Source organism: Dendrobates tinctorius, unplaced genomic scaffold (genome assembly GCF_039654945.1).
Source record: "Dendrobates tinctorius isolate UK_male_01 unplaced genomic scaffold, ASM3965494v1 ptg000321l, whole genome shotgun sequence".
NCBI classification, from domain to species: domain Eukaryota; kingdom Metazoa; phylum Chordata; class Amphibia; order Anura; family Dendrobatidae; genus Dendrobates; species Dendrobates tinctorius.
The window spans coordinates 1332937-1393884 of NW_027361988.1; the positions used below are offsets into that span (position 1 = coordinate 1332937).

General features: G+C 43.5%; 1 protein-coding gene across 1 annotated transcript; it reads right to left on the minus strand.

Annotated features, from left to right (window-relative positions):
- Nucleotides 1–23993: 23993 nt before the first annotated feature.
- Nucleotides 23994–60668, minus strand: LOC141073957 (uncharacterized). Its single transcript, XM_073561487.1, has 4 exons — nucleotides 60566–60668; nucleotides 54844–55946; nucleotides 31855–31942; nucleotides 23994–25397 (listed from the first exon to the last, which is right to left on the minus strand). The coding sequence occupies exons 1-4, from the start codon at nucleotides 60666–60668 to the stop codon at nucleotides 24121–24123; spliced, it is 2571 nt and encodes an 856-aa protein (XP_073417588.1). The 3' UTR covers nucleotides 23994–24120.
- Nucleotides 60669–60948: the final 280 nt, after the last annotated feature.

The following is a 60948-nucleotide window of genomic DNA, read 5'->3' on the forward strand; positions in this document are numbered from 1 at the left end:
CGGCCTGTATACAGTAAGCGGCAGCTTTATAGACAACATTGTTAGTGTTACAATGAATAAATTGGTTAATATGACAGGTCTGAGAATTATTGTAATTATTGAGCGTGTTGCTAGTTTGGGCATATTTCCATGTATTGCATTTAGATGTACCACATTTATAAAAGCCTTTACAGCTTAGCCAAGTTTTAGATAAAGATTTGCACTGAAATATTCCTGGTGGGATGACACCTCCAATGCTGGGGGCTCTTCTAGCTACTGTATTCACACCCAAATTCAAGATATCGCTCAAAGGTTGATCCTCATATAATAGGGAAAACATTTGTTAATAATTTCTTTACTTATATTGAGCTGAGGACTATATCTTACACACACATAAGGTTTTGTATTCCTTTCTCTCCCGAGCCTTACGTGTCATTTCAAATTTGGGTTCAGTTACATTTTCTCTTTTTTCCCTTTTTAAAGACCACTCAGGATCATTTTGCTTTTACAATTTTTGGTGTAAATTGAGAAATTCTGAATCCATGTCTTTTGTTGCTACAGTTCCTTTTCTATCTGATATATTCTCCCACCAGGATGGATTTTATTGTGTGCTTCAGATGACTGCTATGGGCATGTAGGATAGTGTCCCACTCAGCGGTTTACAATGCGTTTTGCTCAAAATTGGTTGGCCTACTTTACCTTGAAGATCTAAATCCAAAAAAGAAATATAATGACTATCTTGTCTGTGTGTAAAGTGAATATTATAATCATTGGAATTGATATATTTGATGATTTCCGGTATGGCAGACAGATCGGCCCCCAATATAATGAGGATATCATCAATGTATCTGCCATACTAAATCAACTCTTGGGAGAGGGGATTGTGAATGGAATAAATGTATTGCGACTCCCAATATGCCATGGTGCGATTAGCCAATGACAGGGAATATTTTGCTCCCATAGAAATGCCTGTTTTTTGTAAGTAGACATTGCGGTCAAAAGAAAACAAATTGTACGTTAGCAAAAAAGAACCTGTAATAAAAAATTTATAAGATCTTCTGAATAGTTACTGGAGTTTTTCAGATGAAAATGAAGAGCTCGTACAGCTAGTTCATGAGGAATGCAAGTGTACAGTGACACAACGTCTCAAGATAGCCATGAAAAATTATTGAGCCATGTTTTTTTTAGGAAGAAACTCTCAGAACGTCTTTGGAATCTTTTAAGTAGCCTGGTAGTTTTTGTACCAAAGGTTGTAACAAGGAATTGGCCCATGCACAAAGATGTTCATTTATTGATCCAATTCCAGAGACAATGGGTTTCATTGGAGGGATTCCAGTGCTTTTATGGACTTTCAGTAAACCATATAAGATCGGGAGGACAGGATTCGGTACAAACAAAAAGTCAGCTTGTTTTTTTCTAAGAACACCCAAACTTAGTCCTTCAAAAATAATTTTACTAATTTCTTCTTTGGGCTTTTCAGTTGGATTATTTTTGAGTTTTTCATATGTGGAAGTATCTGATAACAATTCCAACATTTGATTTTTGTAGCCTTCCGAATTCAAGACAACAATCATACCACCTTTATCACTCTGTTTATACATTAGAGGAAGAGAGAAGTCTAGGAAAAGCTGGCGATGGAGCTGTGACCAAGCTCACCCCAGAACAGAGCACTAGAACCAGACGCTGGAGTCCGTGGCTGCACGGGTACAAGAGTCCAAGCAGCTAAATCTGGAGGGCAGGCAACTGAAGGTCCCCTGGCCCATCAGACACTAGGGGCACAGCAGCATATCAGAGCCCGGAGTTGCCACAAAGGAGCGACACCTGGAATAAGCTCAAGCTGCCTGCCATATGGGAAAGAACAGGGACCATAAGGAACAGAGGCTTGAGCAAAGCTTTAAGTAGCCTGGACCTCAGAGAACAGCGCAACAAGGAGGCCTCCACCTGCATCTGGCTTAGGGGACCCTAAATTGCTTCCAGGCTGTCTGCAACTTCATTTCCATCTGTTAGCAGTGCTCCTGTCTGCATTCCAAACCATCAAGTAAAGGTAAAGGAAACTACAGTTCATATGTATGCAGTTATTCATTATTCCCTCAGTCCTGCACCCAACGTCACTATCCCTTATAAGAACTATAACTGCCCTGGGGCCTATCTCTATGGGGGTGCTGCCTTACATTACAGTCTGCCTATGGGGGGTGCTGTCTTACATTACAGTCTGCCTATGGGGGGCTGCCTTACATTACAGACTGCCTATGGGGGGGTGCTGTCTTACATAACAGTCTGCCTATGGGGGGCGTGCTGCCTTACATTACACTCTGCCTATGGGGTGCTGCCTTACATTACGGTCTGCCTATGGTGGGTGCTGTCTTACATTACAGTCTGCCTATGGGGGGTGCTGTCTTACATTACAGTCTGCCTATTGGGGGTGCTGCCTTACATTACAGTCTACCTATGGGGGGTTGCTGCCTTACATTACAGTCTGCCTATGGGGGGTGCTGTCTTACATTACAGTGTGCCTATGGGGGTGCTGCCTTACATTACAGACTGCCTATGGGGGGTTGCTGTCTTACATTACAGTCTGCCTATGGGGGTGCTGCCTTACATTACAGTCTGCCCATGGGGGGTGCTGCCTTACATTACCATCTTCCTATGGGGGGTGCTGCCTTACATTACAGTCTGCCTATGGGGGGGTGCTGCCTTACATTACAGTCTGCCTATGGTAGGGTGCTGCCTTACATTACCATCTTCCTATGGGGGGTGCTGCCTTACATTACAGTCTGCCTATGGGGGGCTGCCTTACATTACAGTCTGCCTATGGGGGGGTGCTGTCTTACATAAGTCTGCCTATGGGGGGCGTGCTGCCTTACATTACACTCTGCCTATGGGGGGCTGCCTTACATTACAGTCTGCCTATGGGGGGTGCTACCTTACATTACAGTCTGCCTATGGGGGGTGCTGTCTTACATTACAGTCTGCCTATAGGGGGTGCTGCCTTACATTGCATTCTGCCTATGGGGGGTGCTGCCTTACATTACAGTTTGTGTATGGGGGCTGCCTTACATTAGTTTTTGTATGGGGGGCTGCATTATATTACAGTCTGCCTATGGGAGGCTGCATTATACTGTAGAGTCTGCCTATGGGGGCTGCATTATTGTATACTATGAGTTATTTTTAATGGTTTCAAGACTCCAATTAATTAATACCAACTATTGATACCGTTACAATCTACTGTGTATATATATATATATATATATATATATATATATATATATATATATATATATATATATATATATATAGTCTCATCTCTTTGATCCTTCCTAGAAGGTAATTGACTTGTTCAACCAGATGGTCAAATTGTCCAAGCAGAGCAAATAACTGGCTTACAGCTATCTACCAACAAAGGACCTTCGTTGCCATAATTAGATTGGGTGTGTAAACGTTCCCAAGGATGTTATCTGGTGAATTCTCATCTATTTGGTTGCAGGGGACTTTCTCATTAGCATTCAAGGATAGATCAAAGCTTTTTAACTAAGACACATTTGGATGCTTTTGGGGGGATAAAAAGAGTGGACTGATTAGCAGAGGGACAGAGAGAGACAAAGGGCAGAGGGGAGATGATCGGACCAGACGAGGACATGGAGATGAGAAAGAGATGGACCTGAATTCTACCTGAATAATGTAATGCATGTTTAATTCACGTGTATATTTATTGTTTATACTGTTTATTATTTGATCTTATCATTTATTAAGTAAATCAATTTAGTAAATTCAATTCTTGTGTGAGCATTTTCTTATTCATTACAATCCATTGGAACCCTTACAATACAATTATACTATATAGACTCGATGAATATTTGAAATTCAGGAGCACTGAGTAACTGACATACTGTGGAAGGTGATCTTGGATTTCAATTAAAAGGTGAGACGTCTAATATGTGATTCACACTACTATCCCTATAGGCCTTCAGTTTTAATTGGAATTAGATGCCATCTCGGCCTCCCCCATTTGGAAGATTCTCCTATCACCCTATTCCTCTCTCCCCCAGTCACCTTCTTCACCACTACCTTATAACTTAAAAGAAATAGGTTTATATGTACAGGCATTAATTCTTTCAAATGATTAAAATTTTGGAATTAGAACAGTACCGCCATATTGTAAGGAAACCTGTCTATCTTTTTATTATGTCACAATAGCTGTACACGAAAAGAGATTTTGTTTGAAATCAAATATCTAACAACCTGTAATTGATCTATAACCGATTGACTTCCTTGTAATCAAATGCTCTGTTACATACACCTTACAGTTTTTTATGTTTTTCCTGTTTGTATTTAAAATTCAATAAAAATGTTTTAAAATAAAATATTATATAGACTCTGCCTATGGTGGCTGCATTATACTATATTGAGGACTATCTGGAGTATTATACTATATGGAGGCTATCTAGGCGGGCATCATACAGAGTGGAGGTTACAGTGAGGGGGCCGTCATACAGTTTTGAACCATCAAAAAGTTTGGGGGATACTAAGGGGTCAGTGTGTATACAGTGAGGGAAGATGTATATCTTTGTACCATGTTAGCCAGTAGATAGAAAAATATTCAGAATTGAGAGTCCTCAGTGGTTGATACATCATACTGTGTATAGGGGAGCATCATACAGTGTATAGGGGAGCATCATACAGTGTATAGGGGAGCATCATACAGTGTATAGGGGAGCATCATACAGTGTATAGGGGAGCATCATACAGTGTATAGGGGAGCATCATACAGTGTATAGGGGAGCATCATACAGTGTATAGGGGAGCATCATACTGTGTATAGGGGAGCATCATACAGTGTATAGGGGAGCATCATACTGTGTATAGGGGAGCATCATACAGTGTATAGGGGAGCATCATACAGTGCATAGGGGAGCATCATACTGTGTATAGGGGAGCATCATACTGTGTATAGGGGAGCATCATACAGTGTATAGGGAAGCATCATACAGTGTATAGGGGAGCATCATACAGTGTATATGGGAGCATCATACAGTGTATAGGGGAGCATCATACTGTGTATAGGGGAGCATCATACTGTGTATAGGGGAGCATCATACAGTGTATAGGGGAGCATCATACAGTGTATAGGGGAGCATCATACTGTGTATAGGGGAGCATCATACTGTGTATAGGGGAGCATCATACTGTGTATATGGGAGCATCATACAGTGTATAGGGGAGCATCATACAGTGTATAGGGGAGCATCATACTGTGTATAGGGGAGCATCATACTGTGTATAGGGGAGCATCATACAGTGTATAGGGGAGCATCATACTGTGTATAGGGGAGCATCATACAGTGTATAGGGGAGCATCATACAGTGTATAGGGGAGCATCATACAGTGTATAGGGGAGCATCATACTGTGTATAGGGGAGCATCATACAGTGTATAGGGGAGCATCATACTGTGTATAGGGGAGCATCATACAGTGTATAGGGAAGCATCATACAGTGTATAGGGGAGCATCATACAGTGTATAGGGGAGCATCATACTGTGTATAGGGGAGCATCATACAGTGTATAGGGGAGCATCATACTGTGTATAGGGGAGCATCATACAGTGTATAGGGGAGCATCATACTGTGTATAGGGGAGCATCATACAGTGTATAGGGGAGCATCATACAGTGTATAGGGAAGCATCATACAGTGTATAGGGGAGCATCATACTGTGTATAGGGGAGCATCATACTGTGTATTGGGGAGCATCATACTGTGTATAGGGGAGCTGTACAGGGGCAGACTCGGGACATTATTAAATGTAAAGTGGGCACTTATTGTTACAGGGGAACTCAGGTTACTGTGACTGACAAAGGGGCCCACAGGACATTATTACTTTCTAGAGGACAAAATGGTGGCACTGGTTTGTAGGGCATTTGCTCCCAGCATTACTATATTCTACGCGGTTGCTTTAGAATTTAAAGGGCACACAGAACCACACAGCAGGGGCAGTAATAGGGACACATACGGCAGCAGCGGCTCAGCATTGGGGTATCAGGGGCAGTAATAGGGACACATACTGCAGCAGCGGCTCAGCATTGGGGTATCAGGGGCAGTAATATGGACACATACGGCAGCGGCGGCTCAGTATTGGGGTATCAGATGCAGTAATAGGGACAGATACGGCAGCAGAGGCTCAGCATTGGGGTATCAGGTGCAGTAATAGGCACACATACGGCAGCAGTGGCTCAGTATTGGGGTATCAGGTGCAGTAATAGGGACACATACGGCAGCAGAGGCTCAGTATTGGGGTATCAGGTGCAGTAATAGGGAGACATACAGCAGCAGCGGCTCAGTATTGGGGTATCAGGTGTAGTAATAGGGTCACATACGGCAGCAGCGTTTCAGTATTAGGGTATCAGGTGCAGTAATAGGAACAGATACGGCAGCAGCGGCTCAGTATTAGGGTATCAGGTGCAGTAATAGGGACAGATATGGCAGCAGTGGCTCAGCATTGGGGTATCAGGTGCAGTAATAGGGACAGATATGGCAGCAGTGGCTCAGCATTGGGGTATCAGGTGCAGTAATAGGGACACATATGGCAGCAGCGGCTCAGTATTGGGTTATCAGGTGCAGTAATAGGGACAGATACGGCAGCAGAGGCTCAGTATTGGGGCGACACCTGCTTATATAATATGAAGCTAATGGGGCCATATAAAGGCAGAAGTGTGGCCTGTATTGTGGGCACGGTCTTGTGCTTTTTACATCATCCATTGTGCTGCGGATGTTACATGCTTACACATTAGATCTTCAGTTGCTGCAGAGAATGATAGATTTCCTTTTGGGCCTTCTGCTTTGTTATTATAGGCGTCTTACGTTTGAGCAGTAGGTCTATATGATCGATGTCTTTTGTCTCTGATCCGTGACATCTTGTTATTTCTCTATCACTACAAGATATTAGACATACGGAGGATATATGGATGCAGCATCTTCTCTGTAACATGGAGCCACATCTGTGCTCAGTGCACATACCACCAGACCCCCATTACTACCACCAGACCCCCCCATTACTACCATCAGACCCCCCCATTACTACCACCAGACCCCCCATTACCACCACCAGACCCCCCATTACTACCACCAGACCCCCCATTACCACCAACAGACCCCCCATTACCACCACCAGACCCCCCATTACCACCACCAGACCCCCCATTACTCCTTTACATTGGAAAGATTCTTCTTGGTTATTTCTGGTAAAATTTGATAGTTTTTAAATAATTAATAAGTTATTTTTTAGGGTTTCTTTTGCTGTAGTTGCTTCCTCTGTGTCTCTGGCACCGATAGGGTCCTGGTTACCAATAGGGGCGACTGGAAAAAGATCTGGTCACAGTCAGAAACTAAATGGATCCGGCAATTAAATACCTGACATCCCAATGGTGTAGATGACGTTCTCAGCTTCTCCCCTTTCCTATAGGGGGTTTGGTGGAATTCGTTCTCTACACTCTTTATTACATAGAACAGTTTTCTCTGATCTCAATGTGTCTTATTTGTTTCTTATTTCCCCGTAATACACCGGTCACAAGATCACCGATCTGCACTTTACTCTCCGATGGTGACGATCCTCTAGACATCCGGACAGTCAGGAGCATTGGACCCCATCTGTGTCTCCCCACTATTCTAACAATGGACGCTCTCTCTGCCATCATTTCCTCCTCTATACGGTTATTACGGGGAATGACGCTGTGATGACTTCTCTTCTGGGAGAGACACAGATCACAGGTGACTAATATTGCAGTGTGAATAGAAACTTATATTTCCGGTATTTTTCTGCCCTTACATTGTGGGTTATGAGGTGTTTGGGGCTTGTTTTTTGTTCCGCCCTTTTCCCTTTGTTTTTATCTTTCCAGTTGGTAATTGGGATTCTAATATAAGCCCATATATCCCGGGAAGTGTCAGGTGCTGGGATCTCATTATATTATTAATAACAATTTCATTCCCGATTATTCCCGTCATTTATTGCTCATTACATTCTCTCTATATAATAACAGATTCCTCTTTGTTACACCTCCTAATACTGATCATTTATATCTCTATATTGTAGAGGAAACATTTCTAGGAGTGTATACACTTCACCACAAACACTTCCCATAGATTTTATTATCCATCACTGTTATTAAGCTGCTTTTCTCTTTATATCTTTACCATATCACTGTTTATTCTCTTTTCTTACCCGTTGCACAGTTGCTCTCTCACTGGTCACTCGGTGGGGTCACATTTGGCTCTTTTCACCTGCATTGTTTTGTTTCCGGACCCCCCTCACTATCACTTTACCTGACTGATCGCTACCAGATGGCTCTATGCAGCATTATTCATCTTGGTCTTACCAACAGGTTTTCATCCTGAACCTCCTGCTTCACTGGGAAAGATGTGACCGGGGAACAGCCCCAATTCCTTTAGGAACACCCCCACTTTACCCCAGAGTTACCCCCCTTGCCTGGATTAGTGCAGGACCTTGGTGTGTTGGAAACACTTATCCGTACCCTCTGAGGAAGCTGACGGGGCGAAACGCCCGTAAGAGGGAATAGTGGTGAATCTGCCATCTTTCTCTGTACACTCCCGGCATGTCGTCAGTAGGATCTGTAATCTCCATCTCTTGTTAGGATGGTTCCTCCTTTACACTATATGGGCTGTGCTGTATTCCTGGGATATCCCATATAGCACTGGCTGCACTTTATATCTCCTATCTGTACTCCAGGGATGTAATGCGCTGTCAGCTCTTTATTCTCTCACTATTTATACCCTTTGCTCTGTGTCCTCTCATTATATAAGCTATTCATCTATAAGTGCACAGGATCTATTCCCCTTATACACTGATATCCAGTGATAGATCTACAATCCGGTTACATATATCTATGTATGGATTTATCTTACACTCAGTAAATACGGTGCACTTATCTCATCTCCACTTTGATAGTGACGCTCTCTTAGGATACATGTTACTCTATGATGGCACTTCTGCACATGGCCACTAGATGGAGCTACAACATCTGACATTTGCCTGAATTTTTATATCTACACCTGGTTTACACAAATTATATTTTCTTGTGGTAACTCTATACTATTTACCATTAGAAGCTGTGTATTTCTGTAATTATCTGTATGTATACATGATTGATTACCACTTCTGGCTCTGTAAAAACAATCCCCTTTAACCCTTTCTGACATCGGGTGTAAATGTACTTCCTCCCTTTGATCTGGGCTCCGGCGGTGATCTCACATCTTTTCCGGCACATGTCACCTGTATTGCACATCTGCCATTTGCCCCTAACAGCCTCTGACAGCGGCATTTAATGCGCAATTCCAGCAAGCACCGGAAATCCGCCCATCGGTCACTGATGGGTTGGCATCACAACCAGTGGTCTCCAGCAGACCTCTATGCTTCTCACTACCGGAATGCTGTGAGCGCCGCCCGCTAGCCAAAACCACATGGATCAGTGATCGTCCCACCGAACCTTGCTCCCCTTTTAACATGGGCAAAACACTACTCAGACAACACAGGGTGAGGGTAAAACAGTGTGGGCAATGCTTTATTGTGCCACAGAACAGGCAGATAACACATAATAATAATAATAATAATAATAATCTTTATTTATATAGCGCCAACATATTCCGCAGCGCTTTACAGTTGAACAGTTTCAAACACAACAGTCATAAGTAACAACGTTAACAATACAATAATTAAAGCGAAATAAGACGACCCTGCTTGTGGAGCTTACAATCTACAATGAGGTGGGGGGGATACAAAGCACAGGTGTGTATTTACAATGATGTATTTACAATGACGGTCCAGCCATCTTCAGGGGGTGGGGGTTAGATGGAGATCGTGAATGGGCTACACACACACAAACATAACATGACTTTGATTACTGAATGTGATAGGCCGCTCTGAACAAATGCGTTTTGAGCGAGCGCCTAAAACTATGCAAATTGTGGATGATCCTAATATCTTGGGGTAGAGCATTCCAGAGGATTGGCGCAGCACGGGAGAAGTCTTGGAGTCGGGAGTGGGAGGTACGGATTAGGGCAGAGGTTAGTCGAAAGTCATTTGCAGAGCGCAGCGGTCGGTTAGGCCGATAGACAGAAATGAGGGAGGAGATGTAAGGGGGTGCCGCACTGTGGAGAGCTTTGTGGGTGAGAACAAGTACTTTGAATTGTACCCTGTAATGAATTGGCAGCCAGTGTAACGACTGGCGAAGAGCGGACGCGTCTGAGTAACGATTAGCCAGATGGACAACCCTGGCTGCTGCATTAAGGATAGACTGGAGAGGGGAGAGTCGAGTGAGAGGGAGGCCAATTAATAGAGCATTACAGTAGTCCAGGCGGGAGTGGATCAGGGAGACAGTGAGAGTTTTTGTTGTTTCCATGGTGAGAAAAGGGCGGATTCTAGAGATGTTCTTTAGGTGTAAGCGGCATGAGCGGGCAAGAGATTGTATATGGGAGGTGAAGGAGAGATCGGTGTCGAACATAACACCCAGACAGCGTGCCTGCTGTCGGGGTGTTATTATGGTGCCACCCACAGAGAGGGAAATGTCAGATTTAGGGAGGTTAGTAGATGGTGGGAGCAGAAGAAGTTCAGTTTTGGAGAGGTTGAGTTTCAGATAGAGAGCAGACATGATGTTGGAGACTGCAGACAGACAGTCAGTGGCGTTCTGTAGTACAGCGGAGGTAAGGTCAGGGGATGATGTGTACAGTTGTGTGTCATCAGCATAAAGATGGTACTGAAAGCCAAATCTGCTGATGGTCTGTCCAATTGGGGCCGTATAGAGAGAGAAGAGAAGGGGGCCAAGGACTGAGCCCTGAGGTACCCCAACAGTGAGAGGAAGAGGAGATGAAGTGGAGCCAGAAAACAGAACACTGAAGGAGCGGTCGGAAAGATAGGAGGAGAACCAGGAAAGAGCAGTGTCCTTAATGCCTAGTGACTGGAGCCTAGAGAGTAGGAGAGGATGGTCAACAGTGTCGAAAGCTGCAGAAAGGTCGAGAAGAATGAGCAGAGAGTGGTCACCATTACGTTTTGCTGTCAGAAGGTCATTGGTCACTTTGATGAGTGTAGTTTCTGTCGAATGTAGGGGGCGGAAACCGGACTGTGAAGGGTCTAGGAGGGAGTGAATGGAGAGGTAACGGGTAAGGCGTGAGTATATCAGGCGCTCCAAGAGTTTAGAGATGAAGGGGAGATTGGAGACTGGTCTGTAGTTGTTTGTGCAGGATGGGTCGAGGGTGGGTTTCTTTAGTAATGGAGTAATGATAGAGTGTTTGAAGGAGGAGGGGAAAATGCCAGAGGAGAGGGAGAGATTAAAGATTGTAGTTAGGTGAGTTGTGACGACTGGGGAGAGAGACTGGAGGAGATGTGAGGGAATGGGGTCGGTTGTGCATGTAGTCGGACGAGAAGAGGAGAGGAGCCTGGAGACTTCTTCTGTGATGGGATCGAATGTGGAGAGTGAGCCAGGGGGAATGCAGGGAGGGATGGGAGTCACTGAATTTGGTGATTGGGAGCGGATTTCCTGACGGATATTGTCTATTTTCTCTATAAAGTGGGAGGCAAGGTCATCAGCGCAAATGTCTGTGATAGGGGTTTGTGCTTTTGGCCTGAGGAGGGAGTGAAAGGTGTCAAAAAGTTTCTTGGGGTTGTTGGATAGTGAGGAGATCAGGGTGGTGAAGTAGGTCTGTTTGGCGAGGTGAAGGGCAGAGTTATATGTCCTTAACATAAATTTGAAGTGTATGAAGTCTTCTGGTGTGCGTGTTTTCCTCCATAAGCGTTCAGCACACCTAGAGCATCGCTGGAGAAATCGGGTTTGCGATGTGAGCCAGGGCTGTTTCACTCTGTGTTTGGAGGTTCTGAGGGTGAGGGGGGCTACTTGGTCAAGGGTGCTTCTAAGAGTGTCATTGAAGTGATGTACAGCCAGATCAGGACAGGACAAAGAAGAGATTGGGGACAGTGATGAGTGTAGGGAGTTATGAGGGTTAATGGCTTGTAGATTTCTGACTGAATGGTAGGTAGGAGGGTGCTGGGGTGAGCGAGGATTTGCGAGTGTAAAGGAGAGAATGTTGTGGTCAGAGAGGGGAAGCGGTGAGTTATCTATGTAGGAGATTGAGCAGAGCCGGGCGAAAACCAGGTCCAGGGTGTTACCGTCTTTGTGTGTTTCAGAGGTTGAGAGCTGAGAGAGGCCTAGAGAAGTGGTTAGTGATAGAAGCTGGGATGCAGATGTGGAAGTGGGGCTGTTAATGGGGATGTTGAAGTCTCCCAGGATAAGGGTTGGTAGTTCTGAGGACATGAAGTGCGGCAGCCAGGCAGAGAAATGGTCCAGGAAGTGGGTGGGTGAGCCTGGGGGCCGGTATATGACCGCTACTCTGAGGGAGAGGGGACGAAAGAGCCTGATGGTGTGGACTTCAAAAGAAGGGAATGAGAGTGATGGAACTGGGGGGATGACCTGGAAAGTGCATTGTGGGGACAGGAGTATGCCGACTCCACCACCAGGTCTGTTTGTCGGTCTCGGGGAATGGGAGAATTGTAAGCCACCATGGGAAATGGCAGCAGGAGAGACAGTGTCAGAATCCTGAATCCAGGTTTCCGTGAGGGCCAACAGATTCAGAGAGTTTTTCAGAAAGAAATTGTGTAGGAAAGGAAGCTTGTTGCATACAGACCGTGGATTCCAAAGGGCACAATTGAAAGAAGGAGATGAAGGAGTGCAAATAATATTAGTAAGATTATTAAGGTTTCGATGTGAGGTAGGGTAGGGGTTGAGGTTGGGGGATGGTGGACCGGGGTTGGGGGAGATGTCCCCTGAAAACAGTAGGAGCAGGAAGATAAAGAGCAAGTAGTTTTTGGAATTGTATGAAGATTTTTTGTGCAGTGTGTTTGGGCAAGATGGGATGAGGTTTTTTAAGAAGGTGAGAAGTGCATGGGAGCTGTACATGGGAGAAGGAAAGAGAGAGGAGCTGATGTATATGAGTTGTGATGGAGGGGGGATTGGTCGGTGAAAGTGGATTGCAAGAGAACATAGGAGGATAGGAATAAAGCACATGGTTAAAAGGGACAGCAGAGTGTGGGTTACCTGACTCCTGTCCTGACTGACTGCCATGTAATAACTGCTGTATCCCGACGCTTATCTTCGTGACGCTTTGCTTCTGTGATGCGTGCACCCCCACATGCGTGCACCCCTAAGAATGGTTCACATTTATAGTCCAGACTGCTGGGTCAGAAGAGATGGATTGTGGGAACTGGTTGAGGATAATTTGGCAGCTGGGCTCAGCACACCAGGGTTGTTGTTTTTTTTTGGGATGATCAAAGACATTCAGCCAGGCAACATCTATTTTAACACCTCCACCAGATAAGATCTACACTGATCCCAGTCATGGAAATGCAACAGTGAGTTTTAAGTACAATGCACCAAATGATTTATAACAATGAATTAGCAGACACATTAAAATATGTTTCTAGATGGTAAAGCAGCAGATGACAGCAGACAGCAAGCAGAGGGAATTTTTACCATTAGAGTCTATTGCAGCAGATGAGACAGCAATCAGAGGTGGGAAGTTGTACCATTTGAATATGTTGCAGAAGACAGCAAGCAGAGGGAATTTTTACCATTAGAGTCTATTGCAGCAGATGAGACAGCAATCAGAGGTGGGAAGTTGTACCATTTGAATATGTTGTAGAAGACAGCAAGCAAAGGGAATTTTTACCTTCATTCTGCGATGTGGTTTCTGTACCCTCTGGTGTTTTATCTGGCATCTCTGCTGAGACCTGGTTGGCAAAACCTTTGTATGTCCAACTCTTTATCCATATAATCCAGAGAGGTCCCAATTACAAAGTAGCAGAATTAGACAAACTTCTGTGCACCAGGATTTATCTCTGCCTTCAGTCGGATTTAAAGAGCCTGTTGATATCCTCAATGGAGTAATCTCAGCACATGCAGCAGCCCATACACAGCAGACTTATGATTTCAGCACTGTCCAAACACCCAGCACACAGTACCATGCAGAACAGTCCCAGCACAGTACTCAAGATGGGGCACATTACAGAGTCTCACCCTCCACTGACCCGCCGGGATAATGGCAGCTGTGACTACAGATCTTCCAGGGTCACAATCCCAGCTGTGGCACACACAGAGAGAGGAGGTAACGACAAGCGTAGGAAGATGACAGTCCATACAAGGTAAAAGACCAATTGATCTGAGGATCACAACCTCGCTTGTCCAAACGTATCCATGGTTTAGCAATGGTCAATAGGGCAAATCTGAATTCTTCCAACCGAGGCTGAAAACCCCTAGGTTATTTCCTATAGAATAATCGATCCGTGTTTCTCATAATGGAGCCATGATGTAAAATGGCTGCTGACCTGTCTCTTGTCCTTTTGAGATGTATGGATGTCTTGGCAGAATCTCTCTGTTTCTTTCTCTCTGTCTCTTTATACAGAGGCATGTAACCTATTTTTAGACTTAACAAGTGTCCCTCATTCAGTATTTACATAAAGGGTAAGAATGGAGATGAGATTATTATAGCATTACTTGATTATTTAAACCAGGGATCTCAAACTCGGCAGAGTAAATGGGCCGCACATAAAAAAAATTTGAGCTGGGGGGCCACATTCCTTTCAAACTTAATACACCTTGTACACACGCAGCTCCGCTCCGTACACCTCGTACACACACAGCTCCGCTCCGTACACCTCGTACACACAGGGCTCCGCTCCGTACACCTCGTACACACAGGGCTCCGCTCCGTACACCTCGTACACACACGGCTCCACTCCGTACACCTCGTACACACAGGGCTCCGCTCCGTACACCTCGTACACACAGGGCTCCGCTCCGTACACCTCGTACACACAGGGCTCCGCTCCGTACACCTCGTACACACAGGGCTCCACTCCGTACACCTCGTACACACACGGCTCCGCTCCGTACACCTCGTACACACACGGCTCCGCTCCGTACACCTCGTACACACACGGCTCCGCTCCGTACACCTCGTACACACAGGGCTCCACTCCGTACACCTCATACACACGGCTCCGCTCCATACACCTCGTACACACACGGCTCCGCTCCGTACACCTCGTACACACACGGCTCCGCTCCGTACACCTCGTACACACGCGGCTCCACTCCGTACACCTCATACACACACGGCTCTGCTCCATCCACCCTGTAAACTCCTCCTGAACCCACACATAAACTTCCCTCATCCAGCACCATGACAACCACCACACAGACAGCAGTGTACCACCCCCGGGTTAGCCCCCCCTTAGTGAGAATTTGGGTAAAAAATGACTACATTCATTAGATCTTTGTTAGATCCGGTTTGATCAACCAAAACTAACGTTAGATCACCCCTACAAAATGAGATATTTACGATCTTTTCCAGGGGGGGCTAACCCGTAGCTAGCCCCCAACTATGAAATTTGCCGTTTTTTGGATGGATTCTGATAGATATTCGTTAGATCCGGTTTGATCAGCAAAAATTAACGTTAGATCTCCTTTCGTCCCCGAGATATTGGGGGTGTCATGTCGGGGGTTAGGTACGGGTTAGCCCCCCCTAATTTGAAATTTGCCGTTTTTTGGATGGATTCTGATAGATATTCATTAGATCCGGTTTGATCAGCAAAAATTAACGTTAGATCTCCTTTCGTTCCCGAGATATTGGGGGTGTCAGGTGGGGGGTTAGGTACGGGTTACCCCCCCTAATTTGAAATTTGCCGTTTTTTGGATGGATTCTGATAGATATTCATTAGATCCGGTTTGATCAGCAAAAATTAACGTTAGATCTCCTTTCGTTCCCGAGATATTGGGGGTGTCAGGTGGGGGGTTAGGTACGGGTTAGCCCCCCCTAATTTGAAATTTGCCGTTTTTTGGATGGATTCTGATAGATATTCGTTAGATCCGATTTGATCAGCAAAAATTAACGTTAGATCTCCTTTCGTTCCCGAGATATTGGGGGTGTCAGGTGAGGGGTTAGGTACGGGTTAGCCCCCCCTAATTTGAAATGTGCTGTTTTTTGGATGGATTCTGATAGATATTCATTAGATCTGGTTTGATCAGAAAAAATTAACGTTAGATCTCCTTTCGTTCCCGAGATATTGGGGGTGTCAGGTGGGGGGTTAAGTACGGGTTAGCCCCCCCTAATTTGAAATTTGCCGTTTTTTGGATGGATTCTGATAGATATTCATTAGATCCGGTTTGATCAGAAAAAATTAGCGTTAGATCTCCTTTCGTTCCCGAGATATTGGGGGTGTCAGGTGGGGGGTTAGGTACGGGTTAGCCCCCCCTAATTTGAAATTTGCCATTTTTTGGATGGATTCTGATAGATATTCGTAGATCCGGTTTGATCAGCAAAAATTAACGTTAGATCTCCTTTCGTTCCCGAGATATTGGGGGTGTCAGGTGGGGTTTAGGTACGGGTTAGCCCCCCCTAATTTGAAATTTGCCGTTTTTTGGATGGATTCTGATAGATATTCGTTAGATCCGTTTTAGCAGCGGTCCTGAGGTGTAGATGGAGAAGAGGAGGGGTCCAATTGGGGGAGACCAACAGAGAGAGAGTGAAGTGAGGAGGTGGTGAGTGAGTGGGACAATCTGAAAGTTCGGTCAGTGAGTCATTCTCGTCCCCCATGATGCCTACAGGCTCGCCTCTTCGCAATCATCGCAGCACACTGTCCCCCTTCCTCGCCGCGACACATCGCCAGTGAAGTCCTGATGCTGCCCACAACTGGCCCCCGTCGAAGTCGCCGCTGCTCAAACGGATCTAACGAATATCTATCAGAATCCATATAAAAACCGGCAAATTTCAAAGTACAGGTGGCTTGTTTTTTGCATAGCTAGCAAGTTGTATTTTTCCTTGGCACCACTTTGGAGTGCAAATAATGTTTTGTATAACTTTTATTTATTTTTTAGGAGAGGCAAAATTTAAAAAAAAATTAATTACGCTAATGTTTTTTGAGTTTTATTTTTAGTTAGTTTCCCGTGCGGTAAAAATAGCAGAATATCTTTATTCTCCGTGTCAGGTCGGACACACCGAAACCAAATTTATGTAATTTTTTTTCTTTTCACTACTTTTAAAAAGTAAAATGGTTTTTTTTAAATAATTGGAGAGGATTTGGTCTCGCCGCATGCGCAGCCCCGTAGTGCTTTTATTTGTCTGACTACGGAGCTGTGGGATGCCTCATTTTTTGTGGGAAGAGTTGTAGTTCTTATTCGGACCATTTTGAAATATATCCGATTTTTTAATCGCGTTTTATGCCTTTTTTTGTGACTCAAACAGTGAAAAAAATAGAAATTATGGCTTTTTTTATTTTTTATGGTGTTTACCGTGTGGAATAAATATTAAAATATTTAATTTTTGGGGGTTGGGATCCCAGCTGACGGTAGGACAGCTGGGATCCCGTGATTGCCGATGGGGCTAGCTGGGGCTGCCATTCCCCGCCCGACGTGAAAACTCTATGGTGGATGAATAAGGCCCGGCTAGCCCCGTCGGCAAAAGTCAATGGGCGGTCGTCAAGGGGTTAAAAAAGCCTGTACATAGACTAAACAAAAACTCCTCATGTGGTCTCATTTTTAATCAATTTAATTATCAAAAAAATAAATCTTATTAGTACAAAAACACAAGTAAAAGTAATACCTTACAGAAATAGATATTTAACAGTGAAAACCTGAAAGTTTAGGACTGCAGATCCCTGTAATATAAATAGAACACCTACATTTTAACATCTAGACGGAGTTCCTGAGTTATCGGGGTTTGACTTATACAAAAAACAAAGAAAATTACTAATGTGACTAGATATAATTTTATTCAAATGTTTAATCTCATAGAATACCAATAATAATTTACAATACATATTCACGAAAGATGTAGGCTGTATCTGAAGAATAGAAGGACTGAAAATTCCCATGAGTGCAAAGTAGCTCAAACAAAACAAAGAAGATCACTAACACCCCAACACCGGGGTGTTCCTGTTCTCCTTCACCCCAACACCGGGGTGTTACTGTTCTCCTTCACCCCAACACCGGGGTGTTACTGTTCTCCTTCACCCCAACACCGGGGTGTTACTGTTCTTCTTCTTCTTTCCTTTGTTTGAGTTATTTGGCACTCATGGGAATTTTCAGTCCTTCTATTCTTCAGATACAGCCTACATCTTTCGTGAATATGTATTGTAAATTATTATTGGTATTCTATGATTAAACATATTTGAATAAATTTATCTCCATTTTCCTTTTAGTTTTTCTCCACTCATACAAAAACCCTACTTCGGAATGGAGGAACCGTCTTTGGATAGAAAGAAGTGTGTGGCGGTCGGGGCGCTCCTCCGAGGCCGGCTTAGCTCCTAGTAGAGGCTGTAGCTGTGCTCAGCCTGTGAGGAGCTTGGCAAGCGCTGCTGTGTGTCACTGCCTCCTAAGCGTCCGGACCCAGACTGCAGATGTCGGATCAGCTCAGACAGCCGCAGCCCTCCTGTAGGTGAGCGGGATGATGAGCTCCATGCAGCCACTCGCTCCTGCTGCCATGTAAGCCATATTGCTGTGCAGCAGGTGGTGAGGAGTGGGACTCGGGACACACAGGAGAGCAAAGCGAAGGCAACATTACTGACTTTGGGGGCATTATTGCTGAAGATGGGGGTATGTGAGGGTTGTTACTTGTATTACATGTATTGTCTGTAGAAATCCATGCAAATTTACATTTTTTTTGTTTCTTCTTGGTTGGTACAGTGTGGCAGTGAAAGCCACTGAGATTTGCATACTAACCTGTACTGTATTTATATGCAGAGTCTAAAGACTCTTGTAAGTGCCTTCAAATTTCCCCTTACAATTTCCACAGCTGTCCACTAGATTTCCTTTTCTTCCATGATCTGCATGATATCACGGGCATGGCTAGCACTGTGGCCAAACTCCTGATTGGCTGGCTGCTAGCTCTAACAGCAACCAGCCAATTAGGACCACGGTCACATTGCTCTCCCCTTTTGCCAGTCGGCTGAAGAAATAAAAATCCGGTGGATGGTTGGCGGGGTAACTTGGGGGCACTTTCAGAATCTGTAGACCCTACATCTATATAGAAGTAAATATATATGCCCCCTCCCTGCCCACTTATGAAATAGAAGAGTTTAGTTACTCTTTGAGAATTAACAGATAGTCCTCTTTTACTTATTGCTTTTGACATATAACTAATTTTGAAATCTAGTTTGGTTTCAGTTACGGTATATGAAAATGGTCCGTAAATGCCCTTAGCGTAGGCTGAGTTCACAAGGACATCGTATAGTTATATTCAGCTTCTCTGTCCAAAGGAGAGGCTGGACAGAACCAAATATAATAGTTTGCTTCCCTGTTTGCTGGAACGGGGACAGTAACTTACTGAACTGCTAGTGCTCAAAATATTAGCACTTTTTTTTCTTCCTACATGCAGGCCTTTTTTTTACCCCCCTATTTTAAAGCAGCCTCAACATTTCTAGTACGAGCAGTTCAGAAGGCTTGTATCCTTATTCAAGTTATCGGGGAAACAGCTACGGGTTAGCCCTCCCCAGAAAAAGATCGGAAATATCTCGGGAACGAAAAGAGATCTAAAATTAATTTTTGCTGATCAAACCGGATCTAACGAATATCTATCAGAATCCATCCAAAAAGCGGCAAATTTCAAATTAGGGGGGGCTAACCCGTACCTAACCCCCCACCTGACACCCCCAATATCTCGGGAACGAAAGGAGATCTAACATTAATTTTTGCTGATCAAACCGGATCTAACGAATATCTATCAGAATCCATCCAAAAAATGGCAAATTTCAAATTAGGGGGGGCTAACCCCCCAACTGACACCCCCAATATCTCGGGAACGAATGGAGATCTAACGCTAGTTTTTGCTGATCAAACCGGATCTAACGAATATCTATCAGAATCCATCCAAAAAACGGCAAATTTCATAGTTGGGGGGCTAGCTACGGGTTAGCCCCCCCTGAAAAAGATCGTAAATATCTAATTTTGTAGGGGTGATCTAATGTTAGTTTTGGTTGATCAAACCGGATCTAACAAAGATCTAATGAATGTAGTCATTTTTTACCCAAATTCTCACTAAGGGGGGGCTAACCCGGGGGTGGTCAGCAGTGTCCATCCTGCACACACTGAGGCCCCTGATCATGTGATCCCTGACTCCTCCCCCTCCTGTGACCTCATCACAGGTCCTGTGCAGTGTGTGCACACAGAACAGCCAATGCCATCGCCGCTCCTGAATGCATGCCTTCCCCTTGCCTCGGGAGTGAGACATGTGGTGCACCGCGGGCCGCATGTTTGAGACCCCTGATTTAAACTATTTGTATAGTTTTTCCTTTTTTGCTTTAGCAGTCAACAAACTGGCTCCATAACACAATCAATTTCGTGATTCAAACCTGCTGGGGCTAGAGTGTCCAGGGTAAAAATCCATCTGGATTCCATATTGTATGTAGGCAGAACTAAGAGACCTCTGCAAGTAAGGATCAAGGAGCACCTTAACAACATTAGAAAGGGATATAAGGGACATCCATTGTCCCGCCACTTTGCAGACATGCACAATCGATCACGCAGAGGTGTCTCCTATATGGGCATACAATTAGTTAAGCCAAATCATAGAAGGGGCGACTATCTCAAAGCAATGTCCCGAGTGGAATCCAGATGGATTTTTACCCTGGACACTAGCCCCAGCAGGTTTGAATCACGAAATTGAGCTCTATGCGTTCTAGTTTTTTCCTCACTTTGTGGTACAAGTTTTAAGCCCCAAACAAAAGGGCTTAAAAGTGAAGCTACATCAGAAGTATGGACATGATTTCATATGAATGTCGGACCTTTTGATCAGCCCATAAATGAACAGGGCCCGATAAAATGGGGCTTTTTGAAATATGCACATACTTTTTATTTTAATTTTTATATTTTTTCCTATTGTTAGTATTATTCTTGATATATATATTTTTTATATATATATTTGCATTCTCATTTTTTAATCTATTTTAATTATGTTAATAAATAAAGGTTACACCACATGCATATTTTATTTATGTCTTTCTTAATCTCATCATTCATTCCCTTTTATATACACATATTCTCTATGTCCATCCATTTGGATTCAGTCTCATGCAACCTCTACTTGCTTTAGGGTTAGATGCAGACACTGCCGTCCTCCCCTCCTCCCTTTCTGATTCTCACTGAATCCACAATCTCTCCTTCCTATTGAGGCTTTCTTATCAGGCAGCTGTGGGTCAGGTGATTACTCTGCAGGGCTTCAGGATACTTTATAAGGACGCTCTATGCAATGGCAGGCACAACCCTGATGAAGAGAGACGTTCTCTCGAAACGCGTTGGTTTTGTGCCATTAGCCAGCCACCGTCCTTTCCCAGTGTGACGTCACGCTACACCCTGCCCCCACCACACGCCGACCTCAGCGCCGCTCATGGCCGGAGCACACAAGGTAGCGGGGATCCGCACTGCTTCACTGCCCAGAAGCAGCGGTCATCACCCACCCCATCTAGCACGCTTGACTGCACCACCGACCACCAGCTTCCAAGTAAGTGCCACCCTCCCTGCACTATACCAGCCAGCACAAGCCTCCTCTAACCCTCACCCATGTCACAGGTCTGCCTCTGCATAGAACAGTCTAGTACCAGGTGCTCTTGATTTATCTAAGGATATTCAGCCACAAGCATTCGGCAAGGTTAGCCTCAGCCTCCACCCCAACCATCTATCATTATTCCTTGGTACCTTTTGGCTTTTTTTCTGATATTCAAATCTTTTTTTTTTATTAGTAATTATATTTAAACCAGGATTAGGGGACATGTGCCAGCCAATATCCCAGTAACAGTTCCAAGGTTGGATGCACTTATGGTCGGGTTCATTAATAAGTAAGTCTATCAGAATCTCTTTTAACCCTTAAGGGGTTGCCCCCCCTTTTTTGTAAGATAAGCGTACTCTACTTCTTTATTTATTCATTCACTTTATTGGCAGCTACTTACATTTTCAAGACAAAGCGATCAGCCTTAAGGGCATTGCGTTTTTTCTATACACTAACAAGTAAGTAGCTTATTTTCTAAAACAAAACCAAAAAAAAAAAAATAGGCTTTATTTATTTATTCATTCATTTATTCATCTCACTTTTTGTGCCAGCTATCCATATTTCCAAGACCAGGCAACCAGCCTCCAGGACATCTTGTTTTTTCTATTCATTATCAAGTGAGTAGTCTAATGTTAACCCTTGTCTTTCCCAGTATAGCACGGTGTAATTACTATTTTAAGCTTGTCTCTTTTTAGCAGGTATTAGCACAGAACCTGTCAATCACCAGCAGCATCTGGGAACGCCCAATTTTTTCTTCTGGGCCAAGTGGACTAGCGCCAGTGTGTCACTCTATTATTTAAGATATATACCGTATTTTTTGGACTATAAACACACACCTAGGTTTAGAGGAGGAAATTAGGAAAAAAATTGAAGCAAAAAATGTGGTCAATTCTGTACTTAATATCCCCTATCCTGGTATATATGGCCCCCTCATCCCTATCCTGATACACATGGCCCCTTCATCCCTACCCTGGTATACATGGACCCCTCATCCCTATCCTGGTATGCATGGATCCCTCATCCCCTATCCTGGTATGCATGGATCCCTCATCCCCTACCCTGGTATGCATGGATCCCTCATCCCTATCCTGGTATGCATGGATCCCTCATCCCCTATCCTGGAATGCATGGATCCCTCATCCCTATCCTGACAGGAATGATCGCCTTCATCCCTATACTAGTATGCAGGGCCCCCATTTCACCCTGGTACGCAGGGCCCCATCTCTATTCTGGTACGATTGGCCCCCATCCCGATCCTGTTATGTATGGCCCCATCCCTATTGCCCCCACCCCCATCCTGGTATGCATGGCCCCATCAGAAAACAAAAAAAATATTATATTTGCCAGAGTACTCGCCAGGACTGTTCCTCAAAGATCACGGTGAGTATTCATTGCTCTTCAGTAGAGTGCAGTATCAGCCACCGACATCCTGCTGCTGCCGGCAGTCACATGTGCTGCTACTTAAGAGAAATGAATATTCATTGGATTCATCATTCATTCATCAGGAGATTATTTAATATTGAACTATATTCAAGCGGGACTAGATGAAGAAAACCCTAAAATCATGTATCATGTTATCCGAAACAGTCAGAAAACTAGCCACATATTGGGCGACCCCAGACCTCAGACTATATACTGTGTAAGTTTATAAGCCCCTCCAGTGTCAGGAATAGATAGTATGTGAAAATCCCGTAGATACCGCTCAGGGAACACTTTACTTTCAGAGATAATTTCCATATTCATACTAAATAATGGCACAGATCTCCCAGACATTATGACTGCACATATCCCTAGTCTCTATACCGATATTGCACTCATTCCCTGACAGACCGCAGCATGGCCATTAGTTAGAAGCTGCTAATGATCTTTGGAGCAGGTAAGTTCTCCCTGAGTGGTACATAATGAGTTTAGTCTAGGACAATTTGTCTGCACTACTAATTAACAGCAGTTACATTACCAAACTAGGGCAGTCCCTATAGGAGAAAACGCAAGAATTATACTGTATGTTCACATACTATCTATTCCTGACACTGGAGGGGCTTATAAACTTACACAGTATATAGTTTGAGGTCTGGGATCTGCCAATATGGGGCTAGTTTTCTGACTGTTTCGGATAACATGATACATGATTTTAGCTTTTTTTCCATCTAGTCTGGCTTGAATATAGGTCAATATTAAATGTAGTCTGCTGATGAGTCGCCTTTGGTGAGGATGACAAAACTCACAGAAATGAGAGGCTTGGAGAGTGAGTGTGTATACCCTATCACCCTATCTACTGAAACGTGGGGTACATGTTTTTTCTATTAGTCATCTTCTGACTAACCTTCAGGGGGTAAATTTATGGGTATAGTTTTACATTTTGAGTTAATAAAGTTTAGTTTTATCCTTTTGTCAGCAAACATGAGGAATGACAAGAGACAACCCATTTAAGAAGATCTAATTTTGGTTAAAACGTTTCCAACATTATGAACATAAAAAAGGCTTCTCCCCTATGTGACATCTCTGATGTTTATTAACAGTTGATTTCCAAGTAAAACATTTCCCACATTAAGAAAATGAAAAAGGCTTCTCCCCAGTGTGAGTTCTCTGATGGCGATCAAGACTTACTTTCCATTTAAAACATTTCCCACATTCTGAACATGAATATGGCTTCTCTGCTGTGTGAATTCTCTGATGTCTAACAAGATTTGAATTATGAGTAAAACATTTCCCACATTCTGAACAGGAAAAAGGCTTCTCCCCTGTGTGAGTTCTCTGATGGCTTTCAAGACTTACTTTCCATTTAAAATATTTCCCACATTCTGAACATGAATATGGCTTCTCTGCTGTGTGAATTCTCTGATGTGTAACAAGATTTGGTTTCTGAGTAAAACATTTCCCACATTCTGAACATGAAAAAAGCTTCTCTCCTGTGTGAGTTCTCTGGTGATTAATAAGATGCTCTTTCTGGTTAAAACATTTCCTACATTCTGAACAGGAAAAAGGTTTCTCCCCTGTGTGAGTTCTCTGGTGATTAATAAGATGCTCTTTCCGGCTAAAACATTTCCCACATTCTGAACAGGAAAAAGGCTTCTCCCCTGTGTGAGTTCTCTGATGGCGATCAAGATATATTTTCCTTTTAAAACATTTCCCACATTCTGAACAGGAAAAAGGCTTCTCCCCTGTGTGGGTTCTTTGATGGCTATCAAGACTTACTTTCCATTTAAAATATTTCTCACATTCTGAACATGAATATGGCTTCTCTGCTGTGTGAATTCTTTGATGTGTAATGAGATTTGGTTTCTGAGTAAAACATTTCCCACATTCTGAACACGAAAAAAGCTTCTCCCCTGTGTGAGTTCTCTGGTGATTAATAAGATGCTCTTTCTGTTTAAAACATTTCCCACATTCTGAACAGGAAAACGGCTTCTCCCCTGTGTGAGTTCTCTGGTGATTAATAAGATGCTCTTTCCGGCTAAAACATTTCCCACATTCTGAACAGGAAAAAGGCTTCTCCCCTGTGTGAGATCTATGGTGATTAACCAATTGTGATTTCTTGTTAAAACATTTCCCACATTCTGAACATGAAAATGGCTTCTTTGCTTTAGGAGCAGTTTGTTTTTTAATGTCTCTTTTGTGACTTTGAATTTCCTTAGTAATCGGTAAAGAATCAGAAGATGTGACCTGTTTCATAGGATCAGATGACAGATCTTTACTGTGAATAGGTGATGATATATCTGGAGTAATGGCATTCACTTCAGTTGTATCTTGTAGGATCTCAAGATCATTAGATTTAAAAATTGAAGATGTCAGCTGTCCCTCTGATCGCTTGGTACAGTCATCTTCTAGGATAAAAAACAATTTTTTTAATAAAATATCCTTGAGTTTTATATTTTTGAACATTTCTACTTAAACTGTCCATAAAAATGGCAAGCTATGTAAAAAGCTTTAATTATTTACCAAGACAATGACAGTTCACAGTCTAATAGAAAACCTTGTTGGATGAGCCAGTAGTGTGTGGTGTTCAACTGTTGGTTCATTCTGCCTCCCAAATATCAAATATAAAGAAACCAATCAATGTTACATAGGCAAAAATAATTGGAAGAAGTTCTCCAGCTCCACGATGTTGTGAAAACAGATTTCTTTATTCACATCAGACGTTACAAAGAGGAAGTTAAAATGCCTGCATAGAAAATACAGATGCTTGCGTTCTCAAGGCATTTCTAGAGTCTCAGCACCCTTAGTCAAGGCAGGTTAGAGTTAATGCTATAGGTTGGGTTAGTGTTGGGGCTAAAGTAAGAGTACTGTCACGCTTGGCGATGCACCAGCGATCCCGACAATGATATGACCTAATAGGGATCGCTGGTGCATCGCTACATGGTCGCTGGTGAGATGTCAAAGTCAGATCTCACAGCGATGCAGCAGCGATATAGAATGATACGACAGTCGTTGGGACCCAGTCTCTCAGACCTGTAGTACTGAGGTCATTCCTCATTGTCCCTGTCAAACACAGCGATGCATGCTGGCCAGCGGGACACCAGCGATCAAAAAATGGCCCAGGACATTCGAGCATGATCAGCAACACCGCAGCAGGGGCCCAATCGCCACTATGTGTCACAAGTAGCGAGAACGCAGGCGAGATCGCTGATGCGTCACAAAATCGTCACAAAATCGCTATGTGAGACGGGGGCTAAAGGGTTCCTGTCAGGCGAAAGTTAAGGTTACTGTTAGGCAAAAGTTGGGTTACTGTTAGGCAAAAGTTGGGTTACTGTTAGGCAAAAGTTGGGTTACTGTTAGGCAAAAGTTGGGTTACTGTTAGGCAAAAGTTGGGTTACTGTTAGGCAAAAGTTGGGGTTACTGTTAGGCAAAAGTTAGGGTTACTGTTAGGCTAAAGTTAGGGTTACTGTTAGGCTAAAGTTAGGGTTACTGTTAGGCTAAAGTTAGGGTTTATTCTACAGTTTGGGGTAGGCTAAAGAATTAGGCTTTTCTCAATTGTCTCCCCAATAATTTGGTCACGTCAGTCATGTTACGTGAGAGTTTCCGGAAAAAAAAACTATAAACGAATAAAATGGCCCGTCAGTATTATAGTGCAGAGGAGGCTTATACACTTTTATGCTCTGACAGTGAAGAAAGTGCAGTGTCAGATGGTGATGTGGATTTCGAGGGCTTTAGTAGCAGCGACAGTGATAGCTCAGAAATGAGCAGTGATTCCGGTCCATCCTCACACAAGGACCAGTACAACAAGAAGGACAAATAGCGCTTCTGGAGAAATGTCTCCAACTCAGGGAACAATGCCCAGTACTAGCGCTGTCCCTAGTGCTCGTGAATTGGCGCATACCAATGTCCAAGGGGCTTTGCCTCTTGATGTAGCATTTCCCAGATGGGAGGCTTCGGATTCGGCTACTCCATTCATCCCTAATTTTAATGCCATTCCTGGTATAAATGTGGAGGTGGAAAATTTTGGACCAATTATTTTTTTAATTTGTTTATGACAGATAGCTTGCTAGAGCATATTGTCCTACAAATTTATATGTGTCCCAATTCATCAGCCAGAATCCACGATCCTATTGTGCTAGGTCAAATTTATGGACACCAACTAATGTCCTAGAAAGGAAAGCATTTTTAGGACTTACATTCAATATGGAACTTGTTAAAAAAAATAACCATTCGGTCATATTGGTCCAACCGCCCTGTTCAAGCCACCACTATGTTTTCTGCTGTTCTTCGTAGGACCTGTTATGAAATGCTCATGAGATTTTGTCATTTTAATGACAATAGTCAATGCCTGCCCAGAAATGTCCCTGAACATGACAGACTATTCAAAATCAGACCCATCATCACAGAAAAGGAAAAGGAAGACTGCACCTCAAGCAATTTATTCCTTCTAAGAGGGCAATTTTTGGAATAAAGCTCTATAAAATGTGCGAGAGTTCAACCGGGTACACATCAGCTTTTCGCATTTATGAGGGGAAAGACAGCGAACTAAACCCACCAGGACGCCCTACTTATCTGGGGACATAGGGAAAAATCGTTTGGGAGCTGATAACTCCATTTTTACAAAAAGGCTACATTCTGTAACTTGACAACTACTACACCAGCATACCTCTATTTAAAAGTCTGGTTGAACATAACATAGGGGCTTGTGGGACTATTCGCAAAAACCGTCAGGTGTTTCCACAATCATTGGTCAGCAAAAAGTTCTGAAAGTGGCAGTCAGGGGCTTTACACAATGGAGAGCTGCTTGCCCTTAAGTATAAAGGCCCCGTCACACTAAGCGACTCACCAGCGATCCCGACACCGATATGAAGGTGTCAGGATCGCTAGTAAGTCGCTATGTGATCGCCCGACATCGCTGGCTATCGCTGTAGAAAATAGAATCAAAATAAAAAATAAAGTTATTCTCACCTTCCGACGTCCCGTTCAGCCATCCTGCCTCTCTCCACGCTCCGGTCCCAGTGATCCTTTGCACGAATGAACGCGAGATGTCACGGTCTCGAGGGATAACAAAGTCTCGCGGTCATTCATGCAAAGGATCACTGGGACCGGAGCGTGGAGAGAGGCAGGATGGCTGAACGGGACATCGGAAGGTGAGAATAACTCTATTTTTTATTTTTTTTATTATTTTTTTACTCCTGATCGCTGGTCTCCCGCCTGTCACACACAGCGATGCGTGCTAGCCAGCGGGCGACCAGCGACAAAAGAAATGTCCAGAGATTTCTTGCAGCGATCAGCGATACCGGCAGGGGGGCCGCTCGCTGATCGCTGTCACACACAGCAATCTCGCTGGTGAGATCGCTGTTACGTCACTAAAGTTGTGACTCAGCAGCGATCTCGCTACCAAGATTGCTTAGTGAGACGGGGCCTTAAGGATAAAGATATTTTTATCCTGAGCTCGATCCACACAGATGCCACAAGGGCCACTGCAGACCAACAGGGATCCACTACTCCAAAACCTGTGTCTGTCATTGACTACAACAAATATATGGGGGTGTGGACCTTGCAGATCAGGTTCTACAGCCATACCAGGTATCAAGAAAATCATATATCTGGTATAAAAAGTTAGTCATGTATTTGTTTCAGGTGGCCACATATAATTCTTTTGTGTTATACAAAAAAGCCGGAAATGCAGATACTTTCCTTGATTATCAGGAAAAGGTCACTGAAAATCTTGTTTTTGAGAATTTTGTCCCCACCAATCCTTTATAATCTTAAGACGTCAGAAGACTCACTGAGCGACATTTTATTGCACTCATCCCAGTAACTGAAACAAGAAAGAACCCCCAGAGAAGATGTCGTGTATGCTCCTAGAGAGGAATGAGGCATGATCCCCGCTATTATTACCCACAATGCCCATCACTGCCAGCCTTATGCCTCCATGACGGCTTTACAATCTTCCACACAGAACCACGTTTTTGAACTCTTTTGACATTCAAGCATTTGGTTTATTTAGTGACAGACACATTTGAGTAGAGCTGACGTAACAATTTCCGGGGGTAGGTGGGGGGAGGTCTCCAGAGACACAAGCTGGGCACAATATATTGGGCACTACAATGACATTTTTGCAATTTTTGCTCTAAAACTTCCACTACGAGTTTCTGGAAATCATCCATGAGGAGAAAATGGTCACTATATTCATAGATGAATTCCCAGAGGGGTGTCATTTCCAACATGGGGTCACTTCAGGGGGGATTCTGTTGTTCTAGCACTTAGCGGCTCTCCAAAGTGCCACAACAGCAGAATCCCCCCTGAAGTGACCCCATTTTAGAAATGACACCCCTCTGGGAATTAGAAATGACCCCCCTCTGTGAATTCATCTATGGGTGTAGTGAACATTTACCTATCTACCTAATTTCCAATGTAATATCTGGGGTTAAAACAACATTTTAGTGATAAAAATGTACCATATTTTTCAGACTATAAGTCGCACTTTTTGCCAAAAAATTTAGTGGGGAAATGGGGATGCGTCTTATAGTAGGAATTTACTTACAAATGCTGTTGCGGCGGCGCTCTGTGCTGCGTGGAGGGCTCCACTGGAATTTTGTCAAAGTCCAGAGACCCCTGCAGTTTCATTGTTACGATGCGGTGGTCTCCAGAAAAATGGCCGCTGTGAACGGCGCATGCTCAGATTCAGATCTCGCCCCGAGATCTCGTTGCCGAGATCTAAATCTGAGCATGTGCCGCCCCCACCTGCCATTCTCCCGGAGGCCATCGCATCACAGCAATGGAGCTGCAGGGGCTTAAGGCTTTGACAAAATGGCGGCAAAGCCCCCCACGCAGCACAGAGTGCCGCTGCCCCAGCACAGAGCGCTGCCGCCGCCACAGGTGGAGCGCTGCCGACCCAACGCAGAGCACTTCCACCCAAGCACAGAGCACCGCTGCCACACCAGCCTGGAATGGGAGCTTCCGGAGGCCACCGCACCAGCCTGGACCACCGAACAACGTCTGTGACCACTCTTGCACCTGTGCTGATTCCACCCCCCCGGTAAGCTGAATTCGGATGTAAGATGGACCCCCATTTTGCACATTTTTCTCCCCTATTTTCCTTTTGAAAATTTGGGGTGCGTCTTATAGTCCAAAAAATACAGTAATTATTTTTTCTTCACTGCCCAATGGTATAATTTTCTATGGAACAGCTGTGGGGTCAGTATGCTCACTGCACCACTAGAAGAACTCATTCAGGGTAGTATTTGGTAAAATGCAGTCACTTTTGGGGCTTATGCTGTTCTGGCACCTCAGGGGCTCTGACAATGTGACATGTCACCCACAAACACTTCCAGCAAAATCTGCTCTCCAATACAGCGCAGCTTCCCTTCCAAGCCATGCCATGCGCCGAAACAGTGGTATTCTCCCACATGTGGGGTATCGGCGAGCTCAGGAGAAATTGCACAACAAATTGTATGGAGCAATTTCTCCTGTTCCCCTTATGAAAATGCAAAATATGGAGCTAAAAAGATTTGTGAAAAATCGTATTTTTTTTTTTATTTGCATGGCGCCATGTTATAAACTTCTGTGAAGCACCTGTGGGTTGAAGGTGCTCAATACACATCTGGATAAGTTCCCTAAGGGGTCTAGTTTCTAAAATGGTGTCACTTGTTGGGGGTTTCCACTGTTTAGGCACATCAGGGGCTCGACAAACACGACATGGCAACCACTAATTATTCCAGCATATTTTACATTCAAAAAGTCAAATGGCGCTCCTTCCCTTCCGAGCCCTGCCGTGCGCCCAAACAGTAGATTTCCCCAACATATGGGGTATCGGCATGCTCAGGAGAAATTGCACAACAAAACGTATCGTCCATTTTCTCCTGTTACCCTGGCGAAAGTGAAAAAAAAATAGGTCTAAAGGAAAATTTTTGTGAAAGAAAATTAAAGTAAATGTTTATTTTTTCCTTCCACATTTCATTCATTCCAGTGAAGCACCTGAAGGGTTAATAAACTTCTTGAATGTGGTTTTGAGCCCCTTGAGGGGTGCACTCTTTAGAATGGTGTCACTTTTGGGTATTTTCTGTCATATTGACCCCCCAAACTCATTTCAAATGTGAGGTGGTCCCTAAAAAAATGGTTTTGTAAATTTTGTTGTAAAAATGAGAAATCGCTGGTCAACTTTTAACCCTTATAACTTCCTAACAAAAAAAATTTGATATAGTTGATATAGAGGCTACTGCGCAGGCGCCGCCATCACCGGTGACATTGTGCTGGATGTAATTTCTTTCTAAGCCTCACAATAGCCACAATATTATAGGCATTATCACCAATAATATCAATGCTATTATATGCATTATGTAATAATGGGGGCAGGTCAGTGAGGGGTCAGCGACCTGTCATAAGCCGATACAGATGAATATGTAATCAGAGCACCACATAAAGCCCCGCCCACAGCCCCACCCACAGCCCCACCAACAGCCCCGCCCCAGAGCACGAGAATCTCATTAACTGAAAACTACAAATACAGATTACACAACAGTAAACCAGAGTTGCCCTCATTTATGGTGGACCATTGGAGCTACTATGGATCCTGACCAGAAGATTAGAGGAAATAATATTGCTCCCCATTTCAGGAGAGATTGTGCAGTAATCTGAATTCCTTAGGATCGAAAACAATGTAATTGGTTGTAAGTTCTATAGAAAAGGGCTTTCAATGCCCAAAGTCATTTGAACAGTTTTGGGTGGAGGAGAATGTTGTGGTCTAGAGGCAAAATGGTGATCATGGTAATATGGCCGGACTACACCACCGATAAAGCAGCCACAGCTGGTGACTGAGAGGAATCTGTGACTTCTCTACATTCAGTGGTCCCTACTCACCTGGGTAGTCATATGTGGGAATCTCCTCTTTACACCGCTCATCACCCCTCACATATGTCTCTGTAGTATTAATATGGGTCAGATCTTCACCCTGAAACAAATATTGTAAAAGTCACAGACAGATGGAGAAGTCCCATCTATGATCAGCTCTAATCCTGCCATCTCCACCGCTCTCATTACACAAGTATAAAACATATAATACTGGTGGATAAAACAAGACTGAGCACAAGACCTTCACAGCCGTCTACACATCATAGGGGAGATCTCCTGACACCTTCTCTCCATCTACCTGATGATCCTGAGGAGCACTGGGATCTTCTTGGTTACAGTCCTGTGGAAGAAGAGGACGGGGACATCTCTCTGGTGTTGTCCTCTTACTGGATAGATCTGGAGGAAACACATACAGGGACTGAATTCATTCTCTACATACAGATAATTATAGGCCATGTGTATTTAGTCCTGTCTATTACCTGGTGATGTGAGGGGCCGGGGAACCTCCATTATGACGTTCTTGTACAGATCTCTGTGTCCTTCTAAATACTCCCACTCCTCCATGGAGAAATAGACAGCGACATCCTGACACCTTATAGGAACCTGACACATACAATGATACCGTCATCCCCCCGATCCCTTCATAGTGTTACTGTATAATGTCCCAGCATTCCCAGCAGTGTCACCTCTCCAGTCAGCAGCTTAATCATCTTGTAGATGAGGTCTAGGATCTTCTGGTCATTGATGTCCTCATGGATCAGGGGGTGAGGTGGAGGCCCCGTGATTGGGCTCAGGGGTCTTCCCCATCCCTCAGACACAGGGTCCTGACAGCGGTCACTAGAGGTCTTCTTCACCACTGTGTAATCCTGGTTATGGAGAGACACATTAATAAATCTCACTACAGACATTTCCAGAGTCCTCACCTCTCCAGTTCTGTCCATCTGTTATTCCCATAGATAAGAATGATGTAATGTGACGCCATCAGAATCTCTCACCTCTCCAGTGAGACGGAAGAGGATCTCTAGGGTGAGGTGTAACATCCTCTCCGCCATCTTGTCTCTGTCCATATCCATCCTTGATGGGTAAATCAGGAAAATTTTCTTCTGTAGAAGATCTTCACTGAGAGGATCCGATATTGTAGAGACCTGAATGAGAAGATGATCCGATGTAACATCATAAGAATCCTGTGTAATAATACAATTACTGGAGATAATAAGGGAAACATATGAGGAGATTTATTATCTTACAGGGTTTAGTTTTCTTCCCTGACATCTACTAATAAAACCTATATATTTAGGCCACAGACAACAAGCAGTTTCCTCCTCGGAGTCGGCAGCTGAACACGTTCCTCATAGACTCATCTTCCATAACGCTAATTCTCGTCTCATTACCGACACTGGAATCGGCATTAGCAATACTGCAGGAGATATTCATTACACGCGACATGAGAAATAACTCCTTCATGATGAGGACGACATCTTCATCTTCTACTACGGCTCTAGAGACAGATGTGGCCAGAGTCGGTCACTGCCTCCATCCCCACCGGCCGTCTATATGAAGGTTTCCCGTCTTCCCCGCACTGGAATCTTCTCTCCCGTTAGATCTCAGCTCTGAGTCACACACAGAAGTTTGAGGCTTCTCTGGAAGAACAGGACAGGAGAGATCTGAGGCCGATGTCTCCATGTACAGGGTTTCCCCTCGGGATAAGAGGCTTTTCTATCCCTTTCCCCCAATTAGAGGGGACACCTGTGGATATCGGGGTCTTTACCGGCTGCAGTCCTGGGGGGATTTACTCGGTAACGTGGACGTTGGACAAACGTCACCATCAATTCCCATCAGAGTGAAGGAACATCGCTCCTCTATTCAGCTCTATGGATCCAGGATGAAATCCACTGCGGCCCCTGCAAGAAAAGAGCGAAGTCTGGTGAGACCCCCGAGGCCGGAGATTTCTACAGCTGCTCTGTGCGCACAGGACCTGTGATGAGGTCACAGGAGGGGAGGAGTCAGGGGTCACATGATCAGGGGCCTCAGTGTGTGCAGGACTCTGCTGTGCTGGTTGTCATGGTGCTGGATGAGGGGAAGTTTATGTGTGGGGTCAGGTGGGGTTTACAGGGTGGATGTAGCAGAGCCGCGCGTGTACGAGGTGTACGGAGCGGAGCCGTGTGTGTACGAGGTGTACGGAGCGGAGCCGTGTGTGTACGAAGTGTACGGAGCGGAGCCGTGTGTGTATGAGGTGTACGGAGCGGAGCCGTGTGTGTACGAGGTGTACGGAGCGGAGCCGTATGTGTACGAGGTGTACGGAGCGGAGCCGCGTGTGTGTACGAGGTGTACGGAGCAGAGCCGTGTGTGTATGAGGTGTACGGAGCGGAGCCGCGTGTGTACAAGGTGTACGGAGCGGAGCTGTGTGTGTATGAGGTGTACGGAGCGGAGCCCTGTGTGTACGAGGTGTACGGAGCGGAGCCGTGTGTGTACGAGGTGTACGGAGCGGAGCCGTGTGTGTACGAGGTGTACGGAGCGGAGCCGCGTGTGTACGAGGTGTACGGAGCGGAGCCCTGTGTGTACGAAGCGGAGCCGCATGTGTACGAGGTGTACGGAGCGGAGTTGCGCATGTACGAGGTGTACGGAGCGGAGCCGCGCGTGTACGAGGTGTACGGAGTGGAGCCGCGCGTGTACGAGGTGTACGGAGCGGAGCTGCGTGTGTACGAGGTGTACGGAGCGGAGCCGTGCGTGTACGAGGTGTACGGAGCGGAGCCGTGTGTATGAGGTGTACGGAGCGGAGCCGTGTGTGTACGAGTGTACATAGCGGAGCTGTGTGTACGAGGTGTACTGAGCAAAACCGCGTTTGTGTGGACCCCTCTGTGTACTCTGTACACCCCCATCTTCAGTCACAGACCCTTGTGTACGCTGTATACACCCGTATACCCCCAGCTTCAGTCACAGACCCCTCAGTGTACGCTGTATACACCTGTATTCCCCCAGCTTTGGTCACAGACCCCCTCAGTGTGCTCTTTATACTCCCGTATACCCCCAGCTTCGGTCATAGACCCTTCTGTGTATGCTGTATACACCCGTATACCCCCAGCTTCGGTCATAGACCCCTCAGTGTATGCTGTATACACCCGTATACCCCCAGCTTTGGTCACAGACCCCTATGTATGCTGTATACACCCGTATACCCCCAGCTTCGGTCACAGACCTCTATGTATGCTGTATACACCCGTATACCCCCAGCTTCGGTCACAGACCCCTCTGTGTATGCTGTATACACCCCTTTACCCCCAGCTTCGGTCACAGACCCCGCATCTCTCACACTGTAAAACTGACGCCGGACACACAGGGTAAAACTGCAGTCGTCGGTCTCTCATCTCTCGCACTTATACTGATAACGAACCCTCCTACAAACCGTGAGAACAAAGTAATTACTACAGGACTGTCTGAGAAAGGCATTTATTCTATAAGAAACGCTGGGGCCACAAATGAGAATAACATAATGTCGTTCATAGATACAGTTGTGGCCAAAAGTATTGACACCCCTGCCATTCTGTCAGATAATACTCAGTTTCTTCCTGAAAATGATTGCAAACACAAATTCTTTGGTATTATTATCTTCATTTAATTTGTCTTAAATGAAAAAAAACACAAAAGAGAATGAAGCAAAAATCAAAACATTGATCATTTCACACAAAACTCCAAAAATGGGCCAGACAAAAGTATTGGTACCCTCAGCCTAATACTTGGTTGCACAACCTTTAGCCAAAATAACTGCGACCAACCGCTTCCGGTAACCATCAATGAGTTTCTTACAATGCTCTGCTGGAATTTTAGACCATTCTTCTTTGGCAAACTGCTCCAGGTCCCTGATATTTGAAGGGTGCCTTCTCCAAACTGCCATTTTTAGATCTCTCCACAGGTGTTCTATGGGATTCAGGTCTGGACTCATTGCTGGCCATCTTAGAAGTCTACAGTGCTTTCTCTCAAACCATTTTCTAGTGCTTTTTGAAGTGTGTTTTGGGTCATTGTCCTGCTGGAAGACCCATGACCTCTGAGGGAGACCCAGCTTTCTCACACTGGGCCCTACATTATGCTGCAAAATTTGTTGGTAGTCTTCATAATGCCATGCACATGGTCAAGCATTCCAGTGCCAGAGGCAGCAAAGCAACCCCAAAACATCAGGGAACCTCCGCCATGTTTGACAGTAGGGACCATGTTCTTTTCTTTGAATGCCTCTTTTTTTCTCCTGTAAACACTATGTTGATGCCTTTGCCCAAAAAGCTCTACTTTTGTCTCATCTGACCAGAGAACATTCTTCCAAAACGTTTTAGGCTTTTTCAGGCAAGTTTTGGCAAACTCCAGCCTGGCTTTTTTATGTCTCGGGGTAAGAAGTGGGGTCTTCCTGGGTCTCCTACCTTACTGTCCCTTTTCATTCAGATGCCGACAGATAGTACGGGTTGACACTGTTGTACCCTCGGACTGCAGGGCAGCTTGAACTTGTTTGGATGTTAGTCGAGTTATCCAACATCTGTACAATCTTGCGTTGAAATCTCTTGTCAATTTTTCTTTTCCATCCACATCTAGGGAGGTTAGCCACAGTGCCATGGGCTTTAAACTTCTTGATGACACTGCGCACGGTAGACACAGGAACATTCTGGACTTGTAGCCTTGAGATTGCTTATGCTTCCTCACAATTTGGTTTCTCAAGTCCTCAGACAGTTCTTTGGTCTTCTTTCTTTTCTCCATGCTCAATGTGGTACACACAAGGACACAGGACAGAGGTTGAGTCAACTTTAACCCATGTCAACAGGCTGCAAGTGTGATTTAGTTATTGCCAACACCTGTTAGGTGCCACAGGTAAGTTACAGGTGCTGTTAATCACACAAATTAGAGAAGCATCACTTGATTTTTCGAACAGTGCCAATACTTTTGTCCACCCTCTTTTTTATGTTTGGTGTGGAATTATATCCAATTTGGCTTTAGGACAATTCTTTTTGTGTTTTTTCATTTAAGACAAATTAAATGAAGATAATAACACCAAAGAATTTGTGTTTGCAATCATTATCAGGAAGAAACTGAGTATTATCTGACAGAATTGCAGAGGTGTCAATACTTTTGGCCACAACTGTATTGACAGTGAGGGCGACTTCCACTTTGCCGCAATGTGGATTTTAGTGGCCATACATAAGTAGTTTACTAGCTTCTGAAAGCTTTTTGGAAGCCGGGAAGGCCTGGTTCCCAGTAAAAGGGTAGAAGGTTCCAGAACAACCGGTCCACCATACATCTGTGCTATCAGACGCTTCACCTTATCCCAAAACCCAGAAACCATTGTACAAGACCACCAAATAGACTCTGTGCAATAGTTTTAAGGAGGTGTAGGGATTCACTCTGGTAGGTAATGGCAGGGCTGCAGTAACGAGGCAACACACAGGCTTAAAGTCCAATTTCAGTGGTTTAATGTCACGTTGTAAACAGCAGATTAACAGAAAGTAAGGAAAAACAGAAATATACTCCAGCTTGGAGAACCACTGGTCCCATACTCACCACTTGCACGAGACGGGCTTAACTAAGCGGCTGACAGGTCCGCGGCATCTGCCAGGTGCCATTCCCATGGTTGTTGAGAGTCTTGCTGCTATAGTCCTGCAGCACGGGGATCCTGTGTACGTGTCCAGGCTAAGTCCAGCCAAGGTCCTGTAACTTCCAGACACACACTCACCATGTGCCAAACATCAACCTCCATTACATAGCCCATAACCCCTCCTACAAGTGAGGTAAACATCACATGGGCTGATGATCACGTGACCATGACATCATCGCAGGTCCTGCCTTTAGGGAAAAACCCAGCCAAACATTAACCTGCTGGGAGAAATGTATCTTCCATCCAGTAAAACACCCTTTACTGTACCACATACAGTACCTCCCTCCTATGTTCAACCCTAAGGGGTGGACACATGACATACAGTGAACTCTGGACAGGGCATCTGCATTCCCCTGTAGTCTGATCCCAGCAAAGAGCAAACAGATGAACGGCATACTAGGGCACACAAATCACCACATTACCAGACGGAGCTATTTATCTTAAGTATTGCGGCATATGATTCAGTCAAAAAATGGAGGTGCTTGCATGAAAAAACATGAATATTTCAATGTGAAGCAAAAAAAGAAGAAATATGCAGCACTCACCGATGTAGCTGAAAAACTGTGCGTCTTTATTTCACATAATTTCCATCAAATGTGTGGACATGCAGGACGTGGAGGAATGCTAGGTGCTAGGGGAGGGAGGTGCCGGACAACGGCCGTTTCACGATTACTCGCTTCTACGGGTCCAGGTGAGGGGATTAGCTAAAGGTGATTCCCTTTATAGGATCACAGACCTTACTAATTAACATACATAACAAGTTGTGAAACAAACATTTACAAAAAAAATATAGTTATACAATATACAGAGTGCAAGATACTAGTAAGGAATAAATCTTTCCATATCGATTTACAAGATAATCTATATTTTTACAATATCATAGGAAGATAATCTAAATAACTTTACATACAATTTTTTATATAACATTTTTTATAAAAATACTGATAGATCGATCCGGTCATTTAGTCCCAAAGGACCTTGTGCATTCGCTTTCAGGATCCATTTTGCTTCTTGTTGCAATAAAGCTTTGTCATGGTCACCTCCTTGAGGTGGAAAATTGACCTTTTCAATCCCTGCAAAACTCAGCTACATTGGTGAGTGCTGCATACTTCTTTTTTTGCTTCACATTGAAATATTCATGTTTTTTCATACAAGCACCTCCATTTTTTGACTGAACCATATGCCGCAATACTTCAGATAAATAGCTCCGTCTGGTAATGTGGTGATTTGTGCCCCCTAGTACGCCGTTCATCTGTTTGCTCTTTGCTGGGATCATTCAACTTGTGTAATTGAACTGAGCACAGGGTTTATTTCACTCACTTTTTATCTATACTATGGACACAGACGTAAATATGGAGCTTTCTGATATGAATGCGGTTGAACAGGGACTTTTAGCAGGACGAGAGGATGCAATCGTAAGGAAGAGCTGCATATTATCAGCACAAGATCACTTGAATTTAAAATACAATCATTAGCTGAGAGAGAAATCCGATCATTCTGGACTGTAAAATCATTGAAATCATACACTGAATGCAAGAGAGTCCCGAGAGGTTTACGTATCTTCAAGGAAATTTCACAATTTCAAGATGATCCTATTTTCCAAAAGAAATGGACTGATCTCCTTCACCAATGTTCTCTCAATTTATTACAATTGGTAGCAGAGAAAAATGAGCAGGAGTATGATCATCTGACTGAACAGTTGGAGAAAGCGAAATCAGAAATAAAGTCACGCTACACAGAAAACCAAAATACACATTTTTACAAAAAATTGGATAAGGCTAGTTTCACACTTGCTTTTTTTTGCAGCGCGTTTTTCCCGCAAAAAAACGCATTAAAAAAACGCATACAAATGCATACAAACGCTGCGTTTTTTTCCAGCATTTTAATGCGCATGCAGGAAAAAAACGCAGCGTTTTTGCGCGTTTGTATGCGTTTTTTGTGCGTTTGCGTTTTTTTACAGATTTTGGAAAAACCCCACAAAAAAGAAAAAACAACCATTCAACAACACACAAGACCAATGGGACTTCATTGTGGGTGTGGTATGTTAATATATATACACCCTGTCTACAGTATTCTTCACATTTGCTTGATTCTTCTCGTGACCATGGATCTGCGCTGGAAGAGTTTTCACTTCAACTTGGATTTGGACATCGCGATGGCTCAGGCGTATGCAGTTGCTTGCCATGAACAAAGGAAGAGAGAGAGGCAGCGAAGACGGCGGCGTATGTGGATACATCCGATTGTTGAACTCCGGGAGAGCCGTGGGGCATACCATACCCTCTACAGCGAGCTCCAGTCAAACCCGGAGAAATTTACAGATTATATCCGGATGTCCCACGAAAGTTTCATGGATTTGCTTGCTCGTGTCCAACAATCCATCCGGAGACAGGACACACAGCTCCGTCGTGCGATTCCTCCTGAGGAACGGCTACTGGTGACATTACGGTATGTTTTAAAAACAAAGGGGTGTGGTCTGATGTTTTTTTTTGTAAATTTAGTATTCAAAACCTTGGGTAATTAGTTTTCGTGAATGTACTAATATTTTTTTTATAGTTTTTAAAAATAATATACATAAATATTAATTTTACTTCTTTGTCTGTTCACAGATTCCTGGCGACTGGAGAAACCCTATCCTCACTACACTTCCAGTACCGTATTGGAATCTCTACCTTGTCTGGAATTGTTGCTGACACCTGCCGGGCTCTCTGGAATGTTCTTTGCCCAGAATTTATGCCCCTGCCCACCGCTGAAAAGTGGATGGAAATTGCTGACAAATTCTGGACAGTATGCAATTTTCCCAACTGTTTGGGAGCTGTTGATGGGAAACACATACGGATCATCAAACCCCAAAGAACGGGATCTGAGTACTATAATTACAAAAAGTACTTTTCAATAGTACTCATTGCAATTGCGGATGCCGGATGTATGTTTGTAGCAGTGGACATTGGAGCATTTGGCCGTGGTAATGACTCGCAGGCTTTTAAAAACTCAGACATGGGCCGGAGGTTGTATGGCAACCAATTTAATTTCCCTATGCCACGGCCTCTTCCTCACACCGAAGCTCCGCCACTGCCCTTTGTAATGGTTGGCGATGAGGCTTTTCAAATGTGCGGAAACTTACTGAAACCCTACTCCAGCCGGGACTTGGACCACACCAAAAAAATTTTTAATTACAGGCTGACCAGGGCCAGAAGAACTGTCGAGTGTGCTTTTGGGATTCTTGTTTCCAGATGGCGAATTCTGGGCACGGCCATTAATCTTAAACTTGAAACAGTCGATGAGGTGGTGAAGGCCTGTGTGGTTCTACATAACTTTGTGATGGCTAAAGAGCACCCGACCTTTGAACTGGACGATGATGCTCCTAACCCATTGCCTGAATTCACTCAGCACACTCTCAGGTCATCCGTTGAAGTTGGCCAAATGAGGGACAAATTTGCGGCCTACTTTATTTCTGATGTAGGACGGGTGCACTGGCAAGATGAAATGGTGTAATGTTGTTGTTTATGGTAATAAAAATCCTTATTTGATACCATTACTGAGTGCACTATATTTTTTAAACTCCGATTAATTAAAAAACTTCCCATGTATAACTGAATTTTGTTATGTTCACACACCTGGGCAGGTAAATACACATACGAGTTAAAATGCAGCATTGCTAGTCTGCGTGAAATATATTGGAATGAGCAAAGCTGCAGGCCATGAATCAGGAAACCATTTTTTTTCAAGATAAAATTGTGCAAATAGTTTAAAACAAAGTATGTGATTTTCTCAAAACACAACACTCAAAACCCAACCCCAATGAAAGTCCATGGGGAATACAAGTCAGCATTGAGTGGATGAATGTAATCTGCTCCATTAAAAGTTATTACACTAGGCCTTTGAATTGACTATACTAGGCCGTGGTATTTCAAATATGAGTATACTAGGCCTTGGGGCTAGTAGTATATGTGAAATACCACGGCCTAGTATAGTCATACCAAGGCCTACTGTAATAACTCGATTTTTAACAACTAGCATCTTGTTTCAACAAAAACAAACTGGTGAAACTAGAAAGAAACTTATTTTTTAGACAAGTTTCAACAGTTTGTTTTTCATGAAACCAGATTCTATTTGGTAAAACTAGAGTTATTACACTAGGCCTTGGAATGACTATACTAGGCCGTGGTATTTCAAATATGAGTATACTAGGCCTTGGGGCTAGTAGTATATGTGAAATACCACGGCCTAGTATAGTCATACCAAGGCCTACTGTAATAACTCGATTTTTAACAACTAGCATCTTGTTTCACCAAAAACAAACTGGTGAAACTAGAAAGAAACTTATTTTTTAGACAAGTTTCAACAGTTTGTTTTTCATGAAACCAGATTCTATTTTGTAAAACTAGAGTTATTACACTAGGCCTTGGAATGACTATACTAGGCCGTGGTATTTCAAATATGAGTATACTAGGCCTTGGGGCTAGTAGTATATGTGAAATACCACGGCCTAGTATAGTCATACCAAGGCCTACTGTAATAACTCGATTTTTAACAACTAGCATCTTGTTTCACCAAAAACAAACTGGTGAAACTAGAAAGAAACTTATTTTTTAGACAAGTTTCAACAGTTTGTTTTTCATGAAACCAGATTCTATTTTGTAAAACTAGAGTTATTACACTAGGCCTTGGAATGACTATACTAGGCCGTGGTATTTCAAATATGAGTATACTAGGCCTTGGGGCTAGTAGTATATGTGAAATACCACGGCCTAGTATAGTCATACCAAGGCCTACTGTAATAACTCGATTTTTAACAACTAGCATCTTGTTTCACCAAAAACAAACTGGTGAAACTAGAAAGAAACTTATTTTTTAGACAAGTTTCAACAGTTTGTTTTTCATGAAACCAGATTCTATTTTGTAAAACTAGAGTTATTACACTAGGCCTTGGAATGACTATACTAGGCCGTGGTATTTCAAATATGAGTATACTAGGCCTTGGGGCTAGTAGTATATGTGAAATACCACGGCCTAGTATAGTCATACCAAGGCCTACTGTAATAACTCGATTTTTAACAACTAGCATCTTGTTTCACCAAAAACAAACTGGTGAAACTAGAAAGAAACTTATTTTTTAGACAAGTTTCAACAGTTTGTTTTTCATGAAACCAGATTCTATTTTGTAAAACTAGAGTTATTACACTAGGCCTTTGAATGACTATACTAGTCCATGTTATTTCACATATGACTATACTAGCCCTTGGGTTGGTTTTTAACATGTATTTACCCATCAGTGTGTGTGAGCGGCGCAAACAACATTAATGAAACTTATTAATGGTGAACCACAAATGTAAATTTATTTTTTATCACAAAAAAAAAATTTAAAAATTATTTTTTACGGCGTTTGGGGGCAGATGGTTTCAATTTGGGGGTGTGCAGGGAATATGCAACACTTGCAGTTGAAGACGGTGTTTGAGGGGAAGGGGCAACAAAACTTGTGGGGGAAGGTAGTCCAGTTAAGGGAATTAAACTTGGAACACTTGTAGGAGAGGAAATCTGTTCAGTTACATTAGTTGTAATGGCATGTCGCCGTAGGCTTGTGTGCCTGGACCGACTTTGGCCCAATGCCCGCCTTGATTGATTTCGCCTTGAAGTAGGGGCAAATATGGAATGTAGGTCCCCCGTCTGCTGGTATGGCTGCTGCTGCTGAGGTGGCGGCTGCTGCTGCAGAGGTTGCGGCTGCTGCTGAGGTGGCGGCTGCTGCTGAGGTGGCGGCTGCTGCTGAGGTGGCAGCTGCTGCTGAGGTGGTTGCTGCTGCTGAGGTGGTTGCTGCTGCTGCTGAGGTGGCGGCTGCTGCTGAGGTGGTTGCTGCTGCTGCTGAGGTGGCGGCTGCTGCTGAGGTGGCTGCTGCTGCTGAGGTGGCGTCTGCTGAGTTGGCTGCTGCTGCTGAGGTGGCTGATGCTGCTCTTCTTGTTCAGTGCTCGTCCTTGCAGGAGGACTGGTGGCGGCAGTGATGGCCCAGGTTTGCAGAGTGGTGGTGGCAGGGCTACTACATGTTGTTGTAGCGGCAGGGCTGTTCCATGTTTGCCTAGTGGTGGCTGAGCTCCACGCATGCATGGGATTGGCGGTGGTGCTCCAGACAGGAGCAGCGCTTGCCATGGTGGTGTCGGTGAAGTGACCAGCTGCACTCAGACTTGTGGTGGTGTAACGGTGGGTGTCCAGCCTTTGAAGAGAGGTGTCCGTGCAGTGGTATGCAGCACAAGTCGGTAGTGAGGTGAAGCGAGTCAATGGTGGCACAGGTGGAAAGGACACCACTGACTGCTGACCGTACCGATTATGCTGCATAGCCTGCAAGAAAGCATTGTTGCAGGCCTGCAGCACATTCAGCTGTTGATCAGGACTAAGGTGTTCTGCCATGCCCTTTTCAATCTTACTAAAAAAATGGTGTGCTGGTCTGTTGAGGTCGGCCTCCAGACGGTCAAGGCGCTGTTCTACAGAATTGAAGCGGTGTTCAAAGTGGTTAAAACCACGTTCCATCAGTGCAAAACCGCTTTCAACTCTGTCGGACAGTGACTTGAGGCTGGAATTAAATGTCTCGCTCAAATGCATAAACTCGGGCAAGACATTCCTGTCCAAGGCCCTCTGCCGCTGGCGGGTAGTGCCCGCATAACCAGTGGCAGAGACCTGGGACAGGGGAACACCTGATGGCCCAGCTTCCTGGTCACCAGCTGTGTGTGTGTGGGACCTGCAAGGTGCTTCCTGGCTGTCGGATGGCTGGGACGGGTCAGAGGACGTCCGACGAAGGACCGCTCCAGGGCCAGGTTGCAGGGTGCTGCTCCAGGTGCTGTGGAAGAAAGGAAAATCATTACTACCATGCCTTTACAAGAAGCATCAGCTGTGGATTAGAAAAACACAGATTAATAAAAATAAAAACCCAAAATGTATAATACTTACGATCTTGTGGCAAGGACCGGTCTTAGGAACTGCAACGCGTGATAGTGACGGTATCTAGTTCTGGTCCTTGACGCAGATCCACTGCGAACCTGGCCCTCAGCACGAACATCACTGTTGAAGCGGTCCTTGATCGAACGCCAACGTGTTCGGACTTTGTCCACTGTTGATAAAAAAAAACAGTGCCGTCAAGTACAACAGTCACTGCTTCACAATTTAGCAATACAATAATCAAAGCAGTCACTGTACACCCCGATGACACTGTTGGGTTTCCTGCTAGAATACACCTAGCACGAAACCCAACAGTGCCGTCAAGGACAACAGTCACTGCGGCACAATGTAGCAATACAATACTCAAAGCAGTCACTGTAGACCACGATGACACTGTTGGGTTTCCTGCTAGAATACGCCTAGCACGAAACCCAACAGTGCCGTCAAGGACAACAGTCACTGCGGCACAATGTAGCAATACAATACTCAAAGCAGTCAATGTAGACCACAATGACACTGTTGGGTTTCCTGCTAGAATACGCCTAGCACGAAACCCAACAGTGCCGTCAAGGACAACAGTCACTGCGGCACAATGTAGCAATACAATACTCAAAGCAGTCACTGTAGACCACGATGACACTGTTGGGTTTCCTGCTAGAATACGCCTAGCACGAAACCCAACAGTGCCGTCAAGGACAACAGTCACTGCGGCACAATGTAGCAATACAATACTCAAAGCAGTCACTGTAGACCACGATGACACTGTTGGGTTTCCTGCTAGAATACGCCTAGCACGAAACCCAACAGTGCCGTCAAGGACAACAGTCACTGCGGCACAATGTAGCAATACAATACTCAAAGCAGTCACTGTAGACCACGATGACACTGTTGGGTTTCCTGCTAGAATACGCCTAGCACGAAACCCAACAGTGCCGTCAAGGACAACAGTCACTGCGGCACAATGTAGCAATACAATACTCAAAGCAGTCACTGTAGACCCCGATGACACTGTTGGGTTTCCTGCTAGAATACGCCTAGCACGAAACCCAACAGTGCCGTCAAGGACAACAGTCACTGCGGCACAATGTAGCAATACAATACTCAAAGCAGTCACTGTAGACCACGATGACACTGTTGGGTTTCCTGCTAGAATACGCCTAGCACGAAACCCAACAGTGCCGTCAAGGACAACAGTCACTGCGGCACAATACAGAGCAGGGAAATACTCACTAAACGCCTTTTTGGCGGATGCTGTGGCGCTGTCCCAGCCATCCATCAACGCTGCGGCCACCTCATTCCATAGCCGCCGTGTCACCACATTGTCCTTGTACAGCCGGTCACGGCTGTCCCACAACGGCGAACGCTCCTGGACCAGGCTGATGAGCTGCTCATTATCCAGGTAGACGTCTTCATCCCGTTGTGGAACCTAGACAAAACACATTCATTAGAATAATCAAATTTAAATTGACTAAAAAGTTACAAAAAAAGAAAAAAAAAAAAGAGTAAAAATAGAAGATAAAAAAAAAAAAAAACATTACAAATCATTTGATACTTACATTACGTATCACCACCGGGACTTGGCTTCGCTGCTCCTGCTGTTCGCCCTCACTATTCCCGTCCGCAGATGATGATGACGATGTCTGAAAGTTGAAAAAAACGTAAGAGATTTGGAGAAGCAGCAGATATACTTACCAGATGCACGAAAATAATCACCTCACGGTCTGCTTGCGCCAATTCCTGCCGCGATGGGGAATACTCCGATTCTGAAGACATACTGCATGTAAAAATAATAAAAATCATTAGTACATACATAATTTAAAAGGACAGGCATATAATGTAATATACTCACATTCTTCGCTGATATAATGTGTTCTTGGTTGAATGTCTGCTCTTCAATCTGTCTAGTGTAGTAGTGGCAGAGTTTTGGCAGGCACCTCCTTTATATAGCCTTTTTTTTTTGGACTTTAGAAGATTCTAACTAGGATAAAAAGTGGACACCACCCAAAAAACGCTGCGCTAAAAAAGCGCATACCTGCGCATGCCAGTGCGCACGTATGCGCATCCATAGGCTATAATGGCCATTTTTAGCGCAAAACGTGCGCATACGTGCGCATGCGATTTTTTCAAGGGCCAAAAAATGCAACATGCAGCGTCTGGAAAATACCATCGCACACCCCAAAAAAACGCAGCGCATGAAAATCGCATACATGCGCTTACAAGTGCGCAGGTATGCGCACCCATGTTAAATATAGGGGAAAAATCGCATGCGCACGTATGCGTTTTTTTCCAGCGCTAAAAAACGCAAATGTGAAACCAGCCTCAAAAACTCGTATTACAACAAATCGATATTAAGAAGAAGAAAAAAGAAAAGTTTTTGAGAGATAAAAATGACTACGAAAATAACATGATTTTTTCCTGGAATAAAAATCGTTCCTCCTTTTCTAAAAAGCGGAGATACAACATGGCTCATAAAAATAACTATGAAGGATGGACCACGGATTCGGACTCAAGTGTTGCAGACGATCGAGAGGACTCAAGCATGCTTACTTTTCCTTCTACCTCTAATAATACGCCCCCTTTAGGAAAAAAACAAGACGAGGCCGGAAAATTACAAAATCAAGGAAAGAAACGCAAGCAAGTATGGAGGAAATAACACCTCCAAGGACAATCTACGTATAATAAACCTTTCAAAGCGCCAATTATCCAGTGAACATACTGAAGTTCTATCTAAAGGCTTAAATTTTTGTATTCCAGAAAAATTTGATTATGTCGATTTTAGGATTGAATTGTTTAAAAGTATAAGAAAGCTACATCTTAAAAAAATTTTTTCCAGTGTTTCAGCTGCAGTTTCTGTTCCTATACATGAAGGTGAGAAACCTCCAACTATTGGTCCTTTAGGCTTTATGCTAAATTCAGATATCTGTCCCAGACAATTCTTAAGTGATGTTGAAATGTTAATGAGTATAACTGAACCGGATTTCTCCCTGGAATCAGTTAATTCCAATGAAGAAATACCAATACCTTTTAAAGGAGGAATAAAATCAAATTTCATGCCTCCTATATCTCCTGGGAACAGTATCGATCTTTTCCATGATATGGTCATCAAGGATGTAGAAGCTTTACTCTATCCCATGTCAGAAAAAAATTTGAGAGCATCTGAGATGAAAGCTTTGCAAGAAATGAAGGGATGGAGTGATACTGTGTTCAGGAGATCTGATAAAGGAGGAAATTTGGTTCTTTTGGATAAGACATACTATATACAAGATGCCCTAAATCACTTGAATGATAGTAATACCTACTGTATGCTAAATGACAACCCTTTGCATAAATATAAGGACAAATTAAGATCTCTTTTAAGAAAGTATGTTCAATTGGGGATATTATCAAAAAAGAGAGCAGAAAAACTCTTTCCAGAATACCCAGAAATTCCCTATTGGTATAGTGTGCCAAAAGTGCACAAGTCTTTAAAAGAGCCTCCGGGTCGCCCTATAATTTCAGGGAAAACTCTTTGACTGAACCACTTTCACAATACTTGGACTGGCTACTAAAACCTTTACTAAAAGCTGTGCCATCTTTTGTAAAAGATTCAGGAGATTTATTGAAAAAATTGAAAGATTTCCATTGGCAACCACATTTCTCCTTTGCATCTATTGATGTTGAGAGTCTATATACCCGCATCCCCCATGATAAAGGCATAGCAGCAATAAAGGAGATTTTACACAAACAAATCACAGGATTTTATTTCCTTTATTATCGAGTCACTTGATTATGTTTTGACACATAATGCCTTCAAATTTCTGGATAAGTGGTATATACAAAAGGTGGGCACAGCAATGGGCACGCCAGTCTCTTGTGTCATACAAAGGGTGGGCACAGCAATGGGCACTCCAGTCTCTTGTGTCATACAAAGGGTGGGCACAGCAATGGGCACGCCAGTCTCTTGTGTCATACAAAGGGTGGGCACAGCAATGGGCACTCCAGTCTCTTGTGTCATACAAAGGGTGGGCACAGCAATGGGCACGCCAGTCTCTTGTGTTTATGCAAATTTATTTCTAGCACGATTTGAAGAGTTTTATATAAAAACAGCCCTAAATCCACACTTAAGACATTTACAAGCATATTTTCGCTTTGTGGATGATATTTTTATTATCTGGTGGGGTTCTCAGGAAGAATTCGCAGATTTTGTAAAATACCTGAACAATGTGAACAGTGACAACATGCGCTTCACATTTTCATTTGGGGGAAACACAATAGATTTTATTGATGTCAAATTTAAAATAAAAAATGGTTCTTTAAAAACAGAAGTGTTTAGAAAAGAAACAGCAACAAATAATTACTTACATTATAAGAGAGCTCACCCATTACACACTAAAAAGAGACTTCCATATAGGCAAATGCTAAGGCTAAGTTCACACGTACCGGAACTCTCGCGGAAATTCCCGCGAGAGTTCCGGAATTCCATTCCGCGGGAAAATCGCATTTTAAATTCCCACGATTTTCCCGCGGAAAAACTAGCATTTTGCAAGCGTATTTAGCTTGCAAAATGCTAGCGTTTTCCAAGCAATCTGTAGCATCGCTTGGAGAACTGATTGACAGGTTGGTCACACTCGTCAAACATAGTGTTTGACGAGTGTGACCAACTTTTTACTACTGAGGTTGCCTATGTGGCATCAGTAGTAAAAGATAGAATGTAAAAAAAATAAAAAATGGTGTTATTCTTACCTTCCGACGTCCCGCGCAGGCGTTCAAAGTAATCCTTTGCGAAAATGCCCGCGATGACGTCCGTTCTCACGGGATCGCGGTTATTCGCGATGACGTCGCGCGAATGACTGCGAGACTCGCGAGAACGGACGCCATCGCGGGCATTTTCGCAAAGGATTACTGGGAACGGAAGCGTGGAGAGAGGCGGGAAGGCTGCGCGGGACGCTGGAAGGTAAGAATAACAATATTTTTTATTTTAAAATTCTATTTTTTACAGGGATATGGTACCCAAAGCCCGGAGGACAGTCTCCTCTCCTCCGGACCGTGGGTACCATCCGCAATTGTTCTGCTTACTTTCCGCATGGTGTGCACAGCCACATGCGGGAAGTAAGCGGAACAATACATTCCTATGGGTGCGGGTTCGCCGCGATTCCGCAAATTAATGAGCATGCTGCGTTTTTTACCGCAAAGCGATTCCGCCGCGATAAAAACAGCAGCATTAGCACAGCATTGCGGAATCCCATAGGAATGCATGGGATGCTTATTTTTCGCGTTTTCGCAGCAAAATTGCGCAGTTAAAACCGCAGCGGAAACGCGAAAAAAACACCACGTGTGAACTCAGCCTCTAGAGTAAGAAAACTGAATAATGATGAAACCATTTTTAATGAACAAATTTCTGAGCTGAAACAACGTTTTTTGCAAAGGGGATATCCTATGACTTTATTAAATGAAGCATATGAAAGGGTAAAAAAATTTTCTCAGATGGATTTATTAGAGGAAAGGACTAAAAAATTAAATAGTGTAGTCAAACCTACAAAAAAATTTAATTTTTGTTTCAAACATAGTGCAATAGATAGAGCAATACATGCAGCAGTGAGAAAACACTGGCATCTCATTGACACAGAAAAAACCTTACACACAGATGGTAAATTAGTTCCTCAATTTGCATATAAGAGGGCACATAATATAGGGGATTTATTAGTACATCATAGACTTCGTCCCCCTCAAAAAAATTGGCTACGAGATTTATCAATAAAAGGAAATTATAAATGTGGTCACTGCAAATACTGTCATCCTCATCTGACAGGGAATTCTATACATTTCGGCTCTATGGAACATAAGGTACAAAACTACATTTCTTGTCAAACTAAATTCGTGGTTTATGTTATTTTTTGTCCATGTGGTTATTTTTATATTGGAAAAACTATAAGACCACTTACGATACGTTTTGGTGAACACTATAGATCTATTACATCAGGAAAGGGCTCACTGCGACTAATTAAGCATATTCAAGATGTGCAGAAAGCTAACCCAGAAATTTTGAGTTTTGCAGGGATTGAAAAGGTCAATTTTCCACCTCAAGGAGGCAACCATGACAAAGCTTTACTGCAACAAGAAGCAAAATGGATCCTGAAAGCGAACGCACAAGGTCCTTTGGGACTAAATGACCGGATCGGTCTATCAGTATTTCTATAAAAAAATGTTATATAAAAAATTGTATGTAAAGTTATTTAGATTATCTTCCTATGATATTGTAAAAATATAGATTATCTTGTAAATCGATATGGAAAGATTTATTCCTTACTAGTATCTTGCACTCTGTATATTGTATAACTATATATTTTTTTGTAAATGTTAGTTTCACAACTTGCTATGTATGTTAATTAGTAAGGTCTGTGATCCTATAAAGGGAATGACCTTTAGCTAATCCCCTCGCCTGGACCCATAGAAGAGAGTAATCGCGAAACGGCCGATGTCCGGCACCTCCCTCCCCTAGCATTCCTCCACGTCCTGCATGTCCACACATTTGATGGAAAATATGTGAAATAAAGACGCACAGTTTTTCAGCTACATCGGTGAGTACTGCATATTTCTTCTTTTTTCGCTTCACATTGAAATATTCATGTTTTTTCATGCAAGCACCTCCGTTTTTTGACTGAATCATATACCGCAATACTTCAGATAAAGAGCTCCGTCTGGTAATGTGGTGATTTGTGTGCCCTAGTATGCCGTTCATCTGTTTGCTCTTTGCTGGGTTTATTATAGTTTTGCTGTGTATAATATATCAAATAGTTATTATGTGTAAAATTAAGAGAATTTATAAAAATATAAAGATAGAAATGAAAAAGGAAGAGGATATTTTAAGAGAGATGTTAAAACGGAAAAAATATAACTCTCTGACGTAATTTTTACAATAGGTTTGAGAATTCAGATGACATTCAAAGCAGATGTTGATACAAGGTTTTCAGAATAAAGAATGAATGTGATACGAATGGTGAGAGAATAAGTTTAGGATTATGATATTTCTCAAATCATAATCAGGGGGACTCTAAAATATCAGTATTTCTATAATAAAAAATAATATAGATTGCTTAACATATGCAGGGAAGCAGAGACTCTGGTTAGTGGGTGACTGAGCTATTCTGAGTACTTTGGCTGATACATCTGTTCTCTGTCAGAACTATAGGGCATTTGTCAGAACTGTCAATATGTGGCTATTTGGAGGTTGTAAATGGTTCCAAAGGTCAAAGGCCATAGGCTTAAGTTTTTCAAAGGTAATGCATAAAAACTAATATACATATTCTATAAGTTACTACTGTTGTTCTAACATGGTAGAAGCTATGAACATAGCGGCAGATCACCAGATGTGGTTATGAGACAGGAAAAATAGACACTAATGCAAGTCTATGGGTCAAAATAGTATAAAAGCCGACCTAAGTCGTTTACAGGGAGATTTCTCATACCTTGAGAATCTCCAACACATACCACATGCCTCAAGACCACATGTAAGAACCAATGAATGCTTGTTTTTTCTCTTCTTTTAATCTAATATTTATATTCTGTGTGCTGTGAACTTACTTTTCTTCATTTTTGTAATCTTTTTTTGAATGAACAGTAAACAAGATTTGCTTTATCCACACAATTTAATATTGTTTTCCATTCTATCCTCACTGTGCTCTTACTAAAGAAAAAAGTAAGAAAGAGATATTTTTTCTTCACACCCCATCTCAGGCAAGTAGTCCATCGTACAGATAATTCACTCCGTGATCCAGAAATCCAAATCGTTGCTGACGGCACCATCGACGTAGCCAGTTGTTCCCCTGCAGAATCTTATTCCACCTCCTTGTTCCATGGCCATCCACTGGGAGGATGGAAGAGAAGACCACCTGCGCTCCCAGTTCTTTCACTTTCTTGCCTAAGTCTTCAAAGTCTCTGCAGATGGTTTCCAGGTCGTTTCTTGCGGTGTCATTTGTCCCCACATGTAGTAGCAGGAATGGGTAGTCATCTGTAGGTCTGAAGAGTCCTGATATCCTGTCAGACACATCTTTAATTTTTGCACCTGGAAGACAGCACATTTCTCTTGAAGTTATATCCGGTCTGCAGATAGCGGCCTCTGTTCCTCTCAACAGGGAATCCCCCATGACCACCACTCTCCGTTTCTTCTTCACAACATTTTTCTTTCTCCATCCAGGAGGACTCTGAAGGCGTACAAGGTTGCTGTTTGTTGGCAAAGTCTTATCCTGATGTATTTCTTCATCGTTCTCCTGCGTGAGAGCCTGGTACTGGTTCCTGAGCAGTATGGGTGCTGACTGCCTCCCAATCCTCCTGCTTCTCTGGGTCACGTTTCCATTCCTCTGTTTCTTCAGGTGCACTTCAAATTTCTTCTCTTTCTGTAACATGAAGACATAATTCTGCTCTGTCTAAGAACTCTTCACCTTCCTTAATGATCTTCAATGTAGCTAACCTCTCTTCGAGATTTTGCAACTTTTCCTCCAACAGGGACACAAGCTTGCATTTGTGGCAGGTGAAGTTTGGCTTTTCCACTGTTAAGTCTGTGAACATGTAGCAAGAAATGCAGCTCACCAAATGGCTCCTGGCCTCTTCCATATTATTGTTAAAGAAATTTCGAATCGATGAAAAATGAGCCAAAATTCACGTGCTGATAGGCGCGCGGTTTACCGATTTCCTCTTTTCAGCTGCAACGGCCAAAATCCAGTGATCGTTGAGCTCGCGGAGACTCTTCACTTATTCCAGAAGGCACTGGGAATATGCAAATGATCTCCTCAGGACTCTTCCCCTGCCAAACTCCTGCTCTCCTTTTTTAGTGGGCAAAACGCTACTCATACAGCACAGGGTGAGGGTAAAACAGTGTGGGCAATGCTTTATTGTACCACAAAACAGGCAGATAACACATAGAACAGTCCCAGGAAAATACCCAAGATGGGGCACATTACCGAGTCTCACCCTCCACTGACCCACTGGGATAAGAGCAGCTGTGACTACATAACTTCCAGGGTCGCTACCTCACCTGTGGCACGCACAAAGAGAGGAGGTAACAACAAGCGTAGGAAGATGACAGTCCATACACGGCCAGTTGATCCGAAGATCACAACCTGGCTTCATATTCCAGGGTCGGTTACTCCACCTGTGGCACGCACACAGAGAGGAAGTGACAACAAGTGCAGGAAGATGGCAGTCCATTGAATCCATACAAGGAACAAGGCTAGTTGATCTGAGGATCATAACCTGTCAGGAAACGTATCCATAGTTCAGCAATGGTCAATGGAGCAGATCTGTATTCTTCCAACTGAGGCTGAAAACCCCTAGGTTGTTTCCTATATAGAATCATAGATCCGTGTCCCTCGCAATGAAGCCATGATGTAAATGGCTGCCGTCCTGTCTCTGGTCCTTTTGGGATGTATGGATGTCTTGGCAGAATCTCTCTGGCTTTTTCCCTCTGTGTCTTTACTCTTTATATACAGGTATGTAACCTATTTTTAGACTTAACAAGTGTCCCACATTCAGTATTTGCTTAAAGGGTAAGAATGAAGATGAAATCAAATAGCATTACTTGATTATTTAAACTATTTGCATAGTTTTTCCCTCACTGCTTGGAGATTAGTTAGGCCTCTTTCACACTTCCGTTTTTTACAATCAGTCACAATCCGCCAGGTTTTTAAAAAAACGGATCCTCAATTTTTTTTTGAGGATCCGTTTTTTTCCCCATTGACTTGCATTAATGGCGGATTGTGACGGATTGCTGTCCGTTGCATCCGTTTTTTTGAGGATCCGCCAAAAGTTGCAGTCCGTCACCATCCTCAAAGGTTTCAAAACGGACCTTGTAACGTTTTTTTCTATGGCGGATCCTCCAGACACTCATTTAACCCGAAATTCTTTCTGGGTGCTGGATGAAAAAAAAAATATCTCTCTCTCGCTCCCGGCCAGCGTTTCCTTTAAATTTCCTCATTTTCAGGATCCGTCTCAAAACGGATCCTGTGCCATCCGTTCACATCAGTTAACAACGGATCCGCTTGTATGACTTTTTGGCGGATTTGAACTGATGCAAAAAACTGAAGTGTGAAAGAGGCCTTACAGATCGCTTGGAAAACGCTAGCATTTGGAAAACTAATTACACTTGCAAATCACTAGTTTTTAAGCGGGAAATAGGTGGGAATTTTCTCGCATATATCCCGCGGAATGGAATTCCGGAATTCCCGCAATTCCACACGTGTACACATAGCCTCAGGGGGTAAATTATGGGTATAGTTTTACATTTGGAATTAATAAAGTTTAGTTTTATCCTTTTGTCAGCAAACATGAGGAGTGACAAGAGACAACCCATGTAAGGAGATTCAGTTTTGGTTAAAACTATTCCAATACTATGAACATAAAAAAGGCTTCTCCCCTATGTGACGTCTCTGATGTTATTTAACAGTTGATTTTCAAGTAAAATATTTCCCACATTAAGAAAATGAAAAAGGCTTCTCCTCTGTGTGACTGCTCTGATGGCGATCAAGAAGTGCTTTCCTGTTAAAATATTTCCCACTTTCTGAGCAGGAAAAAGGTTTCTTCCCTGTGTGAGTTCTATAGTGTTCATTAAGACTTCCTTTCTGGTTAAAACATTTCCCACATTCTGAACAGGAAAAAGGCTTCTCCCCTGTGTGAGTTCTATGGTGATTAACCAATTGTGATTTCCAGTTAAAACATTTTCCACATTCAGAACATGAAAAAGGCTTCTCCCCTGTGTGCGTTCTCTGGTGTGTAACAAAATGAAATTTCCTGTTAAAACATTTCCCACATTCTGAACATGAATATGGCTTCTCTGCTGTGTGAATTCTGTGATGTGTAACAAGAATCGCTTTCTGGTTAAAACATTTCCCACATTCTGAACATGAAAAAGGCTTCTCTCCTGTGTGGGTTCTTTGGTGACTAATAAGATGTTCTTTCCGGTTAAAATATTTCCCACATTCTGAACAAGAAAAAGGCTTCTCCCCCGTGTGAGTACTATGGTGATTAACCAATTGTGATTTCCAGTTAAAACATTTCCCACATTCTGAACATGAAAAAGGCTTCTCCCCCGTGTGAGTTCTATGGTGATTAACCAAATGTGATTTCCAGTTAAAACATTTCCCACATTCTGAACATGAAAAAGGCTTCTCCCCTGTGTGAGTTCTATGGTGATTAACCAATTGTGATTTCCAGTTAAAACATTTCCCACATTCAGAACATGAAAAAAGCTTCTCCCCTGTGTGAGTTCTCTGGTGTGTAACAAAATGAGATTTCTTGTTAAAATATTTCCCACATTCTGAACATGAAAATGACTTCTTTGCTTTAGGAGCAGTGTGTTTTTTAATGCCTCTTTTGTGACTTTGATTTTCCTTAGTAGTCGGTAATGAATCAGGAGATGGGACCTGTTTCATAGGATCAGATGACAGATCTTTGCTGTGAATGGATGATGGTATATCTGGAGTAATGGCATTCACTTCAGTTGTATCTTGTAGGATCTCAAGATCATCAGATTTAAAAATTGAAGATGTCAGCTGTCCCTCTGATCTCCTGGTACAGTCATCTGCCAAGATAAACAATTTTTTTTTAATAAAATATCCTTGAGTTTTATATTTTTGAATATTTCTACTTAGCTTGCCATTTTTATGGACAGTTTATGTAAAAAACTTTAATTATTTACCAAGACAATGACAGTTCACAGTCTAATAGAAAACCTTGTTGGATGAACCAGTAGTGTGTGGTGTTCAACTGTTGGTTCATTCTGCCTCCCAAATATCGAATAAAAAGAAACCAATCAATGTTATGTAGGCAAAAATAATACCAATTCTCATCTCACAAAAACAAGTCCCCAATCAGGTCCATCATTTGTCAATAGAAAAACAGATAAGGCAGGATAGAGTTAATGCTATAGTTATGGTTAATGTTGTGGCTAAAGTTAGAGTTACTGTTAGGCTAAAGTTAGGATTAGGCCAAAGAATTAGGCTTTTCTCAATTGTCTCCCCAATAATTGGGTCACGTCACATCAGTCATGTCAGAGTTTTCTTTTTCCGGAAAAAAAAAAATCAAAACTAATAAAATGGCCCATCAGTATTATAGTGCAGAGGAGGTTTATGCACTTTTATGTTCTGACATTGAAGAAAGTGCAGTGTCAGATGGCGATGTGGATTTCGAGGGCTTTAGTAGCAGCGACAGTGATAGCTTAGAAATGAGCAGTGATTCTGGTCCATTCTCAGACACAAGGACCAGTACAACAAGAAAGACAAATAGTGCTTCTGGAGAAATGTCTCCAACTCAGGGAACAATGCCCAGTACTAGCGCTGTCCCTAGTGCTCGTGAATTGGCGCATACCAATGTCCAAGGGGCTTTGCCTCTTGATGAAGCATTTCCCAGATGGGAGGCTTCGGATTCGGCTACTCCATTCATCCCTAATTTTAATTTCATTCCAAGTGTAAATGTGGAGGTGGAAAAATTTGGACTAATTTTTTTTTCATTTGTTTATGACAGATAGCTTGCTAGAGCATATTATCCTACAAATTTATATATGTCCCAATTCATCAGCCAGAATTCACAATCCTATTATGCTGGGTCATATATGGAAGTGAAGTTGAAATGGACCTATCATAGACTGACACTGGCTACTCAGAAGATTGTGTGACACCCGTTTCCTGTCTCTTTGTCTTGAGAATAAACTTCAGTTGTGTAAAAGCCTTTGCTAAGAAAGAAGTAGACATCTAACTCTGTGTTCGGTGTGACACTCGGCCTATATTGGGTCAGGTACAAGCAATCATATAGATCTCGCTTTAAGGGATCACCCTCACACTAATACCTGGGGGTAGGTGGATCCTCCAGGTTATAAGTTCTATAGAAAAGGGCTTTCAATGCCCAAACAAATTTGAACAGCTTTGGGTGGAGGAGAATGTTGTGGTCTAGAGGCAAAATTGTGATCATGGTAATACGGCCGGACTACACCACCGATAAAGCAGCCATAGCCGGTGACTGAGAGGAATCTGTGACTTCTCTGCATTCAGTGGTTACTACTCACCTGGGTAGTCATATGTGGGAATCTCCTCTTTACACCACTCATCACCCCTCACATATGTCTCTGTAGTATTAATATGGGTCAGATCTTCACCCTGAAACAAATATTGTAAAAGTCACAGACAGATGGAGAAGTCCCATCTATGATCAGCTCTAATCCTGCCATCTCCACCGTTCTCATCACACAAGTATAAGACATATAATACTGGTGGATAAAACAAGACTGAGCACAAGACCTTCACAGCCATCTACACATCATAGGGGAGATCTCCTGACACCTTCTCTCCATCTACCTGATGATCCTGAGGAGCATTAGGATCTTCTTGGTTACAGTCCTGTGGAAGAAGAGGACGGGGACATCTCTCTGGTGTTGTCCTCTTACTGGATAGATCTGGAGGAAACACATACAGGGACTGAATTCATACTTTACACACAGATAATTATAGGCCGTGTGTATTTAGTCCTGTCTATTACCTGGAGATGTGAGAGACTGGGGAACCTCCATTATGATGTTCTTGTACAGATCTCTGTGTCCTTCTAAATACTCCCACTCCTCCATGGAGAAATAGACAGCGACATCCTGACACCTTATAGGAACCTGACACATACAATGATACCGTCATCCCCCGATCCCTTCATAGTGTTACTGTATAATGTCCCAGCATTCCCAGCAGTGTCACCTCTCCAGTCAGCAGCTCAATCATCTTGTAGATGATTTCTAGGATCTTCTGATCATTGATGTCCTCATGGATCAGGGGGTGAGGTGGAGGTCCCGTGATTGGGCTCAGGAGTCCTCCCCATCCCTCAGGCACAGGGTCCTGACAGCGATCACTAGAGGTCTTTCTCACCACTGTGTAATCCTGGTTATGGAGACACATTAATAAATCTCACTACAGACATTTCCAAAGTCCTCACCTCTCCAGTTCTGTCCATCTGTTATTCCCATAGATAAGAATGATGTAATGTGACGTCATCAGAATCTCTCACCTCTCCAGTGAGACGGAAGAGGATCTCTAGGGTGAGGTGTAACATCCTCTCCGCCATCTTGTCTTTGTCCATATCCATCCTTGATGGGTAAAACAGGAAAATTCTCTTTTGTAGAAGATCTTCACTGAGAGGATCCGATATTATAAAGACCTGAATGAAAAGAAGAACCGATGTAAAATCATAAGAATCCTGTGTAATAATACAATTACTGGAGATAATAAGGGAAACATATGAGATTATTTTACAGTGTTTAATTTTCTTCCCTGACATCTACTAATAAAACCTATATATTTAAGCCACAGACAACAAGCAGTTTCCTCCTCGGAGTCGGCAGCTGAACATGTTCCTCATAGACTCATCTTCCATAACGCTAATTCTCGTCTCATTACCGACACTGGAATCGGCATTAGCCATACTGCAGGAGATATTCATTACATGTGACATGAGAAATAACTCCTTCATGATGAGGACGACATCCTCATCTTCTACTACGGCTCTAGAGACAGATTTGGCCAGAGTCGGTCACTGCCTCCATCCCCACCAGCCGTCTATATGAATGTTTCCCGTCTTCCCCGCACTGTAATCTTCTATCACGTTGTGAAGGGTTAAAACTAAAATCAGAGCTGAAGTTTTATTTTCTCCATTTTCTGAAGGTTTCGTTTCTCCATTTTTGTTGCTTTAAGATAATTTTTTTGTAATTGGGATGAAAAGTTCAGGCTGTTATGAAACCAAACTGTTCCTCATCAGGTACAAGATAAGGGACCCTGGGGTGTAATACTCTGAAGAATATGCCATTATACGCCTTTCTATGACGGACATATATGTAGTTTCCGGTTTTCTTGCAATATTATTGGCTTATAAAGTGAAGCATTACCATGATGCTTTTGGTAGTTGAGAACTTTGCATAATTAAGCAAAATATTATAAAAGAAGTGACTAAAATAAAGGGGACTAGTGATCTGTCTTGATCCTCCCGTACAGAGACCCCCCGTCTACGTGTGGTCATTCCCAGTTGCTAGGAACGCCATGTGGATTAATTTGGAAATCACTGGATCAACCGTGAAGGGTTAATTTAACCCTCTCCCCATCTACGTTAGATCTCAGCTCTGATTCACACACAGAAGTTTGAGGCTTTTAGAAAAGATTTTTTGTTTCCACAAACACAACGGACAGAAATGATCTGACCCCAAAGTCTCCATGTACAGTGATTTATGGGGTTTATTTCTGGCCTTAGGCTTTCCTATATTACAAGAGAAACATCAGAAAAAGCCGATATTAAAATGTTTCTGAAGAAAACTGGCTCCAACAATTCTTGTAAGAAGAAAAAAATATGCAAAAAGCAGAAGACACATTTTATTATGTTTCAACAAGTGAAACATTTTTTTTACAAATGAACTCTTTTGGGCCCCATAACATAGATGTACACCACAGGGACAGCACAGGAGTGGCTGCAACAAAAACCCTGGCAGTTTAAAGGGAAGGTGCCATCAAAGCCGGATGTGGCGTTGGCGTGTGTTCCACTTGCCGGATGTGGCATTGGCGTGCGTTCCATTTGCCGGATGTGGCATTGGCGTGCGTTCCACTTGCCGGATGTGGCGTTGGCGTGCATTCCGCTTGCAGGATGTGGTGTTGGCATGCGTTCCACTTGCCAGATGTGGCGTTGGCATGCGTTCCACTTGCAGGATGTGGCGTTGGCATGCGTTCCACTTGCCGGATGTGGCATTGGCGTGCGTTCCACTTGCCGGATGTGGCGTTTGCGTGTGTTCCGCTGACAGGATGTGGCGTGCGTTCCGCTTGCAGGATGTGGCGTTGGCGTGCATTCCGCTTCTAGGATGTGGTGTTGGCGTGCGTTCCGCTTGCAGGATGTGGCATTGGCGTGCATTCCACTTGCCGGATGTGGCGATGGCATGCGTTCCACTTGCCGGATGTGGCATTGGCGTGCGTTCCACTTGCCGGATGTGGCGTTTGCGTGTGTTCCGCTGACAGGATGTGGCGTGCGTTCCTCTTGCAGGATGTGGCGTTGGCGTGCGTTCCGCTTCTAGGATGTGGTGTTGGCGTGCGTTCCGCTTGCAGGATGTGGCATTGGCGTGCATTCCACTTGCCAGATTTGGCGATGGCATGCGTTCCACTTGCCGGATGTGGCATTGGCGTGCGTTACACTTGCTGGAAACACTAGGTTGTGGAGCGCACACCTCGGCCTCATTGGACACAATTAGTAGCCCGCCTTCATTTGGGTGTCGGATTTTTTTCTTGCGGCTCATGCGCCTTTATGGCACACTGGCGTGCGTTCCATCCACCAGAAGTACCATGGTATGTTTTTTCATACTCCCCCTTTCTCTGGGTAACACGTGTCTGTAGGACGCTCTATTGATTGGAGACATAATGGCATGCACACCATATGGGGTATGTTCAATGTTAACACCTGTGGGAATTCCTAATGTGCAGTGGTAATTCATCATCTATTTAAAGTTAACCCTTTTTGTCCCCTCCCGTTCCTCACAACTTTAGACAGGGAGTGCAAGGGATCCATTCCTCTCTAGC

Bases quoted from the DNA above. Each gene is read 5' to 3' on its own strand.
- LOC141073957 (XM_073561487.1), bottom strand. From the start codon at position 60,668: ATGAGCCGCAAGAAAAAAATCCGACACCCAAATGAAGGCGGGCTACTA. The intron at 55,947-60,565 runs GTAACGCACGCC...TTATCTTGGCAG, and splicing joins ACCTAGTGTTTCCAGCAAGT to ATGACTGTACCAGGAGATCA. The intron at 25,398-31,854 runs GTGAGTAGGGAC...TTTTTATCCTAG, and splicing joins TCCCACATATGACTACCCAG to AAGATGACTGTACCAAGCGA.